Source organism: Pongo abelii, chromosome 1 (genome assembly GCF_028885655.2).
Source record: "Pongo abelii isolate AG06213 chromosome 1, NHGRI_mPonAbe1-v2.0_pri, whole genome shotgun sequence".
Taxonomy (NCBI): Eukaryota; Metazoa; Chordata; class Mammalia; order Primates; family Hominidae; genus Pongo; species Pongo abelii.
The window spans coordinates 143,561,985-143,634,073 of NC_071985.2; the positions used below are offsets into that span (position 1 = coordinate 143,561,985).

General features: G+C 39.7%; 1 protein-coding gene and 1 pseudogene across 2 annotated transcripts; both read right to left on the minus strand.

Moving 5' to 3' along the window:
- Positions 1-15,406: 15,406 nt before the first annotated feature.
- Positions 15,407-16,107, minus strand: LOC100433212 (calpain small subunit 1-like; annotated as a pseudogene).
- Positions 16,108-21,998: 5,891 nt separating this feature from the next.
- On the minus strand, positions 21,999-45,064 carry GBP6 (guanylate binding protein family member 6). 2 transcript variants are annotated; one of them, XM_063712372.1, is made up of 11 exons: positions 44,871-45,064; positions 40,278-40,480; positions 39,346-39,473; positions 30,815-30,924; positions 30,414-30,610; positions 28,080-28,325; positions 26,741-27,021; positions 25,812-26,024; positions 24,930-25,032; positions 24,397-24,590; positions 21,999-23,252 (listed from the first exon to the last, which is right to left on the minus strand). In XM_063712372.1, the coding sequence occupies exons 2-11, from the start codon at positions 40,465-40,467 to the stop codon at positions 23,013-23,015; spliced, it is 1,902 nt and encodes a 633-aa protein (XP_063568442.1). In that variant the 5' UTR covers positions 40,468-40,480; positions 44,871-45,064; the 3' UTR covers positions 21,999-23,012.
- Positions 45,065-72,089: the final 27,025 nt, after the last annotated feature.

Below are 72,089 nucleotides of genomic sequence, written 5' to 3' on the forward strand. Positions count from 1 at the left end.
TCTTGCCTCAATGTCAATGGCTGCTGACTGGGGTGGTGGTCACTGAGGGTCAGGGTGGCTGTGGCAAATTGTTAAAATAAAATGACAGTGAAGTTGGATGCATTGCCTTGCTCTTCCATTACAAAATATTTATCTGTATCATGAGATGCTATTTGGTATTATTTTACCCAGTTTTAAAAAAAATGGTAGTCAGTCCTCTCAAACCCTGCCACTACTTTATCAACTAAGTTGATGTAATATTCTAAATCCTGGGTTGTTGTTGCCACATGTTCATACCATCTTCACTGGGAGTAGATTTCATCTCAAGAAACCACTTTCTTTGCTCATCCATAAGAAGCAACTCCTCATCCATTCAAGTTTTCTAATGAGATGCAGCAATTCTGTCACTTCTTCGGGCTCTAGTTACAATTCTAGTTCTCTTGCTATTTCTGTCACATCTCCAGTTACTTCCTCCACTTGTGTCTTCAATCCCTCAAAGTCATCTATGGAGGTTGGAATCAACTTCTTCCAAGCTGCAGTTAAAGTTGATATTTTGACCTCCTCCCATGAATCACAAATGTTCTTAAAGGCACCTAGATGGATAAGTTTTTTTCAGAAGGTTTTCAATTTACTTTGCCCAGATTTATCAGGGGAATTACTACTATCTATGTCAGCTATAACTTCACAAAATATATTTGTTAAGTAATGAAAATTGAGAGTTGAAATTATTTCTTGATCCATGGGCTACAGAATGCATGTTGTGTTAATAGATACGAAAACAACATTAATTTCCCTGTACGTCTCCATTAGAGCTCTCAGGTGACCAGGTACATGGTCAATGACCAGTAATATTTTGAAAGATATATATTTTTTCTGAATCATATGTCTTAACAGTGAGCTTCAAATATTCATTAAACCATGCTGTACACAGATGTGCTGTCATACAGGCTTTGTTGCTCCATTTATAGACCATAGGCTGAGTACATTTAGTATAATTTTTAAGAGGGGTCGTAGGATTTTCAAAATAGTAAACAAATGTTGGATTCAATTTAAAGTTGCCAACTACATTAGCCCCTAACAAGAGAGTCAGCTTGTCCTTTGAAGCTTTGAAGCCAGGCATTGACTTCTCCTCTCAACCTATGAAAGTCCTAGATGGCATCTTTTCCAATACGAGGCTGTTTCTTCTACATTGAAAATCTGTTGTGTAGTGCAGCCACATTCATCAATTATCTTAGTGATAACTTGCTGCAGCTTCTACATCAGCACTTGCTGCTTCATCTTGCACTTTTCTGTTATAGATACAACTTCTTTTCTTAAACGTCATGAACCAATCTCTGCTAACTTCCAAGTTTTCTTCTGCAGCTTCCTCACCACTCTCAGCCTTCATAGAATTGAAAAAAGCTATGGCCTTGTTCTGGATTAGGGTTGGGCTTCAGGGAAAGTTGTGGCTGCTTTGATCTATCACTAAACTTTCCACTGTTACTAAAGCTGTCTCCACTAAAATGTTAGTAATAAAAGACCACAAAAACTTTCTTGCTATTAGTGATTAGGATGTCTCACTTTCTCATCATTGATGTGTTCACTGGAGTAGCACTTCTAATTTCCTTCAAGAACTTTTCTTTTTCATTCACAAGTTAGTAACAGCCATATGAGGCCTATCTCGGCTTTACATGCCTTCCTCACTAAACTTAATCATATCTAGCTTTTGATTTAAAGTAGGGGATTTGCAACTTTTTCTTTCACTTGAGCACTTGGAGGTCATTATAGACTTATTAACTATCCTAATTTCAATATTGTTGTGTCCTAGAAAATATGGTTGCCCAAGGAGAGGGAGAATAGCAGGGGAATAACTGGTGAGTAGAGCAGTGGGAACACACACATTTTTAAAGTTTCTGTTTGTGGTGCACCGAAACAATTCCAATAGTAACGCCAGTGATCACTGGTTGCAGATCACCACAACAGGTATAATAATAATGAAAACGTTTGAAATATTGTGATAATAACCAAAGTGTGACACAGAGCCTTGAAGTGGGCACATGCTGTTGGAAAGATGAAACTGATAGACTTGCTCTACACAGGGTTGCCACAAACCTTCAATCTGTAAGTACACAAAGTCTGTAAAGTACAATAAAGTGAAGTGCAATGAAATGAGGTCTACTTATATGTATGTATTCATATATGTGTGTATGTATATACATATACACATATATACATATATACATATATACATATACGTATACATGTATATATGTATACGTATACGTATATACACATACGTATACGTATATGTATATATACGTATATATGCATATGTATATACATATATGTATATGCATATATAAATATATACATACACACTATATATATACACACACAACATATATACACACACACACACACACAAATCTGTGGCACAATGGATGTTTAGAGTTTAGAGTTTATTTGAGGAAGAAAACATGAATTGGGAAGCACCAAACCCAAGGAGGTTCAGCATTAGGATGACAAAGCATCAGAGGCAAGTATTTATAAGGCAACTATGGAAGCAAAGTAAAGAAATTACTTTAGCAGTTACAAGATTGCCTTTTTTAGTTTACCTTGTTGGAAAGTCTCTAGTCATGTAATCATACTTTATTTCACTGCTTATGACTGAGTCAGGGCAGAAAAACTTCTACCTCCATCCTTTTAGAGTCCTTGCTGGGAGCAAAAATTGACATAAGAAAGATTAAGAGGAAAGACACATAGGATGTTTTACATGGCATGAGAGCCATGTAAAGAAATGAAGACCCAAAGAAGTGTTTAGAATTAGTTACTCGTATAGTGGATTAAACAAAGAACAATTGGCAGTGAAGAAGTAGCTAAATTATTTGGAGAGGCTTAAAAGATAAAACTATTTTAACAAGGTCTGTACAGAATTCTCTTGGTTTCAACTTCTCATCCTAAATACAAGGATATTGCCTTTCCTTCTAGTATAGAGAGTGTGTCTTTTACATGGGAGTTTCATATTCTGCTTTTAAGGAACAGCGTTATGATCAAACCCTGCTTTTTTTCTAGTGTCTTTAGATTAAACATTCAATATGGCAGAATAGCATATTTTAACTCTTTCAGTTGGCTGAGCTTAAGCTTTTTTTCTAGCATAAGCATTTGCCAGAAATTACCCAAGTTAACTTTTCACTTATGTTTGTAGTTTAAGTAAGGTTAAGGCTATTTTTAAGGCCCAGTTAATTTGTTTGCTCAGGGATTTTTCATGCTCAGTGTCCATTTTATTTTATTTTTTTAAATTTATTTTTTAATTTTTGTAGGTATAGAACAGGTATGTATATTTATGGGGAACACGAGATACTTTGATACAAGCATGTGATGTGTAATAGTCACCTCTTGAAAAACTGGGTATCCATCTTCTCAAGCATTTATCATTTTTTGTTTCAAACAATCCAATTACATTCTTTTAGTTATTTTAAAATGTACAATTATTGACTATAGTGCCTGTGCCTGTGGTGTATTACTCAATAAATCTTTGCTCAGTCCAATGTCCTTGATAATTTCCCCAATGTTTTCTCTTAGTAGTTTTATAGCTTGAGGTTTTAAATTTAAATCTTAATCCATTTTGATCTGATTTTTATATAGAACAAGAGTAGGGGTCTAATTTCATTCTTCTGCGTATGGATATCCAGTTTTTCCAGGACCATTTATTAAAGGGACTGTCCTTTCCCCAATGTATATTCTTGACACCTTTGCTGAAAATGGGTTCACAGGAGATGTATACACTTATTGCTAGGTTCTCTATTCTCTTCCATTGGTCTCTGTGTATGTTTTTATGCCAGTACCATGCTGTTTTGGTTATATAGCTCTGTAGTATAATTTGCAGTCAGGTAATGTGGTTCCTCCAGTTTTGTTCTTTTCACTCAGGATAGCTTGGTTTCTTTTGGATCTTTTGTTGTTTCATATAAATTTTAGGATTATTTTTTCTATTTCTGTGAAGAATGTCCTTGATATTTTGATAGAGAGTCTATTGAATCTGTAAGTTTCTTTAGGGAGTATGGACAGTTAAAAATGTTGATTCTTCAAATCCGTGAACATGCAATATCTTTCCGTTTTTTGAGTCCTCTTCAATTTCTTGCATCAATGTTTTATGGTTTGTGTTGTAGAGATCTTTTACTTCTTTGATTAAGTTTATCCCTAGGTATATTATTTTATTTGTAGCTATTGTAAATGAAATTACTTTCTTAATTTCTTTTCAGATTGTTTGCTATTGGCACATACAAATGCTACAGATTTTTGTATGTTAATTTTGTATTCTGCAAACTTATTAAATTTGTTTATTAGTTCTAAGAATGTTTTTGTGGAGTCTTTAGGTTTTTCCAAATATAAGAGCATATCAGTTGCAAACAAAAATAACTTGACTTCTTCCTTTTCAGTTTGAATGCTCTTTTTTTCTTTGCTTATCCAAATGCTCTAGCTAGGACTTCCAGTACTATGTTGAATAACAGTGGTAAAAGTGGATATGCTTTTCCAGTTCCAGGTACTGGAGGATAGGCTTTCAGTTTTTCCTGTTCAGTATGATACTAACTGTAAGTCTGTCATATATGGATTTTATTGTGTTATGTTCCATCTATACTCAGTTTTTTAAGGTTTTTTTTATTGTGAAGGGAAGTTGAATTTCATCAAATGCTTTTTCAGCATCAATTGAAATGATTATTTGCTTTTTTCTTCATTAATATATATGATGTTTCACATTGATTGATTTGCACATGTTGAACCATCCTTGCATCTCTGGGATAAATCCCACTTAGTCATGATAAATTATTTTTTTTGATATATTGTTGAATTTGGTTTACTAGTGTTTTGTTGAAGATTTTAGCATCAATTCATCAGGGTATTTAGAAAGTGACAGAGCAAGATGGCTGAATAGAACTCTCCACTGATTGTCCTCACTGCAGAAACAACCAAACTTTAACAACTACACACAAAAACATCATCATAAGAACCAAAAATCAGGTAAGCAATCACAATATCTGGTTTTAGCTTCATATCACTAAAAGAGGCACTGAAGAGGGTAGGAAAGACAGTCTTCAATCATCAATCATCAATGCCTTACCTCCCCGATTGTGGAGAGAGAATCTGTGTATTTGGAAGAGGGCAAGCACAATGACTAAGGGACTTGGCATTGAACTCAGTGCTGCCTTGTCATAGTGGAAAGCAAAATCATGTTGAACTCAGCTGGTGGCTGCCCCATGGAGAGAGTATTTGGATAAACTCTATCCAGAGGGAAATTGCCCATCCCAGCAGTTGGAACTTGAGTTTCTTGGCAAGCCTCACCACTGTGGGCTAAAGGGCTCTGGGGTCCTAGGAAAACTTGAAAGGCAGTCTAGGACACAAGGGCTACAATTCCTAGGCAAGTCTTAGTGCTAGGCTGGGCTTAGAGCAGGTGGACTAGAGTGGCATGTGATCCAAGGAGATACCAGCCAGGCGGCTAAGGGAGTGCTTGTACCTCCCCTCCTCCATCCCCAGGAAGCTCAGCTCACAGCAATGAAAGTGACTCCTTCCTTCTCCCTGAGAAGAGGAGAGTGAGAAGTAAAGATGGCTTCATTTTGCATCTTCAATACCAGGTCAGCACAATAGGATAGGACACAAGCAGAGTCTTGAGCCCTATATTTCAGGCCCTAGCTCCCATACTACATTTCTAGATATACCCTGGACTAGAAGGGAAACTGCTTCCCTGAAGGCAGTCCTGGCAGGATTCATCACCTGCTGACTAAAGAGCCCTTGGGACCTCAATAACCAAGGGTGATACTTAGGCGGTATGTTGTGGGCCTTGGATAAGACTGGAGATGTCCTGGTTTTAGGTGAGACACAGCATATTCCCAGCTGTGGTGGCTATGGCGAAAGACTCCTGCTTGAGAAAAGCAGAGGGAAAAGCAAAGAGGACTTTGTCTTGTACCTGAAGTACAGCTTGACCCCGGTGAGGCAGAGCACTTAGTGAGCTGTTGGGATCCCTGAGTCCAGGCCTAAGCTTTTGGACAGTATTTCTGGACCTGCCCTAGACCAGGAGCCCATTGCACTGAAGAGTAAGTCTGAGGCCTGGCATTCACTACAAGCTGACTGAATAGCCCTTGGACTTTAAGTGAATATTGGCAGTGGCCTGGAAGAACTCCCCATGGGCTGGTAGTGGTGGTGGCTATTGAGAGAGGCTCCTTTGCCTTTGGAAAGGGAGGGAATAGTGGGAGGGATTTTGTCCTGTGGGTTGAAGGCTAGCTTAGCCTCAGTAGAATAGAACACCAGGTAAATTTCTAAGATTTCTGATCCTAATCCCTGGCTCCCAGACAGCATCTCTGGACCCACCCAGGACCTGAGCGAACTTGTTGCCCTGAAAGGAAGAACAGAAATCAGACTGGCTTCACCACCTATTGACTGTAGAGCCCTAGGCCCTGAAGTGAACATAGATAGTCGCCAGGTAGTGGTTACAGTGGACCTTGGTCAAGACTCAGTGCTATTCTGGCTTCAGGTCTAACTCAGTGCAATCCCTGTGGTGGTAGCTACGGTGGTAGTTGTGTCACCTCACCCCTAGCTCCAGGTGGCTCAGCACAGAGAAAGACATACTTCATTTGTTTGGGAGAGAGTAAGGGGAAAGAACAAGATTATATTCCTGGCAATCCAGATAGTTCTTCTGGATCTAATCCGTGACCATCAAGATGGTACCTTGGAGTATTTATAAATCACAGCATTATTGGGGCTGAGGCCCAAATTCCTTGGAGTACCAGAAAAGCCTTCCAAAGAAATATGGGCACAAACAAGCCCAGACTGTGAAGACTAAAATAAATACCTAACTCTTCAAAGCCCAGACACTGACAAACATCCACAAGCATCAAGACCATCCAGGAAAACATGGCCTCACCAAATGAACTATATAAGGTGCCAGGGACGAATCCTGGAGAAAGGGATATATGACTGTGGAGACAGAGAATAAAAAATAACTGTTTTGAGAAAGCTCAAATAAATTCAAGTTAACACAGAGAAGGAATTCAGAATTCTATCAGATAAATTTAACAAAGAGGTTGAAATAATTAAAAGGGATCTAGCAGAAATTCTAGAGTTGAAGAAAAATGTAATTGACATACTGAAGAATGTATCAGAATCTTTTAATAGCAGAACTGATCAAATGGAAGAATGAGCGAGTTTGAAGACAGATTATTTGAAAATACACAGCCAGAGGAGACACAGGAAAAAGTAATGCCAAAGAATGAAGCATGCTTACTAAATCTAGAAAATAGCTTCAAAGAGGCACATCTGAGTTATTGGCCTTAAAGAGGAGGTAGAGAAAGAGATAGGAGTAGAAAATTTATTTAAAGGGATAATATTTAAGAACTTTCCAAACCTAGAGAAAAATATCAAATTCAAGTACAAGAAGATTACAGAACACCAAGAAGATTTAGTCCAAACAATACTACCTCAAGGTACTTAATAATCAAACTCCCAAAGGACAAAGATAAAGAAAGAATCCTAAAAGAAGCAAGAGAAAAGAAACAATGTACAGTAGAGCTCCAATACATCAGTCAGCAGACTTTTCAGTGGAAATCTTTTCATTGGAAATCTTATAGGCTAAGAGAGAGTGGCATGACATATTTAAAGTGCTGAAGGAAAGAAAAATGCTTTTACCCAAATTAGTATCTCCAGTAAAAATATCCTTCAAGCATGAAGGAGAAATACAAACTTTCCCAAAGAAACAAAAGCTGAGAGATTTCACCAACATCAGACCTGTCCTACAAGAAATGCTAAAGGGAGTTGTTCAATCTGAAAGAAAAGGATGTTATTGAGCAATAAGAAAGTGTCTGATATTACAAAACTCACTAGTAATATGAGGTATACAGAAAAACACAGGATATTACCAATAAAAAATAAGAACTATAACAATTATTCAAGACATAGATAGTATACTAAGACATTAAGAGAAACAACAAAAGTTACAAAGTGGGGAGATAAAGTGTAGAGTTTTTATTAGTTTTCTTTTTGCTTCTTTGTTTATGCAATTAGTGTTAAGTAGTCATCAATTTAAAATAATGAGTTATAAGCTAGTACTAGCAAGCCTCATAGTAAGCTTAAATCAAAAAAAATACAATGGATACACAAAAAGTTAAAGAACAAGAAATTAAATTGTACCATCAGAGAAAATCAATTTCAGTAAAAGGAAGACAGTAATAATCTAAGGAAGAAAAGAAAAGACTACAAAACAACCAGAAAAAAAAATAACAAAATGCAGGAGTAGGTCCTTACTTATTAGTAACATTGAATGTAAATGGACTAAACTATCCAATCAAAAGAAGGAGTGCCTGAATGGATTAAAAAAAAAAAAAAAAAAAAAGAACCAGGCTGAGCGTGGTGGCTTATGCCTGTAATCCCAGCACTTTGGGAGGCCAAGGCAGGCAGATCACGAGGTCAGGAGATCAAGACCATCCTAGCTAACACGGTGAAACCCTATCTCTACTAAAAATACAAAAAATTAGCCGGGTGTGGTGGCAGGTGCCTGTAGTCCCAGCTACTTGGGAGGCTGAGGCAGGAGAATGGCGTGAACCCAGGAGGTGGAGCTTTTGGTGAGTGGAGATCGCACCACTGCACTCCAGCATGGGCGACACAGTGAGACTCCATCTCAAAAAAATAAAAAAATGAAAGACCCAGGCCAGGCGTGGTGGCTCACGCCTGAAATCCCAGCACTTCGGAAGGCCGAGGCTGGTGGATCACGAGGTCAGGAGTTCGAGACCAGCCTGGCCAACATGGTGAAACCTTCTCTCTACTAAAAATACAAAAATTAGCCAGGTGTGGTGGCGGGTGCCTGTAATCCCAGGTACTCCAGAGGCTGAGGCAGGAGAATCGCTTGAAACTGGAAGGTGGAGGTTGCAGTGAGCCAAGATTGCACCACTGCATTCTAGCCTGGGCAACAACAGTGAAACTCTGTCTCAAAAAAACAAACAAACAAAAAAAAAAACAAAACCCGATGATCTGTTGCCTATTGCCTACTTCACTTGCAAAGACACACGTAGAATGAGAATAAAGAAGTAGAAGAAGATATTCCATGCTAATGGAAACCAAAAAAGAGCAGGAATAGCTATACTTATTGTGATGGTTAACACTGACTGTCAACTTGATTGGACTGAAGGATGCAAAGTATTGATCCTGGGTGTGGCTGTGAGGGTGTTGTTGAGGGGGATTAACATTTGAGTCAGTGAGCTGGGAAAGGCAGACCCACTGTTATTCTGGTGGATACCATCTAATCAGCTGCTGCCAGAATGGCCTAAGTATAAAGCAGGCAGAAAAATGTTAAAAGATTAGACTGGCCTAGGCTCCCAGCCTACATCTTTCTCCTGTGCTGGGTGCTTCCTGCCCTTGAACATCAGACTTTAAGTTTTTCAGCTTTGGAAGTTTGACTGGCTTCCTTGCTGCTCAGCTTGCAGATGGCCTGTTGTGGAACCTGGTGATTGTGTGAATTTAATACTCCTTTATAAACTCCCCTTCATATGCATATCCATCCTATTAGTTCTGTCCCTCTAGAGAACCCTGACATACAGATTTTGGTACTAGGAGTGGTTCTAAAGGAACAGAATATTAAGGATGGAGTTCTTTTTTGGTTTTGAGGTTTCTGGAGTTGGCTGATTAATATGATTAGACCCCAAAAATGCTAAGGACTCTACTTCTAATAGTATGAAGAACACTGATAGTCCTTGGCATGAACTGTTTAGAGAGTTATGCAAAATAAATGCATTTGATACTCCTGATTCATTCCTTATGAGAGGCAAGGAGTTTAGTGATTCTGTGCATAATAACTTTGACCATTTGTGGAGAACCATGGAACATAATGAAGCTGGTTAGTTGCTCCTAAGTTTAATGGACAAAGTGATGAAAGTAAATGATAAATTCAAGGCTTCTCTGTCCTGGATTCAGAAGCAGATACTGAGCCTCAAATCTGCTAAGACTGCCCTGAGTAAGAGAGTTATCTCCTATAAAGAAAGAGCTGAAACTATGGAAAAACAGACAAAGCTCTTATCATGCAAGTGGCTGACCTGCAATGAAAGGTGCATGCACAGCCTCATGAGGTGTCTGTTGTTAAAGTGAGGTCATTGATTGGAAAAGAATGGGAGCCTGCAACTTGGAATGGGGACATGTGGGTGAACCCTGATGAAGCTGGAGACACTGAGTTTGTAAACACTGATGAAACATTTTTGCCAGAAGATACAGTTTCCCCATCTCTAGTAGTGGCAACATCCCTTCCCCAACCCATGCTGCTATCAGCCTTTCCACATTTGTCTAAGGAGATGAACCTTGTGCTCCAGACAGATGCTGGAGAGGATGTGGAGAAATAGGAAAGCTTGTACACTGTTGCTGGGAGTGTTAATTAGTTCAACCATTGTGGAAGACAGTGTGGTGATTCCTCAAGGATCTAGAACTAGAAATACCATTTGACCCTGCAATCCCATTACTGGGTATATACCCAAAGGATTATAAATCATTCTACTATAAAGACACACGCACACATATGTTTATTTTGGCACTTTTCACAACAGCAAAGACTTGGAACCAGCCCAAATGCCCATCAATGATAGACTGGATAAAGAAAATGTGTCACATATACACCATGGAATACTATGCAGCCATAAAAAGGATGAGTTCATGTTCTTTGCAGGGACATGGATGATGCTGGAGACCATCATTCTCAGCAAACTAACACAAGAACAGAAAACCAAACACCACATGTTCTCATTCATAAGTGGGAGCTGAACAATGAGAACTCATGGACACAGGGAGGGGAATATCACACACTGGGGCCTGTTGGGGGGTGGGAGACTAGGGGAGGGATAGCATTAGGAGAAATACCTAATGTAGATGATGGGTTGATGGGTGCCGCAAACCACCATGGCACATGCATACTTATGTAACAAAACTGCACATTCTGCATATGTACCCTACAACTTAAACTCTATTAAAAAAAAAAACTACAGGCCAATATCTCTGATAAATATTGATGCAAAAATTTTCAACTCTACATTACCATATCAAATTCAACAATACATTGAAAAATAATTTATGACTAAGTCGGACTTATCCCAGGGATTCAAGGATGTTTCCACATATGCAAATCAAACAATGTGATACATTATATCAACATAATGGAGAACAAAAACCATTTGATCATTTCAATTGATGCTGAAAAGGCATGTGATAAAATTCAACATCCTTTCACAATAAAAACCCTAATAAAACTGGGTATAGAAGGAACATACTTCAACACACTAAAAGCCATATGTGACAAACTCACAGCCAATATCATACTGAATGAGGAAACACTGAAAGCCCATTCTCTAATACCTGGAAGATAACAAGGATACCCACTTTACCACTGTTATTCAACATAGTACTAGAAGTTCTAGGTCGAGCAATTGGACAAGAGAATGTCATAAAGGGTATCCAAATTGGAAAGGAAGAAGTCAAATGATCTTTGTTTGCACATAATATGATCTTATATTTGGAAAAACCTAAAAACTCCACCAAAAACTATTAAAACTGATAAATTCAGTAAAGTTTCAGGATACAAAAGTAATATACAAAAGTCATAGCATTTCTATATGCCAACAGTAAACAATCTGACATAGAAATAAGAAAGCAATCACATTTAAAGTAGCTGCTAATAAAATTTCATACCTAGGAATTAACCAAAAGAATGGAAAGATCTCTACAACGAGGCCAGGCATGGTGGCTCAGCCTGTAATCCCAGCACTTTGGAAGTCTGAGGTGGGCAGATCACCTGAGGTCAGGAGTTTGAGACCAGCCTTCCCAACATGGTGAAACTAACATGGTAAAACTCCATCTCTACTAAAAATACAAAAATTAACTGGCTATGGTGGCAGGTGCCTGTAATTCCAGCTACTTGTGGGGCTGAGGAAGGAGAATTGCTTGAACCTGGGAGGTGGAGGCTGCAATGAGCTAAGATTGTGCCATTGCACTCCAGCCTGGGTGACAAGAGCAAAATTCTGTCTCAAAACAAAAACAAAAACAAAACAAAACAAAAACAAAATCTCTACAATGAAAACTACAAAACACTGAGGAAAGAAATCGAAGAGTATACAAAAAATGGAAAGTTATTCCATGTGCATGGATTTGAAGAATGAACATTTTAAAAATGTCTATACTACCCAAAGAAATCTACAGATTCAGTGAATTCCCTATCAAAATATCAATGACATTCTTCACAGAAATAGAGAAAACTATTTAAGTTCCACATAAATCCTACAATTTATATGGAACCACTGAAGACTCAGAATAGCCTAAGCTGTCCTGAGCAAAAAGAACAAAATTGGAGGAATCATATTACCTGACTTCAAATTATACTACAGAGCTATGTAACCCAAACAGCATGTTACTGGCATAAAAACATGCATGTAGATAATGAAACAGAATAGGGAACTCAGAAACAAATCCATACACCTACAGAGCACTCATTTCTGACAAAGGTTCTGAGAACATACATGGGGGAAAGAAAAATCTCTTCAACAAATGGTGCTGGGAAAATGCATATTCATATGCAGAAGAATGAAAATAGACCCCTACCTATCACCATATACAAAAAATCAAATCAAAATGGATTAAAGTTTTAAATCTAAGACCTCAAACTATGAAACTACTACAAGAAAACATTAGGAAAACTCTTTTCATTGGAATGGAAAAAGATTTCCTGAGTGACCAAAGCAAAAATGGACAAGTCAAATCACATGAAGTTAAAAAGGAAAAAAATTTAAAAACTGAAGAGACAACCCACTGAATAAGAGAAAATAATTGCAAACTATCCATCTGACAAGGGATTAATAACCAGAATATATAAGGAGCTCAAATCACAAGGTTTGTTAAAAAACTAAAAATAGAGCTACCATATGATCCAGCAATTCTGCTGCTGAGCATATACTACCCCAAAAGGAAATAAGCATATCAAAGGGATATCTGCACTTCCACATTTGTTGCAGCATTCTTCACAATAGCCAAGATTTGGAAACAACCTAAGTGTTAATCAACAGATGAATGGACAAGGAAAATGTGGTACATATACACAATGGAATACCATTCAGTCATCAAAAAGAATGAGATTCTGTCATTTGCAACAACTTGGGTTGAATTCATGGTCATTACATTACGCGAAATTAGCCAGGGACAGAAAGACAAACTTCACATGTTTATGTAGGAGCCAATAGTTAAAACAGTTGAATTTATGGAAATAGAGAGTAGAAACATGGTTACCAGAGGCTAGGAAGGGTAATGGGGTGGTGTGAGGGGAAGTGGGGATGATTAATGGGTAGAAAAAGTAGTTAGAAAAGATGAATAAGACCTAGTTTTTTATGGCACAAGATGGAGACTATAGTCAATAATAATTTAATTGTACATTTTAAAATAACTAAAAGAATGTAATTGGATTGTTTGCAAGACAAAGGACAAATGCTTGAGGGGATAGATACCGCATTTACCATGATATGATTATTATACATTGCATGCATGTATTAAAGTATCCCATGTTCCCCATAAATATATATACCTACTTAGTACCCACAAAAATTAAAAATAAAAATTAAAAATATATATTTCTCAGGGATAGTGGCCTGTAGTTTTCTATTTTTGATGTATGTTTCTCTTTCTATTTTTGATGTCTTTCATCTGGTATCATGATGTGTCATAATATCAGCCTTGTAGAATGAATTTGAAGTATTCCCATTTCTTCTATTTTTTTGGGAATAATTTCAATAGGATTGGTATTAGTTTTTCTTTTAATGTTTGGTAAAATTAAGCAGTGAAGCTATTGAATGCCAGCCTTTATTTGCTGGGAGACTTTTTATTATGGCTTCAATCTCATTACTTGTTATTGGCTTATTTGGATTTCAGATTTCTTCATCTTGGTAGGTTGTATTTGTCTAGGAATTTATCCACTTATTCTAGGCTTTCCAAGTTATTGGCATATAGCTCCTCAGAGTAGTCTCTAATGATCTTTTGAATTTCTGTGGTGTCCATTGTCATGTCTCTTTTTTCATGTCTAATTTCATTTATTTGCATCTTCTCTCTGTTTTTCTTAGGCTAATGGTTTGCCAATTTTATCTTTCAAGAAATCAACTTTGTTTTGTTAATTTTTTGTATTCTTATTCATTTTCACTTCATTTATTTCTGCTCTGATCTTTCTTATTTCTTTATGTCTACTAATTTTGGATTTGGTTTGCTTTTGCTTTTCTATTTTTTTAAGATGCATTATTAGGTTGTTTACTTGACATTTTTCTACTTTTTTGATATACATATGGTTTTCAATGATCACCTTATTATTCATTTCTAGTTATAATTTGAATGTTTTAGACTGTTTTGTGGCCTAACATATGGTCTATTCTTCAGAATGATACATGTGCTAAAGAGAAGAATGTGCATTGTACAGCTATTGGATGAAAAGTTTTTAAGTATCTGTTTGGTCTATACTGCATTTGTTGTCTAGTGCAGATTAAATCTGATTTTTGTTGTTGTTAATTTTCTGTCTAGAAAATCTGTCCAATGCTGAAAGTGGGCTGTTGAAATCTCCAGCTATTATCTCTTTAGAGGTGAAGACAGAGATAGACCCCAATACATTAATAGCTGTCAATGTTGGTGCATATATATTTACAGTTGTGCTATTCTTTTGCTGAATTGACTCCATTATTATTATATAATTACCATCTCTTTCTCTTCTTCCAGTTTTTGTGTTGAAATATGGAATATTTTTTCTATCCATTTATTTTAATTTGATGTGTATTTTTATAGGTGAAGTGTGTTTCTTGTAGGCAACAGATCATTGGGGCTTGGTTTTTTAAAATTCATTCAACCACTCTGTCTTCCTTCCTTCCTTCCTCTCTCTCTCTCCCCTTCTTTTTCTCACATGTTTTTTCTTCTTCCTGGGCCTGGCAGGCTAGGAGCAGAATACAGACGAACCACTGGAACATGTGGGACTGGAATAGCCTGATGTTCGACTGCTTGGGTGGTAACTGTGAATGGGTGGACCAGGGTGTGTAGGGAGCAAAGTCATCCTCCCAGAACTGAGAGAGGGCCCGTGGGGCATGCAAGCAATGCAAGTGTTGAGGTTGGCACAGATACAAGAGTGAGGTTATGGCGTGAGAGTAAGATGGGTATGGTGGGGTGGGGTGACTGTTGGAAGAGCATGTTAGCATGTTTTAGAGTTGGGGCCAACTCAGGGCATGGCATGTTGGGGCACATTTGACCCTGGATCTTGACTGAGAAGCTGGGTGCCAAGGGCTGGAAGAACAAAAGGCCCATGGGTCAGCAGGACCCATGAAGATGTGACTGCAAGTGGGATCAGCACTGGGAGAGGCTGAGGCTCCAAGGTGACTCCTATAGCAAGGCAGTGAAGGGGCAGGCCTGGGTTTCCCATTTAGAAATACATTGTCAGCTGCAGCCACTCTTGGATATTCACTTAGAATGGTCTAGTGTCATCTTTGTAAAGAGATTTCAAGGCATGAAACTAAGCATCTGGCCTGACCAAGCAGCTGATAAAGTTGCCAAAATCCATGTTCTCTCCTTCATGCAAGTAGTGTCAGAATATTATGTTGTAGAGTTGTTCATTCAGGTGGAACCCTGGTGCCTCAAAGGCCCCTGCAAGTTCACTGCTGCAAATGGTTCTGGATCGGTCAACATCAAACTGCTTGTATATTGTCTGTCACTTTTTGATGTTGTTCCACAGGTACTTGAATTCCTCAAAGTCCAGCTTGCCTGTGGTGTCACTATCCATCATGGCCACCATGCTTTGACATGTATCAATGCCAAAACCATTAGTCTTCAGTTCAGTCCTACTGATCACAACCTTGTTGACAACATTCATGAGTTCTGTGCCACTGACCTCAATGTCATCTCCAGCCAACTGGGCAAGAGCCTCCAGAAATGATGGACCTCCTCACTCTTGTTGGCCTCAGTGTTGGAGCAATGTGTGTGTTGAGGCAGGGGCTCTAGGTTGTGCTGTGTAGCCACCTCCATGATGGAGCTAATGATTCCACCTAGGAAGCACAAGGCCACTCTGCTGCCTCTTCTGCCTCTGCTGAAGAACTGACTGCCAGACCTCTGGATGTGAGGAGACATGTTCCTAGTTAACTCATTCTTGAAGCGTGGAGGTGGCAGTGTCAGGAATAGGAGAGATGAAGACCTGGATAGGGGCCTGGAGAATGTGCTTGGAGGCCTGATCAGTGGGGAATCACTCTATGGCTTTTGATTGGAGAGTTTCGTCCATTCACATTCAATGTAATCATTGATAAGTAGGGACTTAATCTTGTTATTTTATGTGTTTTCTAGTCATTTTGTGGTCTTCTTTTCTTTCCTGTCTTCCTTTTAGCAAAGTAAGTTTCCTCTGGTGGTATGTTTTAATTTCCTGCTTTTTATTCTTTGTGTATCTATTGTATGTTTTTTGATTTGAGGTTACAATGAGGTTTGCAAATAATATTTTATAACCTATTATTTTAAACTGATGACAACCCTGATTGCATAAACAAATAACAAACAAGCAAAGAGAAAACTAATAAAAATTTTACACTTTAATTTCATCTCCCTGCTTTTCAAATTTTTGTTGTTTCTATTTATTATTATACTGTCTATGTCTTGAAAAGTTGTTACAGTTATTATTTTAGATAGGTTCACCTTTTAATCTTTCTACTTGAGATACGAGGAGTTTACACACCACATTTATGGTGCTATAGTATTCTTTTTTTCCCTGTGTACTTACTACCACCAGTGAGTTTTGTACCTTCAGATGATTTTTTTATTGCTCATTAATGTCCATTTCTTTCAGATTGAAGGAGTCCCTTTAGCATTTCTTGTAAGACAGGTCTGTTATTGATGAAATCCTTCAGCTTTTGTTTCTCTGATATTATAAAATTGACTCGTTGAAAAAATTGTACATGGGATAATTTTATAGTATTATTTGCAATGAATCATTTATCTTTATTAAACATTTTCTAAATATAACTTGAAAGTAGTCCATAAATAGATCTTTGGCTTCCTATACTTTTTAAAAATGGATTTACCCAGTTTGAATTTTCAATAATAATCTCAGAAAGCACCCATATGAATTCCCAATGTTAAAATAAATTGATTTTGTTAGACTAAGTCCTATTTTTGTTTGTTTTTTAATTTAAATTGATTAGGAATAATATAAAGGGATCTGGGGATATGATTTGTCCCCAAAATATAAGTTATTTCCAATCTTCCAGATAGAATCTATTAAGAATTTGATCAAAAAACCCCCAAATTATACCAAATTATAAACTCTTGATGGCAATAAAACTATAGGCCAAATCTAGAATTCTGGTATGGTTTGAAGATATCTAATTCTATTTTCCTGATCTTCAGGTCCCTTCTTGTCAGGCCCTAATCTCATTTCCAGTCTCATATTTCATTTCCACATGCCTATTCAGTGCTTCAGTCAAATGGAATAATTCTACCATACCTTTAGTAAGACCTACACTTTCTAACATATCTGACTTGGCTTATGCTGGTCTTTCCACTTGAATGGTTCCTTTATCTCTACAAGTACACCTTGTATAAATTTTTAAAAGACCAGCTATTTTAAGCCTAGGGCTATTTTTTATGGTCATAGTCTCTTGTTCTGAACTCACAGAGTACTTGTTCCCATTTATTGGAATAACCACGTTTTCTTTTACATTGTAGCTTTTGATATCATTTCCGGCAAACATTATCACCCTGGTTGCATTTATATTTTTACTTGTTTATTTCCTTCACCAGAAAGTCATCTTTATCAGGGCAGAGACTGGTATATTGAGTTATATATAAAATAAAATGCAGTGCCTGGCATTTAGTGGATGAACAATAAACACTTGTTGGGTTTAATTTATAGCATTTTAATCCTGAATACAGCCCATAACTGATAAAAATTTGCTAAAAAAATACTTATCCACATCTGAAGTTTGAACTTAAGACTGTCTTCAAAAATGTATGTCTTTTTGTCCTATTATCTAGCATATATAGCCTAGCTGAAATAGCCAGAGAACAAATGAATGAATGAAGAGTAGACGCCTAAATCTCTTGCTGCCATGTACTTTCTAGATTGATTGCAAGAATGACTTGTGGATTTTTGCCCTGATAGTGCTTTCGAGTGGCCACTTTGTCACAACACCATGGGCACCATCAATCACCAGGCTCAGGAGAAGCTGTGGCATCCTTCTAGGACCTGAACCACCATGATTTATTGATTTTACAGGAGTGGCAACTAAGGCTGTTCCTCTTTCTTATAACTCAAAATCAGGTTTGGAGATAAGAGGATACAAGGCCAAAGAGAATGTTCATAAAACTTGTTTCTAAGTGATATTTGGAAATTGTGAGATACGGTGCTTATCTTTCCTTAGATAAGGTCTATCTATGTGGTTGAACTAACAAAGCTAACCAGGGCATGATCCTCACTTAGAGTGGAGTAGAGAACTCCACTAAGTTTGGAATTTCTTTTTAGCTTAGTTTGAATTGTATGGGATTTTGTGCTGTAACTGAAGATAGTTGAATGCCCCACTACCAGAGATTAGTATCTGAAGCATGTCTTAAAACTGATTCGAGGTGACAGAGCATGACCTTGGTGGTAGAAAATTCAGTAGGAGGTGGGAATCAACCTAAAAATTTGATGTCAATTTTTATTTACGACTTGATCAAAGCCCGTTTCAGTGGTGATTTCTGGTTGTTGAAAGGTGAGTGATAATTTATTTTCATGGGTTACTATTCCTTGAGAAACTCCAGCAGCTTGAGTTTGAGCACATTAAGGAAATTTAGGCCAAATGTTGGATCAAGTGATTGTAGGCCAATTAGTACCATAAAATTTGTACCATATCCAGGTTACAATCAGTGCGATAACTTCTTAAGGCTCATATACATATATTCCTTATTAAATACTTTTTCTTTTCTATATCAAGAAAAATAACTACAGTCATCGCTCAGTATACATAGAGAATTGGTTCTAGGACCACTGTGGATAATCCATAGAAAATCCTTGCATGTTCAAGTCCAGCAGTGGCCCTGCAGAATTCATGTATACCAAAAGATGGCCCTCCATATATGTGGGCTTCACATTCCTCAAATAGTGTATTTTCATACTGTGTTTAGTTGAAAAAAATCCATGTTAAGTGAACTCAAAGTTCAAACCCGCACTGTTCAAGGGTCAACTGTAATCAGATTGGAAGTTGCTAAGCACAGAATAACAATGAAATAAAATAAACTACTTTTAAAAACATGTACTTACAGCATATTTTACTAGAGCCTAGATAGTTACATCTTTCAGAGAAAGAATATTTATACTTTAAAAAGTCAAGAAAAAAATAGACATATTCTTCCAGTAAGATGATAAAAATCTTTATTTTGTCTTTCTCATGTTATCACCTTCTTCATTCTTTAACACTATCTAATAAAAGGTTAATTCTGTAAGAAAGGTCTGGCCCTCAACTGGTTCCTGGGACATACCAGGTAAGCCCTTAGAACAACCAACCTTATAATAATATTTTGGACATGTTGAGGGCTTGGTCGATACCAAGTACTTTATGCTAAAAATGTGATTTATGGTGGAAGTCTTAAGATATACCATACCAGTATGACCTCTGAAGGGACAGGAGTCTGAGTAAATAAGATCAGCCACATGAGCACTCCATTCCTACATGACTTCCCTCTAATAAAAACACTAAAGTTTGTGTGACCATCCCTGGTTGACACATGTCACACATTATTTGTGGGAGAATTAGATAATGTCTGTGCAGCTCTCAAGGGAGAAAACACAAATGCAAGCCTATCCTTGGTCTCAGATTCTGGTCCATGTCCCTTTTGCTTTTGTTGGTTTCAATTTGTAGCTGTTCAGTGTAATAAGCTCTAACTGTGAGCATAAAATTTTTCTGAGTTCCATGTCTTCTAAAGAGTCATTGAACCTGAGGATGGCCTTGGGGTCTCTTGATCCCACTTTGTTGTCAAAATGGGATTCACTAGAATGTCTCTGAATCATTGAAACATGGCAAAAGCATGCTCAGAAAAGGAAGGATGAGTGGTGCTTATAAGGTGGTCTTATTGTGCCCCAACTGAATAGTGTCTTAGTCTTCTTGAACTATAGTCCTTAGATAACATTGAATGGGATTCTTGTTACAAGCATCAAAGATATCTGAAATAGATCTATCCAGTTTTGAAAGTATCAGATTTGACCTGGTATGCAATACAGGATATTGAAAGCTCTAAAATTGTCTTCATTTCTTTACAGATCTGGGTGAACCACTCTATAAAGCACAGAGAGAAATTCTTTCTTTGATATAGTTTTATAGAGACTGTGATACATGAAGTTACAGATTTGTGTGAGGTCATAGGTTTGTCTGAGTCACTGTATAAAGCACAGAAAAAAAAATTCTACCTTTGGCCCAGTTTCACAGAGAATGTAAGACATGAGGTCTAGGGAAGGACACTGTACCAGGAAAATTTCTTTTCTTCTCATAGCTTTAATTTAATTTAATTTAATTAATTTTTTGAGACAGAGCCTCACTCTGTCGCCCAGGCTCTGTTGCCTGGGCTGGAGTGCAATGGCGCAATCTCGGCTCACTGCAACCTCCACCTCCCGGGTTCAAGTGATTCTCCTGCCTCAGCCTCCTGTGTAGCTGGGATTACAGGCATGTGCCACCACACTTGGTTAATTTTTGTATTTTTAGTAAAGGCAGGGTTTCACCATGTTGGCCAGGCTGGTCTCAAACTTCTGACCTCAAGTGATCTGCCTGCTTCGGCCTCCCAAGTTCCTGAGATTATAGGCGTGAGGCACTGCACCTGGCCTCATAGCCTTTAAACCACCTCAGAGACCTTAACTTGGTGTCAAAAATTCAAACAACTTATTACCACTGATCTCTGGAAAGTTCATGAGATTTTATCAATTGAAAATAATCACTCATGCATCATCCTATTGTTTTTATAAAAGAAGCTTATTTAGCACAACCTATGCCTGAACATACTCCCAAGGAGATGTACAGAAAAATAAGGTATCTGTCTTCAAACAAACTTTACCTTTAAATTTCAAACAAATACTATATTGCAATAAGTTCATGTGTGCCAAGACTATAATTACAACCTGGAGGCCCTAGCTCCCTATTGTAACAGGCATTTTATGATGACTTTCCATGATCTAGGTACCATGGGCAACTTGGATCCTGATTCCAAGGGTCCTTGAAATATTTGGGTGTTTGTATTTCCCTAGTATATGGGTATCTAGTAAATGGCTCCAGAGGTTTCCTAGGAGGAGAACTTGGGAAATCATTATCATTTATTTGGGTCCTGGAGTTGCAGTGTCCTTTTCCTGGGGTACTGCCCTCCACTCCAGCTGAGTTCAGGGTCTGAAATTAGCTCAGATCAAGGCTATGGATGTAACACTTTATCGGGGCTACCTCTTAACATCCTGGTAGACAGCATTTATTTCACTTGATTGTTTTCTCCTGGTCCCATTTAACCCTATGGCTGGTCCATTGTATTGGCCATCTTCCGAATTATCTCTGTCAGGCCTAGCAGTCTGCCATTCATTACTATAACTGAATCTTCTTAAATTCTAACAATTAAGGGTCAACACCAGGCCTCTATGTGTCTGGGTCTATCATCCGCCATCAGAGGGTTCAGTTCTGGAAAGGCACATTGTCCTTTCTATCTGAGCCTACCGCAAAAAGACCACTACTGACAAGGTTGGCAGGATCCTTCCCATCAGTGCTTAATGTTTGGTAATTTATGCTTCTAACACCTTAAAACTTGAATTCAGAGAAAGGAAGTAGAGGCTACTGTAGCTGAGATTTCAAAGGCCACAGAAAAGTGTATGCCTTAGTCTCGAAACAAATAGAAGGGATCGAAAAACCAGGCCAAAATGAAAACAAGAATAGGATGCAATTTTTTTGCATTCTAGTACTCAGATCTTAGTCTTAGACCCCTCATTGGGCTGGCTGATGTAATTCCTAGAAGCAACAAGCAATTTCATCATCTGATAGCCAATTTCACTATTTTTTTATTGTTATTATTAGCATTGTCTCTTACATTTTCTTATTTATTTCTGAATCAGTAAAATAAGATTTCTTTACAAAATTCAAGAGTATAAAGTGAAGAGTATGTGTTCCTTCAACCCCTACATTCACTTGGTTCTTCCCAGAAGGAGCCAATAATAATAGATTTTGATTAATCTTTCCAGAGATATATTTGCATGCTTGCATACAATAATTGCATTTTTTCCTTGGTGATAAGATAATCTACATTGCTTTACAACTTGTCTTTTTTCTTTCATTTTACAATATCTCTTCAAGACCATTCTTTACTGGTACAAATAGAGCTTCATTGTCAATTTCTTTCCTGGCTATATAATATTCCAGTACATGCACATACTAAAATTTATCTTACCAATCTAATGTGAAGGACATTTAAGTACATTCCAATATTTTGCCATTAAAAGCAATGCTTCAGTGGACCTCTTGTATGTAAATGATTTTTCAAAATTATATTTCCTAAAAGTGAACAAGGTTTTTCAAAGTGTGTATGGATCTGTTCTATCTCATGTGGGCCAGGCACTGATATCCTCTAATAAGCACTTTTTATGTTTAAAACTTTGCTAAATGAGGGCTGGGCGTGGTGGCTCATGCCTGTAATCCCAGCACTTTGGGAGGCTGAGGCGGGTGGATCATTTGAGGTCAAAAGTTCGAGACCAGCCTGGCCAACATGGTGAAACCCCATCTCTACTAAAAATACAAAAATTAGCTGGGTGTGGTGGTGTGCACCTATAATCCCAGCTACTAGGGGCTGAGGCAGGTGAATCTCTTGAACCCGGGAGGCAGAAGTTGCAGTGAGCTGAGATTGCACCACTGTACTCCAGCCTAGGCGACAGAGTAAGACTCTGTCTGATAAAAAAACAAAACAAAACAAACAAACAAAAAAAACTTGCTGAATGAAAATGAAAAACATACAGATCAAAAATAGTCCAAAGCATATATGTACAATCTATAATATCCTTAAAAGGGGAGCTTATGCTTTTTAAAGAGTGAGCTCACACCTTTGACACCATGACCAATTAATTTAGCAGGAGCAGACAATACTGCAGTTAGCTCATCAGCAAGTTTGTCCAAGGTTTGTGCAATCCAGGGAGTATCATCATTTTTTGTAATATCAATCATACGTTTAAATTGACTTATCTCTGCATTCATCTCCTCATATTTCTTCTTAAATCCTTCATGAAGCCAATCATTTTGGACCTAAAGACAATGTGGGAAGGAAAGTAAATTTTTAAAAATCCTTATTCTTTTAAGACTTACATTTTGTATTTAAAACCTATGTGACATCACACTCTGGGGACTGTTGTGGGGTGGGGGGAGGGGGGGAGGGATAGCATTAGGAGATATACCTAATGCTAAATGACGAGTTAATGGGTGCAGCACACCAGCATGGCACATGTATACATATGTAACTAACCTGCACATTGTGCACATGTACCCTAAAACTTAAAGTATAATAATAAAAAAAAAAACCTGTGTGAAACTTTCTTTATTTTACTCCTAAAAACATTTTCTCAATTATTAGAGGAGAATTTGGACCTAGAGATTGTGAGGAAGCATAGTTTACAACTTTACTAATATCCACCCACCATTATGGTTTTGCTATGGTGCTAACCTAGGTATAAGGACAAATTCTACATGTTCCTGCCCAAAAGATGCCAGTTGGGAGGTAGCCATTGGTCTGATTGCATCAATTCTCAGTCCCAATTGGGCAGCATGGTCACCCATATTGTAGGAATAACAGAAACTTATAAGCTGATGTAGAAATCTCTTATGAGAGGACTTTCAGATGGACAATGCAAGAATTCTCCCTACACTGTGTGCTAATTTGGGCAGGCTACCTACACAGGGTGACAACTGCAGCAAGTTTAGAAACTGTCCCTTTCCTGTCCTTTTAAGTCTGGAAATTTCTAAGAGTTGTATGTCAGCATGGATCTACCTCAGGGTGTTTGGATGGTAGTAGAGCTCCTGGTAATATGTGGTCTTGGTGAAGGAAACCAGCTGCTGTTCACATCAAATACACTGTGTGGAATATATGTTTAACTTCTCGAGATTACTTTTATAATCTCCCAAAACAGCAGCTCCAACCCTATTTATATTCCCCAAGGACTTGTAGGGATCATAGTCAACCTTACCTCTCCAGAATCTAAGTATAGAGAATATAGAGAAGAATTCCAAGTCTTACTGAAACAATTAAGGAAAAAAGGATTCAGGGCTTTTAGTGATTGCCAAGCAGCAAATGGTGATGTGCTTCCTTCCATGATGTTGCTGTAACCTTCACCAGCCCTTCCTGAGGTACCTGGGCGAGGACCATCTGGCCTGCTGAGGCCAAGGGCAGACTTACCTTCTGCGTGTGCTCCAACATCATAATCTGCTCTCTCAGTAGCTGTTCTCTCTCCATCTGCAGCTTCTCCTTCAGTTGGGCTATGTTTTCCTTGAGACTCTTATCTTGAGCCTCCATCTGTTGCTGCTGCTCCTGTAATTTCTGTTTTAAAAGTTCCTGTTCCTTCTCAGCTGCCTCCTTCTTGGCCCGATCCACTGCTCCATGAAGGTATTAGAAAGAGAAGAAAATAATAGGTGAAGATTCATCTTCACTTTTCTGAGCTGACACTAAACCAAATCTGAAATGCAGGATGAGAAATCACAGAATTCACCCAGGTGCACACCATTAAGAGCGCATTTGAGAATGTGATGGGAAAGGCTCTGCCTGTCTGGCTGATGTACGATCATAGCTCCCCTTGTTATTTTCAGATTTAGCAGAGTGTGTGTTCCACAGAAGAGGAAATTCCTCATTTTGGGAAGGTTTTCCTGTTAGATCTGTTAGAGGGCATTGTATAAATGTACCCCTCCTGCTGTAAGCTGAGCCCTGTCACATACCTGCTACTGCCTTCTCTTTATCAGTGAGGGCTTTATCTGACTGCAAGATGGATTCCTCTATCACCACCTGTGACTCCAGGAACCTCTGGAAGACCTCATTTGCCTATGGAAGCAAGAAAAAGCACTTAGATTTCTTTGAAAATCTATGTTCTGGGTATTAGTGTTGCAAGAACAATTATGGTCTTGTAACTTTTGCTTTATGCCTAAAATTCTAAAGTAGCCCCCTACAAAGTGTGCGGGCTCTTTAGGGTGACCAGAGCCCCTCCTCAATTCCTGCTTCCTGTCTCCCTCCAGTGCCTTTCCCACTGCTATAATATCTCCCTGTACCTGTTTTGGGTTCCGGCCAGGCAGAACTATGTGCACAGGTGTACAAACTCCCAATCTCTGATGCTTATACACGTTTGTCTTCCAGTGTGCAATGCTGCCTCTAATCTATGCTGTTGCTTTCTCCTGCCACTTGCTGGCTAGAACTTTAGGCAAGTCATGTAATCATCCTTGGGTACTAAGTTCAGATCTGTAAAATTTCCAAAATAAAGGTGCTTCTTAAAGTCATTAGGAAGATGAAATTAAAATGTCTGGGGAAGAATTTAACAGTATACTGTAGGTAATAACAGCTCGTTGTGAGTTAGTTGTATTATTACTACTATTATGTTTATTACCACCACCTAGGTGGTAATTTTCCTTCTGTCTCTCCTGGATTTCTGAATATTATACCCTTTGTTTTGGAATAAAAATTTTTATTCTAAGAAATAAATGTTAAGTAGTGGACATTGAAAGCTAAGGCGTTATGCTATCCCTCTGCTCTCTTATTACCCACGGCTGGTGCTGAAGACTCCATTCACTCTATCCTATAAACTTCCCCATGCTCCCCTTATTCCTCACCTTTACTCCTTTCCTGGGCACTTGCCAATAGTCCTGTTCAATCCTTTCCTTTGTTTCCATGTAGAGCTTGTGCCCTCCAGGAACAGAGAAACTTCCTGCTGAGATACTTTCCATTAGTCCCTTTGAAAGCTCATTGAGTTTAGCCTGGCAGTATTGAACAGATGACTCTTCATTCTGCAGCAAGAAATCCCCCTTCTTATTCATTGTGGTTTCCTGCAAGGGAAATATAGAGAGATGTCACCAGAAGAAACATGGAGGAGATGAAATTCTAAAGAATCTGGTGGAAGAGTCGATCTAACTGTGGTCTTCATGAGAAAAACATTCTAGTGGAGTAGATGTGGAATCAGAAACACAAAACTTCATACATTTGCAATGCTAGAAATTCTCTTCAAGGCTATGGAAAAGTTCATTAATCTTCCTGAGCTTCAGGTTCCTCATCTGTGACATGATGGGACTACATTCCATAATCTCTATGGTTTGTTGCAATGGTATCATCCTGTGTTCCTGTCCTCAATGGTACAAGGATACAAGAAGGAGCAATGTAAGTTGAACAATGGCCCGGAATTAAGATCTGGTAAGAGAATCTTTGTATCCTGGGAAAGGTAGACTATGCACAGAAAAAGTGCACTGCTCAGGGATGACTTGTGCATGTTCAGAGCAGGCCTGGAATCCTTAGAAGTGTTAACTTAAGGAGGATCTTAAATGATCTGTATTGATTTTACCTCAGTCATCAGAAGGTTTTCTAGTTGAGTGCTTAAGGTTTGGGGAGATAAAAGAGGGATATGTAGTCTTTTGAAACTCTATCCCTCATGAGAATCCACGATAAGTTATTCCTCAGTGACAGATGAGCATTGGTGACAATAAAGGCAACTATAGGCTTCATTCTTCAAGGGGAAGGGTGATGAACAGTAATGACTAAGGCAAATTACCATGAACTTCTTCTGGAATTCCTGATTTTCATCCTTGAAGGAATGCTCCATGAAGATTGCGATGGCTTCCCTCTCACAGGCCGCATGCATGTCCAGCAGCTCCTGGAGCGTGTCTGTGGGGAACTTCACTCGCTGGGCCATCTGCTGGCTGTAGTAGTCAGCTGCCCTCTGCACGGCCGCTGAGTTCTCACGCTGGGCCAGAGTTATCACTGCATTCTCCAGACAAGGCACTGCTCCACTGTTGACGGCCTCTACATAAGTCACTGCCAGAGTTCCCAGACCTAAATGAACCAGGAGATTTAGGGGCTAAATATGAAATTAAAGCTCAATGGGATCCTAGGCTACATTTCTGAGCACACACATGCACATACATACACGCGCGTGCACACATGCAAACACATACACCCACATCCCTACCTCCTTCTGCTATTATCACTTTTATTTTCATAATGACTCTTCAATTTTTATGGATCTCCAGTCCACAGTGCTAAAAAATTTAAATATCTACTTGTATCTAACATACTAGGGGGTATGCAGGAAGTACAATTTCTCATTTAAAAAATTACAAGAAAAGTAGTTTACACAGATAAAATGAGGCAGGGTAAATCATATCACATTTATTCCTAATTCTGAAGCTACCATTGTATTTTCAGGGACTTATGGGCTAATATTTATTTATTTATAGACTTTTTTTTTTTTTTTTGAGGCCCAGGCTGGAGTGCAGTGGTGTGATCTTGGCTCACTGCAACTTCCGCCTCCCAGACTCAAGCGATTCTCCTGCCTCAGCCTCCTATGTAGCTGGGACTACAGGTATGTGCCACCGTGCCTAGCTAGTTTTTGTATTTTTTGTAGAGATGGGGTTTCACCATGTTGTCCAGGCTGGTCTCAAACTCCTGAGCTCAAGCGATCTGCGTGCCTCTGCCTCCCAAAGTACTGGGATTACAGGTGTGAACCACCACCCCCAGCCTTCTAGAGGTTTTTAAACTTGAACATATCTTTTCTATTCTCTTGGCAAAGAATACTGAACACATAGGACTTAGAAAATATTTCCCCTAAGAAAATATTATATGTGTTTTTATTTTCAGTTAGTTATTTTATCAGTGGGGGATTTTTTTTCAGATATGTGGAAGCCACAGATATCAGTGACAGAGTTTGCAATATTGGAGAGGAATTTGTAAATTGCAATAAGTGTGATAATTATACACATTTCTTCACTGAGTGTGAATACCTATATACACATAGTTTTTCTATATGGAATCTAACAAATATTCTGAGAAACACATTATACAATATATTCAACACACATGAGGCCCCACAGAAATGTAAAAAGGAGACTCACGATTCCCAGTGACTATGATTCCCTCCCTGAGGGTCTTGGTTCTTGCATGCGTGAAGATGTAAGAAGAGAAAATGTTTGTTTGTTCCTGGAATTTGGGATCCAGTTGCTTTTCTGACACCTTCTCAATATTGGCTAGAAGGTCTTTGTCATTTGTTGGCCGGTCAAAGACAAAACACTTCCGTTTTGGAAAGAAACGCCTGATGCACTCCCTGGGCAAATTGGATGTTTGAACTCTGGGATTGTTGCCTGAGGGATAAGAAAAACAGAGAATATAGTGAAAACAGTCTTGGTATAAGGGAGCTAAAGGTATTTTTGATAGGGTTTATTGTCTTTTTGCCATCTTCTACGCTTACAGACCTCCTTTAACATAAAAATTAAATACTTCTGTGCACATGAAACTTGTACCAGTGATAAAATGCTGGCAGGAAACTTTGGGAGATATCTGACTCAAGTACAAACAAAACCCATGGCTAGTATCTGTAGACCTGAACATAGTGCTGAGTATAAAGTAATTGTTACGAGATGTTTACTAAATGAATGCCTGAATTAATGAAATAGCAAATGTAAATTCTTGTCCACTTCATTCCATGTAGCAACTGAGCTGTGGGACCAAAAAGAAGAGCCAGAAATAAACTATCCAGGATAAATATTATAAGTAGCAACATTTGGGATAGTAAAAAAGATACCATGATTATTTAAGAAAACCACATTGATGCTAAAAGAATTTGTATGCTGTTAGCTATTTTTTAGTAAAATCCTCTGAAGACTAAATGTAACAAGAATATAATCTTGTATTGTTTTGTTTTTTCGAGACCAGGTCTTGCTCTATTGCCCAGGCTAGAGGGCAGTGGCACAATCACGGCTTACTGCATCCTTGATTTCCTAGGCTCAGGTGATCCTTCCACCTTAGCCTCTTTAGTAGTTGAGACTACAGGTGTGCACCATGACACCAGCTGATTTGTTCTAGTTTTTATAGAGACAGGGTCTCAATATGTTGCCCAGTCTGGTCTCAAACTCCTGAGCTCAAATAATCCTTTCACCTCTTCCTTCCAAAGTGCTGACACTGCAGGTGTGAGTCACCATGCCCAGCCAAGAAGGTAGTTTTAAGATAATCATCACTTCTTTATAAACTCTGAAGAGTAAAAGACTGTATTTGATTTGACAGTGTTGCTCTTCTGCCTATGAATTTTTAATAAATGTTTCAAGAAAGCATAAATAGAAAAATGAAAGCAACAGTGAGTTCACTGGAATTGATATTTCTCATAAGGTTTTATCAGATACACACTTAGATAAATGTAACCCATTAAAACAATCATTATGAAATTCTAGCATGGATACACATGTTGGTTTAAGAGAAAAATCATAACATAGAAAGTAAAATGAATATTCCAACAATTATCAGAAATTTTGAAAAGGCACAGATTGTAAAGACATGCTTCTTCAGGTTGCTTTAGAACACAAAATCATTTTTGTAGATGATATAACTATATGGATATTGAAAAGTTATATCCCTCCATGAGAAGAATAATATCCGTGTAACATGTTGAGGTATTTTGGATGTGTGTCCCCTCCAAATCTCATGTTGAAATGTGACCCCCCCCAATGTTGGAGGTGGACCTAGTGGGAGGTGTTTGGGTCACAGGGGCAGATTTCTCATGAATACCTTGTTACCATCCTTGTGGTAATGAGTTAACACAAGATCTGGTTGTTAAAAGTCTGAGACTACCCCCCTCTGTTGTTCCCTTTCTCACCATGTGACACACCAGCTGCCCGCTTCACCTTCCATCATTAGTAAAAACTTCCTGGGGTCCTGACTAGAAGCAGATGCTGGTGCCATGCTTGTACAGCCTGCAGAACTATGAGCCAAATAAACTTCTTTTCTTTATAAATTACGCAGGCTCAGGCATTCCTTTATAGCAATGCAAAATGGACTAACACACACATTTATATTTTTATTAGATAGGCTTTTCATTGTAATTTCATGTCTAACAATTATCTGGTCAATCATTTTCTAAACACAGAAAAGCAGAGGGCAAAACACGGATCACAAGCATCTTGTTTTTAGAAAGTCTTAGCACCCATTGTAATCTGAATGCTAAGGTAGTAATTGTACAAAGAACAAATCTGTCTTGAATAATTTATCTGCATTTTAGACTCTACTTTTCTTAAGTGAACTAGGCTCCATTCCTAGAGCTCTTCAACATACCCCTCAGTCCCCGTTTCTACAGACCTCAATCTAGTCTCAAATACAAATGAAACCCCAGGATTGATGGGCAGTGTTTAGCAGATCACACACCCAGGGGACCACCCACAACCCAGGCCACATTCTGATACCTTGAATCAGCTTCAAGGCATTCTCCAGGTATTCATCTTCTGTGATAGGGTGACCGTTCAACTTCAGCTCCAGAGTGAAATCCCGTACTGTCCAAATAAAGTCTGGAAAGAAACTCACAAACTCTGTGGAATCTTCTACTCCATCAGGCCTTGGGGAGGACTTTGCCTTAATTAGTTCTGTGAGCTCCGTCACATAACTAGGACTTAGGTAAGGAAAAGAAACCGTCTGCCCACAATTCACACATTTCTTTTATAAAAATATTATAAACACTCTCTTTTGTCTTGGGTTCCCTATGCTGCACCACAGGTAATTACATTAAAGGGAAGGAGGAAATGACTTGATCTCCATTCCTATAAAGTCAATGAAACCTGGTGATTCTGTTCTGTTCCTGGAAGGATACTGCAGCTGCTCCAGGGCCTGGTGGTTGATGGTGCTCATGCTGTTGTAGATAAAGGTGCTGCACAGGAGCACAGCCAGGGCAAAGATCCAGGAGTCATTCTTAGGGTCACCCTAAAAAGCACATTAGAGCAAAGGACTTACGAGTGTAGTCTTTAGAAATTCACTGAGACATTTATTTTGTCAGTCTTTCATTTATGATTTCAGCTAATGTACTTGCTCTACAAAGAAGATAGACATGAATGTAAACAACAGTTTGTTACAATATGTCTTCTAATCACAATTTCTTTACATATAAAAGGATTCTAATCTTCATAGGGTTTTTCTTTTCATCAATTGGATGAAATAAGATGCATATATGGAAAAACTAGTACAATATCTGGTTTACAGTTGGATATTCATGATGAGTGTTAACACTTCTTCAGTCTACACATATTTATTGGCCATGCATCACGTACAAAAACCATACCATAGTATGCATAACTGGGGATTGTAATTATATTCAGTTAAATTCAGCAAACACTTATAGGAAACTGAAGAATGTTTCTCACTGTTCTTATGTTTAGAAAAGTAAATTTAATAAATTTACTCTCAAGATGACTATTTCAAAGCTGTGACAAACATTCATAATGATGAATTCAATAAAAATGACAATATTTATAGATAACATCTTAGTAATGTACATAAGAAGTGGAACCCATAGCTATAATGTTAAATTAAAAATTACAAGTCTATCCAGGAAGATAAGAGCTATGAAAATTGAAGAGTGTATGTGATATGAAGGTTTCCTGGAAGTCATGAGCTGAATGTTAAAAAATTGATTGAATGTGGATTTGAAGAAATGAAGGTGATTCTGCAAGTAGAAAGACCCACAGAAACAAAATTAGAGATTGTAGATTTCAGGAGTCTTTGCAATAAGAATAGTTTATTGGCCTGAATGAGCAGAGGGTAAGTGCAGAAGATAAGACTGAATAGGGAGCTCCAGTACCTAGTTGATTAAGGACACTAAAGGTCAGGCTAAATTTGTTTTTATAAACTATAGCATGTCTAAATTATAGATAGTCCAGGAATTATTTCTATCCTAAAAAGCATGTGTAACTGGTTCCTAAAGCAAATATAAAAACTGAGATCTAGAGATTTCTACATGATTCCAGGAGCTTCTATATGGGATTTTGGAGGTAGGAAGAATAGCCTATTCATTTTTTTATGTCCCCCACTCCTTAATTTTTAAAAAAGTAATCAATAAGGATTCTTCTTAGAAGTGGGACTCGTGACAAACAATAAACTATTTAGACAGGAGTATATCACTGTTTGATAAATGACTTTAAAGTATCTATAAAAATCCCAAAGGCATTTTGTTTATTATTATTCTTTTTTGTAGAGATGGGCTTTCACTATGTTGCCCATGGTGGTTTCTAACTCCTAGCCTCAAGCCACCTCCGCTGTCTCAACCTGGCCCAAAAATATTCTTAAATAAATATAAAAAACAATCCTAAAATTAATACAGAATCACAAAATGCCCTGAATAATCAAAGTAATCTTGAACTAGAAGAACAAAGCTGGGGGCATCATATTTCTTGATTTTAATATATATTGCAAAGCCACAGTAGTCAAAATAGGATGATACTGGCATAAAAACAGACATATAGATCAATGGAACAGACTAGACAATGCAGAAATAAATGTATACATCCACAGCGAACTCATTATTGACTAATGTGCTGAGAGCTTACATTGAAGAAAGGATGGTCTCCTCAATAAATGGTACTGGGAAAACACATATCCACATGTATGCAGAAGAGCAATATTTGATCCTATTACACACCATACACAAAAACAACTGAAAATTGATTAAAGACTTAAATGGAAAACCAGAAACTGAATCCAGAAATCCCACTACTGTGTATATATCCAAGGAAAATGAAATGACTATGTCAAAGAGATATCTGTTCTTTTATATTTATTGCTGTACTATTCACAATAGCCAAGGCATGGAGTCAATCTGTTTCCATCAACAGATGAATGAATTTTTAAAAATGTGAAATCTATACACAATGAAATACTATTAAGCCTTCAAAAAGAAGGAAATCCTGTCATTGGCAACAACCTGGAGGAATCTAGAGGATGTTAAGCTAAGTTAAATAAACCAGGCACAGAAAGACAAACACTGCATGATTTTACTTATATGTGAAATCTAGAAGAGTTGAACTCATAGCAGTAGAAAGTAGAATGATGGTTACGAGGTCCTAGTGGAGAGGGGAACAGGAAGGTTGGAAAACGTTAGTCAAAGGATACAAAATTTTAGTTAGATAGAAGGGGAAAAAAAAGATATGAAGCCGTAAAAATACCAGAAGAATATACAGGGAAAAAAGTTGACATTGGTTTGGGCAATGATGTTTTTGGATATGACACCAAAAGCACAGGTGAAAAAAGCAAAATTAGACAAATGAGACTGCATCAAATTAAAATGCTTCAGGTAACAAAGGAAACAATCAGCAGAGTGAAAATGCAACCAATGGAACAGGAGAAAAATATTTGCAAACCATATACTTGATAAGGGGCTAATATCCAAAATATATGAGGAACTTATATAACTCAGTAGCAAAAAAAAACCCTTATACCTCATTAAAAATGAGCAAAGGTGCTGCAATAACTTATGCATGCATGTGTCTTTATAACAGAATGATTTATGTTCCTTTGGGTATATACCCAGTAATGGGATTGCTGGGTTGAATGGTAGTTCTGTCTTTAGCTCTCTGAGGAATTGCCATACTGTCTTCCACAATGGTTGAACTAATTTACACTTCCACTAATGGTGTAAAAGCCCACAGCCTCACCAGTATCTGTAATTTTTTGACTTTTTATTAATACCCTATTCTGACTGGTGTGAGATGTTATCTTACTGTGGTTTCCATTTGGATTTCTGTAATGATCAGTGATGTTGAGCTTTTTTTTCATATGATTGTTGGCCACATATATGTCTTGCTTTCATTACAGCACTGTTCATAATAGCAAAGACATGGAATCAACCTAAATGCCCATCGATGATAGACTGGATACATAAAATGTGGTACACAAACACAATAAAGTACTATGCAGCCATAAAGAAGAACAAAATCATGTCCTTTTCAAGGACATGGATGGGCCTGGAGGGCATTATCCTTAGCAAACTAATGCAGGAACAGAAAACCAAACACTGCATGTTCTCACTCGTAAGTGGGAACTAAACGATGAGAACATATGGACATATAGAGGGGAACAACACACACTGGGGATTATGGGAGGGTGTGGGAGGGGAAGAGGGAGAGAAGCAGGAAAAATAACTAATGGATACTAGGCTTAATACCTGGGTGATAAAATAACCTGTACAACCGACCCCCATAACATATGTTTATCTGTGTAACAAACCTGCACATCTTGCACATCTACCGCTGAAGTTAAAATAAACAGTAAAAAAATGAGTAAAGAACCTGAATACACATTTCTCAAAAGAAGACATACAAATGGCCAATATGTATGTATAAAGGTGTACAAAATAGCTAATTATCAAGGAAATGCAAATTAAAACAAAAATAAGATATCACTTGACACATTTAAGATGGCTATTACCAAAGGAATTAAAAATAACAATTGTTGGCAAGAATATAAAATAAGAGAACATTTGCTGTTTTTTGGAGTGTAAATCCATGCAGCTATTATGGAAAAAGTATGGAGGTTCCTCAAAAAATTAAAAATAGAACTACCATGTGATCCAGCAATCTTACTTTTATGTATAAATCCAAATGAAATTACATCAGTATTTTAAAGAGATATCTGTACTTTCATATTTATATTTATATTTAAATATGGAAGTATGAATATTTAAATATATCCATAATAATTGCAGCATTATTCACAATAGCCGAGATATGGAAACTACCCGAATGTCCATCAATGCACGAACAGAAAAAGAAAATGTAGAGTACATGTATGTGCATTGTACTAGTCCGTTCTCATGCTGCCCAATAAAGACATACACGAGACTGGACAATTTACAAAGGAAAGAGGTTTGACTCACAGTTCAGCATGGCTAGGGAGGCCTCAGGAAACTTACAATCATGGTGGAAGGGGAAGCAAACACATCCTTCTTCACATGGTAGCAGGAGAGAGAAGAATGACAGCCAAGTAAAGGGGGAATCCCCTTATAAAACAATCAGCTCTCATGAGAACTTACTCACTATCACGAGAATAGCATGGGGAAACCACCCACATGATTCAATTACCTCCCACCAGGTCCCTCCCACGACATGTGGGGATTATGGGAACTACAATTCAAGATGAGATTTGGGTGAGGACACAGCCAAACTATCAATAGCATGCATATATATATTTATTGAATATATATAATATATATATTTTTTATTATACTTTAAGTTCTAGGGTGCATGTGCACAACATGCAGGTTTGTTACATATGTATACATGTGCCATGTTGGTGTGCTGTACCCGTTAACTCATCATTTACATTAGGTATATCTCCTAATGCTATCCCTCCCTGCTCCTGCCACCCCATGACAGGCCCTGGTGTGTGATGTTCCCCACCCTGTGTCCAAGTGTTCTCATTGTTCAATTCCCACCTATGAGTAAGAACATGCGGTGTTTGGTTTTTTGTCCTTGCGATAGTTCGCTGAGAATGATGGTTTCCAGCTTCATCCATGTGCCTACAAAGGACATGAACTCATCCTTTTTATGGCTGCATAGTATTCCATGGTATATATGTGCCACATTTTCTTAATCCAGTCTATCATTGATGGACATCTGGGTTGGTTCCAAGTCTTTGCTATTGTGAATAGTGCCACAATAAACATACGTGTGCATGTGTCTTTATAGCAGCATGATCTATAATCCTTTGGGTATATACCCAGTAATGAGATGGCTGGGTCAAATGGTATTTCTAGTTCTAGATCCTTGAGGAATCACCACACTGTCTTCCACAATGGTTGAACTAGTTTACAGTCCCACCAACAGTGTAAAAGTGTTCCTGTTTCTCCACATCCTCTCCAGCACCTGTTGTTTCCTGACTTTTTAATGATCGCCATTCTAACTGGTATGAGATGGTATCTCATTGTGGTTTTGATTTGCATTTCTCTGATGGGCAGTGATGATGAGCATTTTTTCATGTGTCTGCTGGGTGCATAAATGTCTTCTTTTGAGAAGTGTCTGTTCATATCCTTGCCCACTTTTTGATGGGGTTGTTTGTTTTTTTCTTGTAAATTTGTTTGAGTTCTTTGTAGATTCTGGATATTAACCGTTTGTCAGATGAGTCGATTGCAAAAATTTTCTCCCATTCTGTAGGTGGGCTGTTCACTCTGATGAGAGTTTATTTTGCTGTGCAGAAGCTCTTTAGTTTAATTAGATCCCATTTGTCAATTTTGGCTTTTGTTGCCATTGCTTTTGGTGTTTTAGACATGAAGTCCTTGCCCATGCCTATGTCCTAAATGGTATTGCCTAGGTTCTTTTCTAGGGTTTTTATGGGTTTAGGCTTAACATTTAAGTCTTTAATCCATCTTGAATTAATTTTTGTATAAGGTGTAAGGAAAGGATCCAGTTTCAGCTTTCTACATATGGCTAGCCAGTTTTCCCAGCACAATTTATTAAATAGGGAATCCTTTCCTTATTTCTTGTTCTTGTCAGGTTTGTCAAAAATCAGATGGTTGTAGATGTGTGGTATTATTTCTGAGGGCTCTGTTCTGTTCCATTGGTCTATATCTCTGTTTTGGTACCAGTATCATGCTATTTTGGTTACTGTAGCCTTGTAGTATAGTTTGAAGTCAGGTAGCATGATGCCTCCAACTTTGTTCTTTTGGCTTAGGACTGTCTTAGCAATGCGGGCTCTTTTTTGGTTCCATATGAACTTTAAAGTAGTTTTTCCAGTTCTGTGAAGAAAGTCATTGGTAGCTTGATGGGGATGGCATTGAATCTATAAATTACCTTGGGCAGTATGGCCATTTCCATGATATTGATTCTTCCTATCCATGAGCATGGAATGCTCTTCCATTTGTTTGTGTCCTCTTTTATTTCATTGAGCAGTGGTTTGTTGTTCTCCTTGAAGAGGTCCTTCACATCCCATGTAAGTTGGATTCCTAGGTATTTTATTCTCTTTGAAGCAATTGTGAATGGGAGTTCATTGATGATTTGGCTCTCTGTTTGCCTGTTATTGGTGTATAAGAATGCTTGTGATTTTTGCACATTAATTTTGTATCCTGAGACTTTGCTGAAGTTGCTTATCAGCTTAAGGAGATTTGGGGCTGAGATGATGGGGTTTTCTAGATATACAATCATGTCATCTGCAAACAGGGACAATTTGACTTCCTCTTTTCCTAATTGAATACCCTTTATTTCTTTCTCCTGCTTAATTCCCTGGCCAGAACTTCCAACACTATGTTGTATAGGAGTAGTGAGAGAGGGCATCCCTGTCTTGTGCCAATTTTCTAAGGGAATGCTTCCAGTTTTTGCCCATTCAGTATGATATTGGCTGTGGGTTTGACATAAATAGCTCTTATTATTTTGAGATACATCCCATCAATACCTAATTTATTGAGAGTTTTTAGCATGAAGAGCTGTTGAATTTTGTCAAAGGCCTTTTCTGCATCTATTGAAATATTCATGTGGTTTTTGTCTTTGGTTCTGTTTATATGCTGGATTATGTTTATTGATTTGCATATGTTGAACCAGCCTTGCATCCCAGGGATGAAGCCCACTTGATCATGGTGGATAAGCTTTTTGATGTGCTGCTGGATTCGGTTTGCTGGTATTTTATTGAGGATTTTTGCATCGATGTTCATCAGGGATATTGGTCCAAAATTCTCTTTTTTTTGTTGTTGCGTCTCTGCCAGGCTTTGGTATCAGGATGATGCTGGCCTCATAAAATGAGTTAGGGAGGATTCCCTCTTTTTCTATTGATTGGAATAGTTTCAGAAGGAATGGTACCAGCTCCTACTTGTACCTCTGGTAGAATTCAGCTGTGAATCCGTCTATATATATTCAATCTCAAAAAAGGGAATTTTGTCATTTGCAACAACATAGATGAACACTGAGGTCATTATGCTAAGTGAAATAAGTCAGACATAGAAAGACAAATACTGCATGATCTCACTTATTTGTAGAATCTAAAATAGTCAAATAGTTAAACTCATAGCAGCAGAGTAGAATAGTGGTTGCCAGGGGCTGGGGATGCGAGAAATGAAGAAATGTTGGTCAAAGAGTACAAAATTTCAGTTATGAAAGATAAACTCTGGAGATCTACTGTACAGCAGTGTGACTCTAACTAACAATACTATATTGATTGTGACCTTCACTTCTGCTAAGAGGACAGATCTTAATTGTTCTTACCACACCAAAAAATAAAAAGAGAGCATAGAAAAAAGAAAATGGCAACTATGTGAGGTAACAGCTGTATTATTGGCTGGATTGTGGTGATCATTTCACAGTGTATACACATATCAAAACATTAAGTTGTACAGCTTAATTATATACAATTTTTATTTGTCAATTATACAACACTAAAGCAGAAAAATAAACAGAATTTCTAATGCCTGTTGGGGCAAAAATAAAGTGTATAGAAATTTAGAACCTATTCCCAAATAAATCTCAAACTAAGACAATAAAAGAGAGGAATTATTTATTTCACCCATTCATAAGACGCTAAATACCAAAAATTCATCTTATAATGTTTATTGTAGGAAGAACAAATACTTTTATATGACGAGCACAATCAGAAATGTCTCAAAGCCTTCCAGAATGCTCTGTGGGTAGTTGATGAGCTTCATCATGAGAAATATAAACTTAACTCTCTTAATTCCAACCCTCAAATGTACTCTTCACATGGTAGCTGAGAAGGTGGGTAAGAGGCCTCTCCTCATCTCCTGAGATTGGAGTCAATACCTCTTCTCTTTCTTATCAAAGCACTGTTATACACAACTGTATGTGGTGAAAGCTGTGAGGTGCTGCCTGGATCACAGGTGTCAGCTCTCTTAATGAGAAAGTTTTCCAGGGCAGACTTCCAGTGATTGACCAGCACCAGGGATGAAGGCCTAGCACCCTTGTCCCAAAACATGATAACTCAAAAGGGCCATTCCAGCCACAGAGTTCCCTGTGGAATTGACAGAGGGCAGGGATTGCATTGCATTCCAATGTCCTCCCTCTCAGCAACCTGCTTCTTTCCCAGTCACACTACATCCTGAAGGCTCTTTGTAGGCAGGACCTTTACTTTGTTCACCAATGTCTATGCTACTCAGCCCAAAGGCCTGAAACTCAACTGCTTAACAACCTTTTATCAAATTGAATCAAATCATTCACCACTATGCCAAGAAATAAAAGAATGTTTTACCTAATATACCATTATATCTAACCTTGTCTAGAAGTGTGATTCAAACAGGTCAAAGTTTGCCTTATTCACTATCGTTGGATTTCTAGTTTGCACAAATAGATCACAACAGTTCAATTACAAGGATCACGTCTGGAATAAAAGGAACCTGTCTATGACTCTCTGTCTTACCTTTTCCACATCGCCCAGACCTTCAGTGTCCAGAAGGACCAGGGTGTGGTTTGGCTTGGAGGGGTGGGGCACGCACCACATCCAGATGCCCTTGGTTTCAGACTGTACCGTGGAGCCCAGAGGGAAGCCTGCAGGGAAGAGGAGGAAGCTAAGCACAGGGACAGCAGAGCAGCCAAGCCGCCCTGGGGCCACAGCATCAGACTGGTTGGATTGTAACTACCCCAACATACATGATGGTGCTTTCTGTATTTCCTCAAGAATGGCTTACTTTGTGAATAATCTATATAAAAAAGCAAGGGACATTAAATGTGAGAATGACGCCAAGTAATGGCTCAAAATGGAGACAAAGAGAAATCTGTGAATCAGACAAAGAGGAGGTCACTGATAACAGGAACATCTTAAAAAGTGGTGGGGCTCAAAGTTAGAGAAGAGTGGGTTGAAGAAAGATACGAGAAGGAAAAAACTCAAAAAGGGAAATTGAGATCTTTTTTTGCATTGAAAAGTGATTAAAAACTAAAACAAACACAAAAACAAAACAGAAGTTGGTGGCCACATGGGATATGGAACTCAGGAAGGGTTTTCAAGATTATATAGATTAAAACATCTTCATATGTTGATGGGAATATTACATGAGGAAAGCAAAATATGTTGTAAGACAAAGGAGACACAATTAAAGGAGCCCAGGACTTGAATACACAAGGGAAGGTAGGATTCTGGGCACTAGTAATGTAGAGTTTCCTTAATGGGAATGAGGGAAAAAATATGAGAACAGATTATCATAAGGTAGTGGTTTGGTGGTAAGAATTGGAATGAGAAGGTTGGTTTATTGAAAGGAATTGGAGTCTACCTTCATGTGCTCTGGGGTAGAGAATCAAGAAGCTGAGATATAGCTGGAATCAAGCAACTGGCCTGTGCCCCAGGATACCACTTACCATGATTCTGTCCTGCCAGATGGTTCATCAAGTAGGATTTCCCTGTACGGTACAGTCCTACAATGGCCACCACCACCACTGGCTGAGAAATCTTTTCAAGAATCTGTATAGCTTGCTGGTTCACCAACAGCTGCTCGTTGTTGTTTTCCACCAGGCAAATGGGGGCCAACATTTTGGGTCCAGATTCCATGGCAACTGCCAACCTAGAAGAGCCTCCCAGTAGAAATAACGTTACATTGTCATTCTCTGTGTCAGTGTTTCCCAAGCACCCATCAACATAGGACTAATGAGACTTCTGTGTTTCTACTGGACAACATGTAATCTAGCATTAGCTGACTGAAGAAGGCTTCTTTTATCACTCTCCCAAATCTGTAATGACGTTAAGTGATGAAACATGGAACATTATCTTCGTTAAAGTTTTACTTCAGTAGTACTATTCAAATCCAAGTAATTGTTACCATAATAGGGGGCCCACTAATACTCCAAGTCCTGTGATGCATGCCTTAAGTATCCGACCCCACTGACACAAAAATCTGCAAGTTAGAGATTATTATAGCCACAAATACACAAATGATATCACGAGTCTTACAAAGGATGAATGCAGAAATCATAGAACCCGGGTTACAAACCTGGACAACTGAGTAAAATAGCAGGCTAGGAAGTTCTAAGTCTTTCTCTCCTTGGAGACATCACAAAACAACTTTAAAAAAATGACTAAAATGATCTTACAGGAGCTCTGGAAAACAGTCATAAGTCTATAGCAACCAGGCGAATGTCCAGTATTTTTAAAAGGCACATTCAAAATGGTAGGCGATTTCATGGCATTTTGTTTGCCAGTTCTGCCCACTCCACTCAGTGACATGGTCTTAGTTTGGAGGAGGTGGTTTTTCACTTCCCAGTTCTCTCCCTTGAAGTGGAGGGAGCAAAGAAGACCTTATCTGTAACACGCTAACCTGACTGGGAGCTACCTGTTCTGGTTTCTGTTCTGCCTACCTTGGATTTCTGGTATGTCATACACAATGATTTCTTGTGTATGATACCAAATCCACTGGAAACAAGTGAAAAAAATTAGATACACCACACTTCATCATAATTAAAAACTTTTGTGCATCAAAGAACACTATCAACAGAGTAAAAAGGCAACCTATGGAAAGGGAGAAAATATTTGCAAATCATGTTTCTGATAGAATACATAAAGAACTCCTAAAACTCAATAGGAACAATAGCCAAAATAAAAATTCAAAAATGGATAGAGTAGACTAGATGTTTCTCCAAAGAAGAAATGGCCAATAAGCACATGAAAACAAATAGCCAATAAGCACATGAAAACATGCTCAACATCATTAATCACTAGGTAAATGAAAATCAAAACTACAATGAAGTAACATGTTAGACCCACCCATTAGGACTATTATTTTTTTTAAAAAAGCCCAAAACCTCAAAACAGAAAACAGGTGTTAGCTAGGATGTTGAGGATTTGGAACCTGTGTGCACTGTTCATGGAATGCAAACTGGTACTCTCACTATGAAAACAGTATGATGGTTCCTTGGAAAACCAAACATAGAATTAACACTTGATCAAGCGATTCTACTTCTACATATACACTCCAAAAAATTAAAGGCAGGGACTCACACAGATATTTGTACATCAGTGTTTATGGCAGCATTATGCACAATAGCCAAAAGATGAAAACAGCTCAAATGACTATAAACAGATGAATAGATTAACAAAATGTTGTATATACCTACAATCAGCTATTATTCAGCCATAAAAATGTAGGAAATTATGACACATGCTACAACATGGATCACCTTGAAGACGTTATGCCAAGTGAAATATGCCAGACACAAAAGAACAAATATTGTATGAGGTACTAGAATAATCAAATACATTGCGACAGAAAGTAGAAGTGTGGCTACCATGGGCTGGGGGAGGAGGGAATGCAGAATCATTGTTTAAAGGTAGAGAGACTCAGTTTACAATGATGAAGTTCTGGAGATGGCTGCACAACTAATGTCACCAAAGTATATTCTTAATTAGTAAAATAGTAATTTTATTAAGTATATTTTACCAACAAAAAAGAGAGTAAAAGACAAAAGCCTGGATAATCGGGCAACCTATTACTCTGTGTTATGCTACTGCAACCACTTATCTGTCAGAATAATCTACCTCAAAGACAGTGGTTATGCTATAAGGTTTTTGATCAACAACCTGCAGTAACTTTTTAATGATCATCATATACTGAAACTTGTTCTCTAATGCATCAGTGTGACCTTATATGTTTGTCTTTTATCTACAGGTTTGGAAGAGTGATGGGAATAGTAGGGAGAAGGGAAAGGATCCACTATGGGATGAGGAAACTCTAGAGAATACAGGCTGTCTTTCCAAAAGGGAAGCAGGAGAATGTCCAGAATCTAAAGAATTCAAGTACAGGCTGAAATACTTAGCCTAGAAAGGGTCAGGTTCTCTGCAATTTACTCCCACAGATAAGAATAAGAAAAAGAATAAGAATAACAATACATATAATATTTCATGTTATATATAGAGATAAATTATAGATATCTCGAGAGATAGATAAATTACGTACATATATATTAATAGATAAGTTAGAGAGATTTCTTTTTGAGAGATAAAGTCAATGTTACTTTTGGGTGAATCGAGGTGAAAGGCATATGGGATTTAATTGTAATATTTTTAGAGGTGAAGTTTAATTCCATAAATTTAGTATTGAAAGTACAATTATTCTGTAGATCTCCTGGCACATTTTTATTGCCATTATATTAAAATGGTTTTCTATGATACCTGTATTTCCTTATAATTAGAAAAATGTAAACATAATATTGTCTTCAAATGTCTCAAATACTCAGTTTTGAATTGATATGTCAAACATTCAAGATGCATCTAATGCCACCAAAAATACCAGCTCTATCATTCACTATTTATGTAGCCTTGACCAAGGGGCTTCATCTAGCTGAGCCTGTTGATTATAGGGGTCTGTGAGTTAAATCATACATCTAACCTGGAGGGTGTTTTGATAGTAAAACGAGACATTATAAGTTTATATCTTTGCATAGCATGCACCACAAAATAGGATTTCAGTAAATGTTGAATTAGATGGAGGTTACTACAATAATTACAATAACAATTGGTCCATTAGATTATATATTTCAACAAAATATACAAACTATAAGTTACTAAGAAACAAAAACTACAAATAAATTTTTCACAGGAGCAAAACTGTAAAGTTCAAGCACGCTGTTGCTGTACAACCTGCTCTTGTCTGATTCTTCACTGAGGGGAGTAAGGAAAATGGAGATCACACACGAAGTCCTGATTTCCACAATGAAATGCATTGTAATGTGATGTGTAGCATGTTCATCACATTACAGTGACTGCAACTGTACAGTCCCTTCTTTAAAGTGAACAATAAAGGCAGCTCTAGGAAGATGTGGCTGCTCCTGCAAACAACTTTATATAAACCAGGCCTCTGGTTTCTTAGCTGTGCGGGAATCACAGACCTTTTAACTTCTACTAAATGAAATACAGCTGTTCAATCCTGTTCAGGACTGGTTTTCACACTCTGATGTACATAAGTATCACCTGATCACTCTGATGATTGTTTCTTTTGCTGTGCAGAAGCTCTTTAGTTTAATTAGATCACATTCTCAGCAAACTAACACAGGAACAGAAAACCAAAAACTGCATGTTCTAACTGGTAAGTGGGAGTTGAACCATGAGAACACATGGACATGTGGGGGTGGGGGTGGGAAACTCACACACTGGGGCCTGTCGGTGGGTGGAGGGCGAGGGGAGGGAGAGCATTAGGAAAAATACCTAATGCATGTGGGGCTTAAAACCTAGATGACGGATTGATAGGTGCAGCAAACCACCATGGGACATGGTGGTTTTAAAAAAAAATCTTTTTTATTTTAAACATAGTTTCTATTCTTCATCTTTTTTTTTTTTTTTTTTAAAGAATCACCTGAGAGGATTGTTCAAACCCAGATTCCCAGGCCTAAGTATCTATCTGTTTAGCAAGAGCTACAAGTGACTCTGATGTTCCTATGGGAAACTAACACCCCCCGCCCCCCCCCCACACACACAGTTTGGACTATATAATTATTTTTAAGTAATAAAGACCAGCGATGTGGGGCCTAAGTTTATTTCTACGTAGAGATTTATAGAGCTCTTATTCTGAAGCTTTCCTAAGTGTGACCACTAGAAAGATAGACAAGAAACTCTCCCTTCCAGTATAATTGCCTGAAAGCTCCTTGTTCTCTGCATTCTGGGGCCTGCCGCAGGACCTGAGAGAGACAGCCAGGCAGGCGCCCACCAGGGCTCATTCCAGGCCACTCACTGCTGTCCTGAGTTGATAATCAGGGAACAGGACATGCAGGGGGACGCAGCGTGCCTGGCTGTCATTGGTTCAAGTGGAGAAGCTGAGCTTCCCCAGAACTAAAGCCAGCCACAGACTCCTGCAGGCCAGGCAGCAGGCACCCTGCCCTTCCTGCCCATTCCTCAGTTGCCACTCTGAATCAGAAACCAAGTCTTGAGTTAGGAACTAAGTTGCATGTAAAAGAAAGTGTACATACCTGCTCTATAGCACGGCAGGTCCAAGAACAGTTTTCAGTTGCCTCACTCACCTCTTGTTTTCTTTCCTCCTTTTACTTTTCTGTTCTTTATAAAAGGAAAAAAAAGCTGAGTAAGCTAGTTGTTTCCACAAATGGGATGGTGCAGTAAAAATAAACTTGGAAGTAAAATTAATCCATTCCTTTATTAAAGTGTTAGCAGAGTCATGCCTGAATCATCTGATGTGAGTTTGAGGATGGGTGTTGGGTGCAGGGGTGAGAGGAGGTCAGAAAAAGCCACAGATACTGCACAGTCATGCCTTAGCAAGCACAATCCTGCCAGCTTGCTTTTGTCTTTCCCATCTTAGAAGGCTTCACAGGCTTTCTTCTTGATACCGTTTCCAGGTGGCTTTAGTTTCCCAGGCACACAAGAAAAATAGGAAATCTACAGTAGTCATATAAGCAAAGCTTTAGAAACCAAGAATATTTTAAGCATTTTTCTCTTAGTGGGAATTCTTGAGTTCTGGGGTCTTTTGTTAGTGAAGAACTTCTGATATTTTAAATGTGTTCACACACGCACGCACACACACACACACACACACACACACACACACAGGAGAGAGAGAGAAAGAGAGATCTAAAGATATTACTGGTTTAAAAAAAGAATGAACCATGTCTTTTACAGCAACATGGATGGAACTGGAGGTTATTATCTTAGGTGAAACAACTCAGAAACCGAAAGTCAAATACCACATTCTTACTCATAAGTGGAAGCTAAATAATCTGCATACATGGACATAGAAGGTGGAAGGTGCAGTGCATAACAGTGTCCAAGCTCCTATGAGAATCTAATGCTGCTGCTGATCTGACAGGAGGCAGGGCTCAGGCCTTAGTGCTCTCTCCCTGCTCACCTCCTGTGTGGCCCAGTTTCTAATAGACCATGCTCTGGGGGTCTGGGACCCTTGATGTGGACTATTTATCCAACAACCCACAGTTTCAATTGGTTGAGACTTGTCCCCAGGGACTTTAACTATTTTGAATTCACAAGTTGCCCTTGAGCAAAATAGACAACCTTTCACAGCGTGGAGAAACATCTGAGTGAGAAAAGGAGAAAGAATTTCTACAGAGGACATAGCAGCATGCTGGGACTGTCTACCATGGCTGCACTGCTAAATGGATTTGAGAACAGAAGCAAGTGGCAGAATGAGCAGACATGAGTTTTGGCAATAACTTAGGCTGAGGATTTGGGGAGTGTGGTAGACTAATCTGAATACTCTATTCAGACAAAGACTTGTGTTAAAAATGTAAAATTCTGGGCCAGGTGCGGTGGCTCATGCCTGTAATCCCAGCACTTTGGGCGGCCAAGGCGGGCGGACCACAAGGTCAGGAGATCAAGACCATCCTGGCTAACACGGTGAAACCCTATCTCTACTAAAAATACAAAAAAATTAGCCGGGCGTGGTGGCAGACGCCTGTAGTTCCAGCTCCTCGGGAGACTGAGGCAGGAGAATGGCGTGAACCCGGGAGGCGGAGCTTGCAGTGAGCCGAGATCGTGCCACTGCACTCCAGCCTGGGCGACAGAGCGAGACTCCGTCTCAAAAAAAAAAAAGGAAAATTCTGGAATAAAAAATGTTTAATATTTTCAAAAGCAATATTAAAAATTGACTAATTTGTCATGAATGATCTTAAAGACCAAATTCCAAGGGAAGGTGAACGCCCAAAGAGTTAAGTGGCGTATTGAAGCTGTTTTTTTTCTAATAGCGTTTGCCAACCAAGGGAATGCGACCTTCAGTTTGGAAGTCATTTATGAAGAGGCCAGAAGTCAAAGACCAGAGCTTGTCTAAAGTAAAGATTCTAGTAGGAGGCCTCCTTTAGATGTTATAAGACTAAACCAGTGATTCTTAATACTTGCTGCACATAAACATCAGTTGGGGTTCTCCTTAAAAACTTGAGCTCTGATCCATCACCAGAGACTCTGATTTAGTAAGTCTAGAGTTGAGGGTGAGTGTGAGTGTTTTTTTAAAGCCTTGCCCCACCTCCAGGTGGTTCCAATTGCAGTCAAGGAGGCAAAGAACTGGAGTAAATGTTCAGAGCAAGTGTGAACTAGAACTAGCAGGGGAAGCAGGTTTAGGATTGGCTAGCTAGAATAATTTCAGTGGGCTCTGGGGCAGAGGGATTGTTCTTACTTTTGGTTGGCCTTTTGGTGAGTAGGGCAGATGGATAGTGGCCCAGAGAATGAGAGCCAACAGAGAAAGTGGTGGGGTGTGGGCTCCAGGTTGGTTGGTTTGCATATGAAAGGCACACTTGCAGGAGAATCTTGTAGTATCTCCAAGAACTGGCAAGCCAGGGGAGGCTCAGTCTCTCCAGGATCAGCAAAGCCCCAAGATGTCTAAAGCTTTAGATAGGGAAACTAGAAAATGTGGTAATTACAGCATTACATATATTGGATGGTCCATGAAGTCAAGCCAGGAGCTTAGCACAAAACACCCAGAATAGTCAAAGTGACCTGAGAATGAAGAACAAAGTAGGAGGCATCACACTTACTGATTTCAAAATGTATTACAAATCTACAGTAATTAAGACAGTATGGAACTGGCATAAAAATAGACACATAGATGAATGAAACAGAATAGAGAGCTCAGAAATAAAATACAATATTTTGAAAATATATTGAAAAGGTTCTCAACATCACTAATAATCAGAGAAACACAAATCAAAACAACAGTGATATATCACCTCTTACCTGTTAGGATGGCTATTATAAAAAAAATAGATGAGCATTGATAAGGATGTAGAGAAATAGGAATCCTTTTACACTGTTGAGAATGTGAAATGGTGTGGCAACTCTGCAAAACAGTATGGAGGTTTCCCAAAAAATTACCTACTATATGATCCAGCAATACCATTCCTAGGAATATATTCAAAAGAATAAAAATCAGAAACTTGAAGAAATATCTGCACTCCCATGTTCACTGCAGCATTATTCACAATAGCCAAGATATGAGAAAACACAAATGTCCATCAACAGATAAATGGATAAAGAAAATTTGGTGTATGTGTGTGTGTGTGTCTGTGTGTGAGAGAGAGAGTATTACTCAACTTTAGAAAACAAATATGTTCTGTCATTTGAAACAACATGGATAAACCTGAAGGACATTATGCTAAACAAATAAGGACAGTTACAGAGGACAAAAATTGCATGACCTCACTTCTATGTGGAATCTAAAATAGACTCATAAAAACAGAGAATAGAATGCTGATTGCCAGGAGTTCCAGGGGAGGGAAATGGGGAGTATATTCAATGGGTATAAAGTTTCAGTCATAAAGATGAGTAACTGCAAGAGATCTACTATACAACATAAGAATCATAGGGCATAGCTATAGTTAAAAATACTGTATTATACACTTGAAAATGTGCTAAGAGGCTAGATCCATGTTACATGCTGTTACAAAACATAAACAAATAGCAACAGCAACAACAAACAGGCATGAGGAAACTTAGAGGGGATGGGTATGTCTATTACCTTGATTGTGGTGACGATTTTTTAAGTGTATGCAACTCATTAAATTATATATAATAAATATATGCATTTAAAATATGTCAGTTATACCTCAGTGAAACTGTTTATAAAATAAATAGATAAATAAATATTCTTGTTTGCAGGTAGGGGAAATTGATAATTGAAATAAAAACCTTAACTTGCAAAACTGTACTGCGGTTCACAAAACAAATAAACTGTGCCAAATCATAGCACGCAAAACGAACTGGCCAAGCTCAAACTTTTTTTAACACCAGCTCATTCAGCTACATAGCTTCTTGAAGAGCAGACAGGTCTACTGATATAACAACTCATCAGGAACCCATGATTTCTAAAGGTGAAACTCCTGACTGTGGCAGTAACTCACTTAGTTTATAAATTCTGACCAGTTCCTGCCAAGATCATCCTATTTTAACCCCAAACCCCTGTATCCTTTCTACCTCTCCACTTTTGGATGCCCTATGGTTCTCTATGGTTGCATTCTTCCTTGCTGCAACAAGCAAAGAGATCTAACTTTTTCCTCATGTGTTTTGGTTTTCATATGTTTAAAATATAAATAGAAAAATAAAAGAAGAAACCTTATAAATTTAAGTTGAAAAATAAAATTACATCTATATCTATGTGGGTATAGATATAGATATTGGTTTAGACCACTAAAAGATTCTTGAAGAAACAGCACTCTAATATGAATAAGTAAATCCAGCACCCATATTTTTGTTTACAAATACTTTTTACCCACTTTAAGAAAAAGAAAACAAAACAGTGCTCCTTGGAGAAATCTCAGGTTCCAGGAATAGGGAGAAAACACAAGGTGTGACTGTGACATTCCTGTGACAGAAAGCAAAAGCGCACTCAAAGATTAACAGGATCACATGAAAAAGGGACAGAAGCTAGCTTACAGACACTCCCTGCAGACAAATTCCAGACAATGGGAACATCACAAAGAATCATGACTATCAGTGATTATAATCACATAATCCGAGCAAGGTTCTAGATCCAGTTGCCAGTCTATGGCCAACAGAGGAGAAAGAAAAACCAGGCAAACTACACCATGTGGAAATAGGGAAGCAGATCCTGAGGGACATAAAAAAACTGATCTGGATTTTTGAAACCATCAATGTGATTTGAAAATGAATAATAATTTTTAAACTTGCTTTCTGGATTGAATTCTAATAGATATGCAAATACAAAGTATAAACCTTGTTTTGATCCTGGTTCAAAACTATTAATATATGTAAACCGAATACCTACAAAAGTATCTTTAAAGACAAAAGGGAAATTTAAATATGGGCAGATTATTAAGTTATATTAGAGAATTATTATTATTACTAACTTTCCTAGGTATGCTAATAGCAATGTGTTTATTTAGGCAAATATACTCATCCTAAGGAGATGCATGCTGAAGTATTTAATAACGAAGTATGACAAAGTCTTCAAATTACTTTTAAATGGTTCATCATAGAAAGTGTGCAGAGAGAGAATAAGTTTGCCAAAATATTAACACATTTTTAATCCTGATCAAAGTTATGTGGGTGTTCATTGCTCTATTCTTTTTACTCTACTGTATGTTTAAAATATTTCTATTTACAATGTTGAAAGGGAGAAAAGAATTGTCTTACTACACAAAGACATTCTTGCCATGTTAAAAATATTTAAGAGGGGACCTGGCATGGTGTCTCACACCTGGAGGAAAAATAAAGCAACAGCAGAAAGAGCCCACAGGAACTCTCTCGTGCCCAGGGTGAAGGTCAATCTGGACACCAGACAAGGACGGTCCTGATCCCAGCTAGAAACAGTCCAACAGGTGGCAGCTCTTTCCATTCCAAAGTGAGCTATCAACTCTCTACATGGAGAAGCTTCATGCACTTTAATGAAGAAATTGCTTTTGCTTTCTCCTTTGACTCCAGACCTTGGTACTGAGACAAGAAAATAAGGAAGAACTACTCATGTACTACCAGCACCAGGAAATGAGCTGAGTCTATCAAATTAAACCAAAGACCTGGTAAAGCTGTGACTGTGGGTCAAAGTCCTGGCAGCAGCCAGAGATGGAGGCAACTCACCAGGAGCCCATTGGTGGAAGCCAGGTGATAATTCCACCAATTCCCCCATTTGGCCATCAGTTTCGAGGACATCGTGCTTCTCAGCAGAGGGCACATGAGGGCAGCAGAGGGATTTTAAGAGTTGAAGCGCTCTCTACAGAACTAACACAGAGACAGAGAGAGACACAGAGGTAGAGGGAGACAGAGACAGAAACAGAGATAGAGGGAGACAGAGACAGAGAGAGGGAGGAAGACAGAGAGAAAAAGAGAAAGAATTAATAAACAGCTATGTTTACATATTCTCGTTTTGGGACAAGATTGGATTTCCAAGAGGCAACACACAGTGACTGCTTCCACAGGTGAGTGAAAGTTATTTAGGGGAAAAAAGTTTATAAACGTGAAAGTTTACAGGAAGAGATTCAGGGAAGATAAGCCAAAGGCGGTAGAAGGAAGAGGTAAGGAAATCTGAATCCACCAGAACCCGCATATTACTAAGTGAAAGGAGCCAATTTGAGAATGCTGGATATGTGTGGTTCTAACTATATGACATTGCGGAAAGGGCAAAACCATGGAGACGGTAAAAGGATAATGATTTCCAAGAGTTGAAGGGAGAACGGCGTGAACAGGCAGAGTAAAGATTATTAGAGCAGTGTAACTATTCTGTATGACGCTATAATAGTGGATACCTGGCATTATGCATTTGCCCTATGGAATGCACCACACCAAGGGTAAACCTAATGTAAACTATCAACTTTGTGTGATAATGATGTGTCAATAGAGGTCCGTAAATTGTCACACAAGTGCCACGCTAGAGCAGGATATGAATAGTGGGAGAGGTTATACTTGCGTGGGAGCAGTGGTTACCTGGGAAATCTCTGTACCTTCTGTTCAGTACTGCTGTGAACCTAAAACTGCTCTAAAAATAGTATGTTGAAAAACAACAACAAAGACCATTTACTTAACTGCTTCTGAACTGCCATATGCAATAGATATAAAGGAAATGCTCTCATAGTCCAACAGGCCCAGAAGTCTGAATATCCACTGATACAAAACCATCTTTTTTGTCCTCCAAAAAAGTACCCCTAAGGTACTCTAATTTCTTTTTCCTTTAACCTATCTCCTTCTTTTACGTTTGCCCTTAGGCCCACACCCTCATCCCCAATTTCTACTGTCTTATATAATGTCATTCCTTTGGAGCCAATGCTAGGTGACGGCTACCTAGGCTGATAAACTTATCTATGGCTTTAGGTGCTTTGCACTCTTCTCTGGTTTTTAAGCATGAAAGTGACTGACTATTTATTGGAAGACCTTAAGGTTTTTCCAGTGAACTCACGTCAACACAACCTTGCAGACTGAGGGGCCTTGCTGCATAGATAGATGATGAAGCTGCTCCCTGAACTAATCTGCTGCTGTTATCCCATTAGCAAATGTTAGCTAAGCATTTACTCTGCACTGGGCACTGTGCTGTGTGTTAGGAAGTCAAACAAGTAATACATGATGTCTACGTTTAAAAAGATTCCAGGTAACTAGATAGTTACAGAGTAGAAGCTGTTAAGCTCCACAAGTAGCTTTCTAGGACTTTCACCACAAGCAAGCAGTGTGTGTTTAAGATCTGCTACAAAGTGTGATTATTCTTCTCTTGATCCACGGTTGACACATGCATTCCTGTCACCATCAAAGGGTTTTTTAAAATGGCTGTTTCCACAAGACACACTTTTACAGTTTTGTTGGTCATTTTGCCCCAGTGACTCTGTGGGCAGTCCGGACAGCAGGGTTTTGTAGAGCACGCCAAGAATCCTGAGTTGAACTCAGCATGACTCTCGCTTCATTCCTCCCATTTGCTCTTTCCAACTCCAACATGGCTTTGGAGATACAGTCCACACATGGCAGAGACTAGGTGCTGATTAATTGTTGGCCTAAGCTTTTTATTTTCAAAGCTTAAGTTGAATCACTTTGAGTGCAATTTAACCAAAACAACCATCATATTCCTTAGTGTTGAGCTGCTGTAGTAATCAAGTGTTGCTTCTTCTATATTTATTGATTTAGCCTGAATGAGTCTCTTCTGCAACTGGTTACTTTTCAGAAAGGCCAAATAAACCATATAGGAGAGCATCTTTGTTATCTTGGTGTGAGAAAGATGTTTTTAAGAAGACTCCAAAAAATCACACATGATAGAGGGAAAATTGTTGAATTTCTTTTCATTAAAAGAATCTCCCAATGCATAAAATACAGGTGATTTGGCAAAGCTAGTTACAGCACCTAAAATTGATGTAATGTCTACATCTCAGTATATGTAGAATATTCAACATTATAATATATATACACACGTATATGTGATAAACTAAACAAAAAGCTGAGAGATTTTGAAAGAAATTTTAAATGTATTAACCCAGCAAAGAAGTAGTATCTAGAACATTCAGGGGACACTAACAAATTTACAATCAATAAAAACAAAAAGCTAATTAAAACAGTGATAAGCAACAAATTTATGTTAATATAAATTACATATATTTTTGTATTCATAGAATGAAAACCCTGAAAACTGGGAAATGTATAGTGTTCAACCCTACTACTGTTAAAAAATAAGTCTGACACCACTTTGTACCCATCATATGAAAAAGTAGAGTCAGAAAACACTAAGCGTTAGCAAAAAGATGCTGAAAAAGAACATTTGTTTCTCTGGTGGAAGAAGAAATGGTGTATTCTTTTTAGAGAGCAATCTGGCAATACTTATCCCATAACTGTACTTTCAACTACTGGATGTTTATGCCAGAGCAATTGTTTCCAAGTCCTGTACAGGGACACACACATGCATATGCATCTTTGCCAGGGGTTATTGAAGCATCCTAGATGCCCATCACTACAGAGTGGATAACTAGCATGCTGGATGGACAAATCTTGAACAACACAATAATGAGTGAAAAAAAAGTTGTAAATGTATTGTACATCCCATTTAATTAAAAACAAATACATAATGCATGTGCACATATACTAGCCATATTATTATTCTCATTTTACCCATGAGGAAGCAGAAACTCCGAGAGGTTATGTTATTTGCCTAAGGTCAAACAGTTAGTAAGTGGCATAGCTGGGATTTGAATGCAGGTCTGTATAACTCCCCAGTTCTCCATCATTGACCACTACGGTTTCTTTGGTAGGCTGAATGATGCTCCTTAGATATGCCCACATCCTGACCTCCAAAACCTCTGAATATTTCCTTGTATGGTAAAAGAAACTTTGCAATTGTGTCCTAGTCAAGGATCTTGAGATGAGGGGATTCTCCTGCATTACTCAAGGGGGCACAATGAAATCACAACGGTATTTATATGAAGGACGTAGGAGAAGTCAGAGGGGAGTAGGAGACATGATGATGAAGCAAGAGGTGGAAGTGATCCCAGGAAGGGGCCATGATCAAGGAGTGCAGGGGCCTCTAAGGGCTGAAAATGAGATTGACATAGTTTTTGTAAATCATTGAACTTTCTTTCAGAGCAATTGGATTAACATTTTTTGTAAATTAAAAGTCAACCTCTTTTGCTTTGTCTAGAGCACTGTATGTATAGTATGTGAAAGGAGAAGGAAGAGAGAGGAGGAAAGGAGAAGCAGGAGGGGAAGAAGACAAGCAGGAGAAGAGAAAGGAGATAAAGAGAGTCATTTCAAAATGATAAATGTTTTAATTCAAGAGAAAGACAAAATATTTCTGAATTTTTATGTATATAAATATCAGAGCCTTAAAATAAATTCTCCACAAGTTTCAAAGGGATGAAGTCATATAGAGTATATCTTTGGACACAATAAATTAAGCTAGGAATCAGTAATGAGAAAGAACTAGAAAAATATCCACGTTTCAAATGACCCATGTGTCACAAAAAAGTTACAAAGAGAATTAGAAAATATTTTGACCTCTTCTTTGTAGTGATAAATGAGCATTGTTCTTTAATTCTTGAAACAGTCTCTGGGTTTGTTTTGTGGTCCCTAAAATGCAGCGCTACTTCTGCTCAGTTCAAAAAACCCAGCATGGTACTTTCACACCTAGTATAATTGTCTGCCTTATAGAAACACATTCTGAGAATCAGGATTGAATCTCCATTTGCATAACAGTAATAATCCGCCACTCTCTCTCCAGTTAGTTCTTGTTGGTTACAAACCAGGTTTGTATTTTAGAATAACAGTGGAAGAAATCTTTGTAACACAGTTATCAATTGCTGACAGGGGCAGGGAGGAAGGTCTTCTTAAATGTAATTTTCCATATGCTAACATAAGAGTTTATGAGTAAAGACAATGCTGTAGTTAAAATACTTCCCCAACCTGATGTATTATTACATATCAACTTGGTAGAATTGAAAAAGTTTACTTTCAAGATCTTATTAATAATTAGCTAAAAGAACAACTTTGAGAAATTTTTCCTTTAATGATAGATGTATTTGTTGGTGAACTTTTTAGACTAGGATTGTAATTCACTTTGACTATGAGTTAATAATGTAGACATTAAAAATGAACCGTAGATTAATCATTAATGTTATTTATGTACAATATTTGAATCACAGATGGTGTATTTTAAAAAGACATTATCAAAATATTTTAATTAGACATTTTGAAATATGTAGGATCATTTTAACTTATTAAAAGTAATAGGAATAATTTAAATTTGTATATGTTCCCAAAGTTGCTTCTTTCATCAAGCCTTTATCATGCATAGATGCTAGAGTTGGAAGACATGAGTTTGAGTCCTAGCTCTGCCATGCACTAGTTGTATGCTTAAACTCTGAGTATGCTTCCTTACTGGTTATATGTGTATAATGGTGATACCTAGAAGGATTTTTTTTTTCCTTGAGATGGAGTCTCGCTCTGTCACCCAGGCTGGAGTGCAGTGGCACGATCTCGGCTCACTGCAAGCTCCGACTCCTGGGTTCATGCCATTCTCCTGCCTCAGCCTCCCGAGTAGCTGGGATTACAGGCGCCTGCCACCACGCCCGGCTAATTTTTTTGTATTTTTTTTAGTAGAGACAGGTTTCCCCATGTTAAGAAGATGGATGCCAGAAGACTTAGCTAGTCTAGTCCTTCCATGTTCCTCTGAATGCTTTTATCCTAGCCATGCTGGCAGCTGATTAGATGCTACCCAACCAGATTGAGGTTGGGTCTGCCTCTCCTAGTCCACTGACTCAAATGTTAATCTCCTTTGTCAGCACCCTCACAGACACACCAAGGATCAATACTTTACATCCTTCAATCCAATCAAGTTGACACTCAGTATTAACCATCACAAGTCCACCCCTTGTCAACTTGAATGCATACACATCTCCTGAAATCATACATATTTTTTAAATAAAGAAAATAATAAGGTCATAATTACACCTAACATAATACAACTAACTATCCTTTGTACAATCGGAAATGCACCAATCCCCAATCCAAATGCTATTACACAAAGTTAACAACACTTAAATGCTGACATGAAGTCAATAAATCTTATGTCACATGACAAATGAAAAAAGGAAATAAAATGAATATATTTTCTTAGTACAAGTGTACACATGTACAACCATGTACTTAACAAAATAAAGAGGAGATACTCATGACAATTATAGTCCTCACTTTTGCAACTGGTCATGTGGTCGTAGCTGGTATTGATGACTACCTTCTTCTACTACCCATTTTGTATCTGCTTTGCCTTCAGCAAGCACCTCTGCAGGTCGTTGTTTTTTACCTGGTGAAATGACCCAAACCTTCATTCCTGAATGGTCTAGGCCATTTGTAGTCCTGTTTGAATTGGGCTGTTGTGGTTCCCCACTGACCTTAATCACAAGGCATGATAATCCTAAGAGATTCCCCAAGGGATCTCACATGCATACTCTTCCTTACCTCCATTGTGGAGTAGTAGACTGATTTCATCTTGACAGTCTGGCTCAATCACCCCAGCCCACACTGTAACTCCCTTCTTAGCCTGTTGACTCAGAGGTAGAAGGAGCCCAAAGTGTCCAGGTGACAATCTTAACTTCCAATTTAATGGAATCGTTGTTGTGTCTCCTGGTGACAGCATTCCTCTCTCTGTGACTAAGACCTCTAGGCCAGCAGAATGTAATGTCATGGGAACAGGAAGCAAAAATTTTGCTAGTGGGTCACTAGGGGTGATGGTGAGTGGTGCCACTTCCACTTCCACCCCTTGATTCCTGGACCTATCAATCCTGGCTATGGGAGAAACAGTACTATATATTGGATGCTGATTCAGAGTATACATGGCCTTCTGGAGAACTTTGCCCCAGCCCTGCAAAGTATAGCTACCTGATTGGCATTGTAATTATTACTTCAGGATGCCATTCCACCGTTCTATCAATCCAGCTGCTTCAAGATGACAGAGAACATCGTAGAACCAGGAAATTCCATGAGCATGAGCCCACTGCTGCACTTCATTAGCCATAAAGTCAGTGCCTTGGTCAGAGGCAATACTATATGGAATACCATGACGGTGGTTAAGGCAGTCCATGAGTCCACCGATGGTATACTTGACAGAAGCATTGCATGCAGGATAGGCAAACCCATGTCTGGAGTAAGTGTATTCTGGTGAGGACAAACCACTGCCCTTTCCATGATGGAAGAGGTTCAATATAATCAACCTGCCACCAAGTAGCCAGCTGATCACCCCAAGGAATGGTGCCATATTGAGGGATCAGTGTTGGTCTCTGCCACTGGCAAATTGGGCGCTCAGTAGTGGCCATAGTCAGGTCAGCCTTGGTGAGTGAAAGTCCATGTTGCTGAGCCCATGCATAACTTCCATCCCTGACACCATAACCACTTTGTTCATGGGCCCATTAAGCAATGACAGGGGTGGCTAGGGAAAGAGGCTGAGTGGTGTCCACAGAATGAGTCATCCTATCCACTTGATTATTAAAATCTCCCTCTGCTGAGGTCACCCATTGGTGAGCACTCACGTGAGATACAAATATCTTCAGTTTTTGACCACTCAGAGAGATCCATCCACATACCTGTTCCCCTAATTTTTTTGTCATCAATTTTCCAGTCATGCTTCTTCCAAGTCCCTGACCATCTAGCCAAACCACTGGCTATAGCTCATCAATCAGTATATAATCACACATCTGGCAATTTCTCCTTCTATGCAAATTGCGCACCAGGTGCACTGCTTAATTTTCTGCCCATTGGGAAGATTTTCCTTCACCAATGTCCTTCAGGGACAGAAACGGGCTGTAGTGCTGCAGCTGTCCACTTTCTAGTGGTGCCTGCATATCATGCAGAATCTGTAAATCAGGCCCTTGTCTTCTGTTCTTCTGTCAACTGATCATAGGGAACTCACCAGGAGGCCACCGGTGCGGGCTCGGGGAGAGAGGCAGGGTGGCAGGAGTGGTGACCATGGGCATTTGAGCTTCTTCCTCTTGTAAATTACTTGTGCCTTCAGGACCTGCTCGAGTCTGATCACTAATATTCCACTTCTGTTTGATGATGGAATGCTGCTGTGCATGACCCACTTTATGGCTAGATTGGTCACAAAGCACCCAGTTCATGATATGCAGTTCAGGTCACGTGGTGACTTGATGACCCATAGTCAAATGTTCAGTTTCCACCAAAGCCCAGTAACAGGCCAAGAGCTGCCTCTCAGAAGGAGAGTAGTTATCTGCAAAAGATGGCAGGGCCTTGCTCCAAAATCCCAGAGGCCTCCACTGTGATTCACCTATGAGGACCTGACAAAGGCTTCAAACAGCATCCCTATCTGCCACTGACACCTCTAGCACTATGCTGGGTCGTATGGCTTAAGTGACAGAGCAGCTTGCACAGCAGCATGGACCCATTGCCAAGCCTTCTCATGTTCTGGTCCTCACTCAAAACTGGCAGCCTTTCAGGTAACTTGATAAATGGGGCAGAGTAATACACCCAAATGAGAAATGTGTTGCCTCCAAAATCCAAATAGGCCCACTAAGCATTACATCTCTTTCTTGGTTGTAGGAGGGGCCAAATGCAGAAACTTATCATTCACCTTGGAAGAAATATCTCAACAGGCTTCAGTAAGTTCAGTGTGATTGCTACTTCTCGCTCAATGGATCCAATCAGCATAATGTCATCAATGTAATGGACCAGTGTCATATCTTGTGGAAGACAAAAGCAATCAAAATCACTCCAAACAAGATTATGACACAAAGCCAGAGAATTGATATACCTCTGAGGTAGGACAGTAAAAGTATATTGCTGGCCTTGTCAACTGAAGGCAAATTGCTTCTGGTGGGCCTTATGGACAGGAATGGAGAAAAAGGCATTTGCCAAGTCAATGGTTACATACCAGGTACCAGGAGATGTGTTAATTTGCTCAAACAATGAAATCACATCTGGTACAGCAGCTGCAATTGGAGTCACTACTTGGTTAAGCATACAATAATCCACTGTCAGTCTCCAAGATCCATCTGTCTTCTGCACAGGCCAAGTGGAGAGTTGAATGGGGATGTGGTGGGAATCACCACCCCTGTATTTTTCAAGATCTTGTTGTGGCACTAATCTCTGCCAGGGATGCAATATTCTTTTTGATTTACTATTTTTCTAGGTAGAGGCAGCTCTAATGGCTTCCATTTGGCCTTTCCCACCATAATTAGCCCTCGCTCTACCATTCATGGAGCCAATGTGGTGGTTTTGCTAGCTGCTAAGTATGTCTTTGCCAATTATGCATTCTGAAACTGGGGAAATGACCACAGGATGAGTCCAGGGACACACCAGACCCACTGTAGGTTGGACCTGAGCTAAAACTTCATTAATTACCTGACCTCCATAGGCTCCTACTTTAAGTGGAAGACCACAATGATGTTTTGGGTCCCTTGCCATCAATGTCAGCTCAGAGCCAGTGTCCGGTAGTGAAATGGGAGAGTCCCATGACCCCCATCACAGGACGTGTGACAGGGTATGTCTCATCTTTTCAGCCATTGTATGTGCTCAATCCCTTTACAGGAACATGAGCATGCAGTCAGGCAGGTGCAGGAGCTGGGATATACACTTTAGGGCTCCGGCCCCATGGTAGCATCTAGAGGTGGGTGCCTGTGACTCCTAAAGTCCAAATGGGTGTGTGTTACAGTACACTTTTTTTAGCTTTGCCATCTGCAGATGGCTTACGTTTTAACCAGCTTAGTGCCCCTTTGGTACTCAGGTCCTTGTCCATTGTCCAGGAAGAATCAGGTCACACACAGATATGAGGATGGTGAATGCGGGGGTTTTATTGAGTGGTGGAGGTGGCTCTCAGTGGGATGGATGGGGAGCTGGAAAGGGGATGGAGTAGGAAGATAATCTTCTTCTGGAGTTTGCCTGTCTAGTGGCCAATCTCTCCAACCACTTCCAACTGAACTCTCAATATTCAGATGCTCCTTCTCCTCTCTGCTCTGCTATTCTGCCATTCTGCTCTCCTGTATGTCTCTTTGTGGAACCGGGCATTTGAGGTTTATATGGGTACAGAATAGGGGTGTGTGGTGGGCCAAAAGACAACTTTTTGTTGCAAAAACAGAATGCCTATTCTCATTTAGGGCCATAGTTTTTCAGGCTTGAGGGCAGGGCCTTTCCTAGGGAACCACCCTCTTCTACCCAGTATTTCCCTGTCTCCTATCTGTATCATTTCCCCCCTCTGAAGAGGCACATCTAACTGCCATTAGAATATGGACAATGACCAATCTAGCTACTTCCTGCTAATAAGGGGCATTGTTTCAGGGAAAACAGCATTCAGATTTCTCCCAGAGGTCTATCTAGGGGTTCCCAGCAGAAGGGAGCCATTCATCCGGGGTTCCATTGCCTGACCGTTTGGAGTTTGATAGCCTCTAGGTGAGAGAAAAAAAAGTAAGTTTTTATAAGGTTAAGTATGCATGGGTTAAACATGTGTATTATACAAGGAAGGAATCTACTGCCAAATATTACAGCAATGAGAAGTGAAATATACTAATCATTCTGAAAAAAGTATTGTGCCTCACGGTGTAGAACAGAGCAAAGATAAGAACAGCAAGCATGGGAAAGACTATAAAGAGGGTATTCATGGAAGGTTAATTATTAACACTTATCTTTTGTGATTTTTAACTTGAGGTCCCCAATCTCTTCACATTGGTACTTGGGGTGCTCTTTTGGGTTGACAGAATCACCTCAGGTGACTCCGTTGGCTTTCCAGGCCATTAATCTAGTATAATGAATCCAAGAGTCTATTCCAGTGACCTTCACTGCCATAGGAGTAGAAAGAAGTACAGTGAAAGGTCTCTCCCAACCTGGACCTATAGAGGGAGAGAGGGAAGGAAGTACCTTTACTAGCACTAGGTCCCCTGGGTTTAATAGCAGTGGCCTTGGTTCATGGGATTGGGCCTCTGACAGTTGTTTCAGTTCCTGTTGGAAATGGGCCAAAAAGGTTATGTGTTTAATTAAGTCAGAGGTTTCTTGGTCCAGCAAGAAATCATTGGAGAGAAAAGGGTGTCCGTACATCATTTTGAAGGGACATAAACCTAGCTTTGAGGGAGTGTTTCTAATACGCAGTAGGGCTACAGGGAGAAGGGTAATCCAGGGGAGGTGAGTCTCCTAAGATAGTTTCCTGAGGTGCCTTTGATAATGTCATTTGTCTTTTCTACCTTTCCTGAGGATTGTGGTTTCCAGACACAATGAAGATGGTACTGTGTGCCTAGTGCCTTTGAGAACCCTTGGGTGACAGCCACCTTGAGCAAGGGACCATTATTACTCTGGAGGTAGTTAGGGAGTCCAAGGCAAGGAATTATCTCATTAATTAGTACTTTTGCCACCTTAGAGGCTTTCTCTGTTTGACATGGAAATGCTTCTATCCAGTTAGTGAAAGTATCTATCCATACTAGGAGGTACTGGATGCCCCTTACTTTTGGCATATGAGTGAAATCCATTTGCCAGTCTTCCCCTGGGTAGCCTCCTGTACTTTGGGTTCCTGGGGGAAGAAGCTGTCAATTAAGAGGATTGTTTCTAAGGCAGGTCTCACAAGCATTAACAACCTGTTTAACCATTTCTATCAGTTTTTTACCTGAGAACAATCTCTGGGCCAGTTGATAGATTTTATCCTTTTAAGAACTTTCCACTGATTGGCAGTCAGTAGATGAATCTTGCCATCCTCCAATTGTAGCCATCCTGAGGACTGAGAGATGTATCCCTGAGAGGTGGCCCATTCTATTTTCACAAAAGAATATTGAGGTTTTATTTCTCTGACGGGGCCTTCCCAGATTAGTGGGGATTCAAGTGGGTCAGAGATCTGGGACCCCCTTGCTGCTGATTTAGCTGCTCAGCTCACCAGCTTATTTCTGTCAGTTATTTTATCTATCCCTCTTTGGTGGCCTTTACAATGTATTACTGCCACTTTCCATGGGAGGAAAATGGAGGATAATAGTCTATTCATTTCCTGATGGTATTTAATAGGACACCCATTAGCTGTGAGGAAGATCCTCTCTTTCCAGATAGTGCCATGGATATGTAGGACTAGGAAAGTGTACTTAGAATCAGTATAAATATTGACTGTTTTTCCTTTGCTTAATTGAAATGCCCTTGTGAGGGTGATTAGTTTGGCTAGTTAAGCTCTTGTACCTGAGAAGAGAGGTGTGCTCTCAACAATATAATTCAGAGTAACTATTGCATATCTTGCTTTATGGGTTCCTTGTTCTAGCAAAGAGCTTCCATCTGCAAAGGGAATCCAGCTTGGGTTCTCTAAGGGGGTTTCCTTGAGGTCTTCTCTGGCTGCAGAGGTTTCTACTACTATTTGGCTTGCAGTCATGTTCAAGCTCCCCAGCTTCCTCTGGGAGGAAGGTGACTGGATTTAGGGAGGGACAGATTCTTAATTGAACTGAAGATTCTTCTAATAACAGAGCTTGATACCTGAGGAGGCAGTTGTCTGTTAGCCAGAGACTTCCCTTAGAAGGCAGTAGTCCTCCCACACTATGTGGGGTACAAATGGTTAAGTTATTCCTCATGGTTAACTTAGTTGTCTCTGGTACCAGCAGGGCTACTGCTGTGATTACCAGGAGTCAGGCTGGCCATCCTTTGGCTACCAAATTTAGTTCCTCACTCAGGGAGCCTACAGGCTGCTGGGCTGAGCCCTGGGCCTGTGGTAGAACTCCCAGTGCCATTCCCTTTCTTTCTGACACATAAAGATAACATGTTTTCCCCATGGGGAGACTACAGGCTGGTGCCTTAAGCAAGCTTATTTTAGTTGGTCAAAGGCCTTTCTAGCCTACAGTTCACAAATAAGACAGTGAGTTTTAGCTGCCTGAGTCTCCTTTATTAGGTGATATAAGGAACAAGCTATTTCACCATACCCAGGTATCCATAGTCTGGAGGATCCTGTAATGCCTAAGAAGCCTTGCAGTTGCTTGAGGATTTTGGGGTTGGGAAGGCGGGGTGGCGGGCAGGGGAGAAGATGGGTTTAATCCTGCTCTGCCCAATGCCCTGGTTCTCTCTGACAAGACCAGGTCTAGGTACTTCACTGAAGTCTGACACAACTGAGCTTTAGATTTTGGAACTTTATATCCTCAATTAGCCAGAAAATTAAGAAGAGCCTTACCGCCCTCCTGAGAGATTTCCTTATTTGGAGCACAGAGAAGAAGGTCATCCACATGTTGCAAAACTTTAACCTGAGAGTAAAGGAACTCAGAGAGGTCTCTTGATAATGCCTCCCCAAACAAGTGAGGGCTGTCTTGGAACCCCTGAAGTAACACCAACCAGATTAACTTGGTGATTTGGTTAGAAGGATCCTCAAACGCAAGCAAATACTGGGAGTCAGGGTGTAACGGTATGCAGAAGAAGGCATCCTTTAGGTCCAGGACTGTGAACATTTTAGCTTCCTCAGGTATTTGAGCTAGCAGGGTATACAGATTGGGAACCACCAGGTGTATCGAAACCACAGCCTCATGAATGAGGCGCAGGTCCTGAACTAGCCTGCATTCCCTGTTGAGTTTTTGTATGCCCAATATCAGGGTATTACAATGGCTGTTGCAGGGTTTGAGGAGGCCCTGCATCTTCAAGTTATCGATAGTGGCTTCTAGTCCTTTCCTAACCTCTGGTTTCAGTGGATATTGTTTCTGGTTAGGAAAGGAGGTGGGATTCTTAAGGTGGGCCTGGACCAGTGTGGTGGTTGTAGCTTAGCCAATCTTCCCTCAATTTGCCCAAACTTCTGGGTTAATATTGGTCTGTACTATGGGGAGACAAAGTTTTCCCAGGGACCATCAGGATGGTGGTCCCCACACGGGCCAGAATATCTCCGACCAACAAAGGAGCTGGGCTTTCAGGCATAATTAGAAAAGCATGGGTGAACAAAAGGTCTCTCCAACTACAATTAAATGGTTGGGAAAAATATTGGGTTAAAGGCTTTCCTGAGACACCCATCACGGTCATGTTAAGAGAGAAGAGGGGGCCCAGATTAGAGAGGAGAAGTGAGAGACCAGCCCTGGTGTCCAAAAGGAGGTCCAATTTCCTCCTTTCCATTTCTAGAATTCACCCAGGGTCCCTGGATGGTAATGGAGGTCTGGACCACTGGAGGTGGGGAGAGGAGCCCAGGGTCCCACCATTCTTGCCCCTGGACCATTTGGGTGATTGGTTCTGGACCCAGTGACCACCGTCCCTGGGGACAGTCCACCTTCCAGTCGCCCCCAATGCAGACTGGACAGGCTTGAGTTGGCTTCCTCATGCTGCCTGGGTAATCCTTCTTGAAATGCCCTGGCTTTCTATATCTGTAGCAGTTAACAGGTGCACCCTGGGAATTGTGGGGTTTCAGGGCTTTCCTGGTGGCCATTAAAGCCTCTGTCTCTTTCCTGTATTTCCTCTCTCTCTGCTGGGCCTCCCTATCTCTATTTAAAAAATATAGGTGGTCACTTTCAGGAGGTTCTCTAAATTCTATCTGGTCCCAGGGTCTGTTTCTGAAACTTCCTCCTGATATTGGGGAATGCCTGGGTAATAAATTTATCCTTCAAGATAAGTTGTCCTTCGGCTGAATCAGGAGATAGAAAGGTGTGCTTAGCATTTTTAGGAAGGCAGTGGGATTCTTATCAAATTCCTGGTCTACCATGCAGAACTTGGTATAATTGAAAAGCTTGGTTCTAGTCCTACATAAGCCCTCCATTATGCATGCCTGAAAGTGCCTCCTCTTCCAGTCTCCCATCTCATCATTGGGATCCCATCCAGGGTCATCCACTGGTACTGCTTCTCTTCAGTTGGATAAAGTTTGCCACCTTCCCTGATGCCATCCCCAAATCTCTCTGCTGCTTCTCTTCTCTCTGAGAAGCAGAGAGAAACCTGCTTCTCAGTATCTGTCAGGCTTTGGTTCAATTCCCCTTCATTTGCCTTAAGTCCTGTAGAGACAAGGGAACTTGGACCTTACTGAGGCAATATTCACTAGGCATCTGTTGTAGGGGCAGGAGAGACTGGGGCCTGTCTAGAGTGAGGATTTCTAGGAGGGTGCAACAAGAGAGGGAAACTGGAGGGGGACAATGGGGTGGACCCAGAGGAGCAGGGCCAGAGAAAGCTGGTTCCCCTGCTAGACATGTCTCTGGGGTTTTTTCCTTTAGTTCCCTGGGATTGTCCCTTGGCAGCCTCTCCTGAGATGATAAACAGGAGGGCTGGATCAATCCTGCAATGTTGGCAAAGGTCCAAATTATACTGTAAGGTGAAGAAAGCCTGCACATAGAAGGCCTCAGACCATTTGCCCTTATTTTTACAGAAAAAATTGAGCTGCAGGATGGTGTCGAAATGAACGGTTCCTGCCTGAGACCAAGCCAGTCCATCCTGCAAATCATAATTTTGCCAAACTTTTGTGCATAGGGCCATGAGGCATTTTTTCTCCAGAGTCTGAGGGTCAAAGCAGTCCCAATGATTCAGGATACACTTCAGAGGAGTATAGACTGACAATGGTGAAGATGGCTAGTTACCCATCTGAAAGAGAGAAAAATAAGTATTCCTTAATTCCTTTCTCTCTTTCAGCAAAAGCTCAGGGTGTGTGAGGGAGAGAGAGGAGAATGTCCCCTTTTCTCTTCCATCTTTTCATCCCCAAGTCCTGGTGACACAGACTTGGTGTGATCTGCACCCATGAAGCAGGGGGGCCTAGAAGGCAGGAGTTATTTGCATTTACCTACACTGTTTATCCTCCTGGCTGTTGATAACCTTTGAGTTTCCTGGACCTCATTTATGCCGTGGATACTGGCATGACCTCTATCCATGAAACAGGGGCTTAATCGGCAGGATTGGTTTTGTCCACCTAAGTTGTGCACGTATCTTCCATTGTTACCTGCTTTTGAATCCCTCAGACCTAGTTTTTGAATCCCTCAGACCTAGGACTTCAAACTGAAGCTCGGAATTGAGTTTGGGACAAAAAGTGTCTCAGGGGAGTGCATGGATTCCTTTAGATTAAGTCCCAGATGGCGCTTGCCAAATTTGCAGCCAGCCGCTGGTGGCATCATCCCTGTTTCATCCCTATGGTAAGCAGAGTGTTAAGGTAGGAAAAAGAAAACCGTCTCACATAGAAAAGTTCCCTGTATTTGCAGGGCTATGACTTCGACATGGTGGAGAAAAGGAAAAATGAGACAGCTTAAGCACAAGTGTTGGCAGAGGTGCCTGGAGAGAAAAGCTTCTTGTTCTATGCAAATAAATTCCTTTAACAGGGGAAAGAGCTGGCCCCCAAGACTATCCTAAGGCCTGGGTGGTGGCTGCAGCTTATTCTCACCCTGTGTGATTGTTAGGTGCAGGGTGTGTAGCAAGAGAAAATGAGGAGGAAACAAAAGTGAAAACCCCTGATAAACCCATCAGATTTCTTGAGACTTATCATGAGAATAGCACGGGAAAGACCAGCCCCGTGATTCAATTACTTCCCCATGGGTCCCTCCCACAACATGTGGAAATTCAGGGAGATACAATTCAAGTTGAGATTTTGGTGGGGACACAGCCAAACCATATCATTCTGCCCTTGGCCCCTCTAAATCACATGTCCTCACATTTCAAAACCAATCATGCCTTCCCAAAAGTCCTTCAAAGTTTTAACTCATTTGAGCATTAACCTTAAAGTCCACAGTCCAAAGTCTCATCTGAGACAAGGCAAGTCCCTTCTGCCTATGAGCCAGTAAAATCAAAATCAAGCTAGTTACTTCCTAGATACAATGGGGTACAGGGACTGAGTAGGTACAGCTGTTACAAATGGGAGAAATTTGGCCAAAATAAAGGGGAAAAAGGGCCCACGCAAGTCCAAAATCCAGCAGGGCAGTCAAATTTTAAAGCTCCAAAATGATATCCTTTGACTCCAGATCTCACATCCAGGTCATGCTGATGCAAGAGGTGGGTTCTTATGGTCTTGGGTAGCCCCACCTCTGTGGCTTTGCAAGGTGCAGCCTCTCTTCTGGCTGCTTTCATTGGCTGGTGTTGAGTGTCTGTGGCTTTCCAGGTGCACAGTGCAAGCTGTCAGTGGATCTACCATTCTGGGGTCTGGAATACAGTGGCCCTCTTCTCACAGCTCCACTAGGCAGTTCCCCAGTAGGGACTCTGTGTGGGGGCTCTGAACCCACATTTCCCTTCTGCACTGCCCTGGAAGAGGTTCTCCATGAGGGCCCCACCCCTGCAGCAAACTTTTGCCTGGGCATCCAGGAGTTTCCATACATCTTCTGAAATCTAGGTGGAGGTTCCCAAACCTCAATTTTTGACTTCTGTGCACCCACAGGCTCAACACCATGTGGAAGCTTCCAAGGCTTGAGCCTTCCACCCTCTGAATCCACAGCTCAAGCTGTATGTTGGCCCCTTTCAGCTACAGCTGGAGTGGCTGGGACACAGGGCACCAAGTCCCTAGGCAACACACAGCACCGGGACCCTGGGCCTGGCCCAAGAAACCGCTTTTTCCTCCTGGGCCTTCAGGCCTGTGATGGGAGGGGCTGCTCTGAAGGTCTCTGACATGGGCTGGAGACATTTTCCCCATGGTCTTGGGGATTAACATTAGGCTCTTTGCTACTTATGCAAATTTCTGCAGCGGGCTTGAATTTCTCCCCAGAAAATGGGTTTTTCCTTTCTATCACATAGTCAGGCTGCAAGTTTTCCAAACTTTTATGCTCTGCTTCCCTTATAAAACTGAATGCCTTTAACAGTACCCAAGTCACCTCTTGAATACTTTGTTGCTTAGAAATTTCTTCCACCAGATACCCTAAATCAACTCTCTCAAGTTCAAAGTTCCACAAATCTCTAGGGCAGGGGCAAAATGCTGCCAGCCTCTTTGCTAAAACATAACAAGAATCACCTTTACTCCAGTTCCCAACAAGTTCCTCATCTCCTCTGAGTTCCTCTGAGACCACCTCAGCCTGGACCTTATTGTCCACATCACCATCAGCATTTTGCGCAAAGCCATTCAACAAGTCTCTAGGAAGTTCCAAACTCTCCCACATTTTTCTGTCTACTTCTGAGCCCTCTAAACTGTTCCAACTTCTACCTGTTACCCAGTTCCAAAGTCACTTCTACATTTTGGGGTATCTTTTCAGCAACACCCCACCCTACTGGTACCAATTTACTATAATAGTCCATTTTCATGCTGTTGATAATGACATACCTGGGACTGGGAAGAAAAAGAGGTTTAATTGGACTTACAGTTCCACATGGCTGGGGAGGCCTCAGAGTCATGGTGGGAGGCAAAAGGTACTTCTTACATGGAGGCAGCAAAAGAAAATGAGGAGGAAGCAAAACAAAAACCCCTGATAAACCCATCAGATCTCATGAGACTTATTCATATTATGAGAATAGCACTGGAAAGACAGACCTCCATGATTTACCTCCCCCTTTGTCTTTCCCACAACACGTGGGAGTTCTGGGAGATAGAATTCAAGTTAAGATTTTGGTGGGGACACAGCCAAACCATATCAGGCACCCCTGGTACAAGTCCAACAAAGAGGTCAAGAGAAAACTCCTTCATCACTGTGTTGGTGGTCTTAGGTAAGATCCAGTACAATTTCATGGATTACCCAGCAAAGACTTTTGTTCTCTTCTCTTACTTTCCCAAACAAATGGAATATCTCCTTCCATGCTGAGCTGTCTGGAGTTGTGGGAAGGGTGACACAAACATCCTTATCACCACCACTGGGATTGCACTGTGTCAAACCTGAAGCCAGCATAGCACTGAATCTTGCTCAAGACTGGCAGCAACTACTGTCCGGTTACTGTTGATGTTCACACAAGGCCCAAGGGCTCTTCAGTCTGCTGGTGACAAATCCAGCCAGGCTTTTGTCCTTTTCTTTAGGGCTGTGTGTATTCTCTCTTGCACAGGCACACAGATTCTCTCTCTGTGCCACATGGCCACTGCTGGGAATGGGGAAGGGTTGATGTCAGCAGTTAAAGACTATCATTCCTACCCTCTTCAGTGTCTTTTTCCTTGATATGATTTTAATACAAGGCACTGTGATCATTCACATGATTTTTGGTTCTTTTGAAGGTGCTTTCTTGTGTGCATAGTTGTTTAATTTGGTGTTGCTAGGTAGGGGTAATAGTCTCTGGAGGGTTCAAACTGACCATCTTGCTCTGCTTTCTCTCTGATTTTTGTTGTTTGGTTTCTCTCTAATTTGACCTTGACTACTCTCTGTTGAGAGTGGTCATAAGCCAAGATAGCCACTCTCTAGGAGAGCCCTCAGTGGGTTGAAGGTAGTAAGGAATTGGGTTTGGGTATATCAGGGAGGTGAGATGTAACAAGGAGGTGAAATCAAAGTGCATAAAACAGGGGAAATGTATTACTTACAGACCACAGAGAGGATAGGCCACTATTAGGAGTCAGATGGGAGTCTGGAAGTGGCAGAGAATTCAACCAATGAGCTAGGGGAAAGAAAGCAAGAAACAGAGAAGACCTGTGGGACTATGCCTTTACTAGGGTTCATGGGCATTATCCCTTAAGCTTTCCTGCAGGGATTGTGAATTGACTACTATAGGTCAGGTCTTTATCAGCCTGCAGGATGCATTCCTCCATTGCCAACTGTGACTTCAGGAAATGCTGAAGGAACTTATTTGCCTGAAGAAACAAGATGGAGCAAAGAACTTAGATTTCCACTAGGAAGATTTGTCCTCTACAAACAGGTTCATCCATGTCATTTTTCTTTCTGCTTATAATGCTTCAGGAATCCCTTATAATTCATGATAGCTCTTTAGTGTGATGAGAGACTAACCCAGTCTTCTGCTTCTTGTCTTCCTCCTGTTCTTCTCCCTGTACTACTTCCTTCCACCTGCTGTAGGTACGAGCCAGTCAGAACTATGTCCAATTGTGCAATCCAAAATCTCTGATGCTTTTATATATTTGCATGTTTATCAGGGGCTTGTTCTCTTGGATGGCATCTCAATCTGTACAACATGTACACTATGGTCTGAATATATGTGTCCTCCCAAATTCATATGTTGAACCCAAATTCCCAGGGTGATGGCATTAAAAGGTGGGGCATTAGGGAAGTGATTAGGTCCTGAGTGTGGAGCTGTCATGAATTAGAGTAACGCCCTGGTAAGGGGCTGAGAAACTAGAGTTCACTTCCACCATGTGAGGACACAGAAAGAAGGTGCTGTCTATGAACCAGAAAGTGCACCCTCATCATACACTGAACCTGCTGGTGCCTTGGTCTTTGGCTTCTCAGCCTCAGAACTATAAGAAATGAATATCAATTGTTTATAAGTCACCCACTTTATGGTATTTTGTTATAGCATCCCGAATAGACTAAGGTAAGGTACAAACATTTAAAAATTTCTGTCACCCTTTCCTTCCTGGATGGTTTCCTGGACTGCATTCCCAATATGAAATGCAGCCCCAAACTCTGTTGCTACTCTCCCATGCCACTTGTTAGATCTATAACTCCAGGCAAGTTCATTAAGCTACCTGAGCCTTCCAGTTCACATGTATCAAATGTGGGAAATAAGAGTAGATGCTTCATAACATTCTTTGAAGAATTAAATGAAAACATCTATAACACTATGCCTGCCACAAAGATAATAATTGTTCAACATATGTTAGTTGCATTATTATTATTATTATTATTGTTATTATTATTATTTTGAGACAGTCTCACTCAGTCACCCAGGCTGGAGTGCAGTGGCTCAATCTCTGCTCATTCAAGCTCTGCCTCCTGGGTTCACACCATTCTCCTGCCTCAGCCTCCCAAGTAGCTGGGACTACAGTTGCCCACCACCACACCCAGCTATTTTTTTGGTTTTTTTTTCAGTAGAGACAGGGTTTCACTGTGTTAGCCAGGATGGTCGTGATCTCCTGACCTTGTGATCCACCCTCCTCGGCCTCCCAAAGTGCTGGGATTACAGGCGTGAGCCACCAGGCCTAGCTGCATTATTATTTTTATGCTTAATACTTCCATTAGGACAGCCCATCATCACAGGTCCATAAGCATGATAACTCTATGTGCAATTGTCTATTTATTCAATCCTCTCTCACTTTGATCAGCCTTGACTGCAAAGACTCTGACATTACCTTGTCAATCACTGGCACTTGACAGAATGCCTGATACAATATTGTATGAAGAATTCTGTTCTCTTTCCCTGCACTGTTTCTTTTGGGAGTTAATATTTCTACTCTCCTCAGGAATTAATAACAAATGGTGGCCATTAAAAGCTAAAAGTATAATATATCCTCATGTTCTGTGTATTATCCACAGCTGGTACTGTGCTCCAGATTTTCAGGAGATCCCCTTGACTCTATTCTGTAAGCTTTCCCATGCTCCTCATATAACTCACCTTAACTCCTTTCCCGGGCACTAGCCAATAGTCCCATTTGATTCTTTTCTTTGCTTCCCAGTGGAATTTGTGTCCTCCAGGAATATAGAGCCTTCCTGCTGAAAATCTTTCCATTAGAGCCTTTAAGAGATGATTAAGTTTAGCCTGCAATATTGAACAGATGCCTGTTTGTTCTGCAGCCATAAATCCTCCTTCCTATTCTTTAGGATTTCCTGCAAGGGGAATGTAGATGACAGTCACCAGAAGAAAGGGATGTGGTGATGAAATTTCAAACAATCTTATTCGATGGGTAGTCTAACTGTGGTCCTTTTGAGAACATTTTAGTGGAGCAGCACAGGCAATGTAGCAAGAATCAAGAGACTTAATTTACTCTCAACTCTGAAACCACTCTGCAAGACATAGGGAAAGCTTCTTATTAACTTCCCTGTGCTGAAGAGTCTTCATCTAGGAAATTGCTGAGGTTGCAATACGTAATCTTCATGGTTCCTTAGCAGCTGTAGCATCCTGTAATTCTATCTTCAGTAACAAAATAAATGTAAACAATGACATGTTAAGGGATTCCATCCAAGAAAATCAAGATTCTAGGAATGGATGTATACATAGAGAGTAGCAACAGGTAAGTAATGACTTAGGGGAGTTCTGGAACCATGCCACTATGCACTATAGGAGGAGGCAATGATGAATTTGACAGATCAGACAAATCCTGAATAAAAGTCCCAAACTTTGTGGTTAAAAAATAAAGGAAATAAAGTTCTCTAGAACTCTCTCTGTGATGAGAATTCACACTTCTTTACCATGAATAGGAGATAAGCCATGGGAGCGATGTGTCAAATTCTAGACATAGTTCCAAATGGCCCAAAAATGGGAAGCAAAAATGCTAAGACAATGTACCATGAGCTTCTTCTGGAATTCCTGGTTTTCACCCCTGGAGTGCTCCATGAAGACTGCAATGGCTTCCCTCTCACAGGCTGTGT

What these genes read in the sequence shown, in the direction of transcription:
- GBP6 (XM_063712372.1), bottom strand. Translation starts at nt 40,467, where the DNA reads ATGGAATCTGGACCCAAAATGTTGGCCCCCATTTGCCTGGTGGAAAAC. An exon ending in CAGGCCCTGGAGCAGCTGCA is followed by an intron (nt 30,611 to 30,814) that starts GTATCCTTCCAG and finishes CCTAAGTCCTAG; the next exon opens with TTATGTGACGGAGCTCACAG. An exon ending in AATCATAGTCACTGGGAATC is followed by an intron (nt 27,022 to 28,079) that starts GTGAGTCTCCTT and finishes TGGTTCATTTAG; the next exon opens with GTCTGGGAACTCTGGCAGTG.